Source organism: Lampetra planeri, chromosome 49, assembly GCF_965212315.1.
Source record: "Lampetra planeri chromosome 49, kcLamPlan1.2.h2, whole genome shotgun sequence".
Taxonomy (NCBI): Eukaryota; Metazoa; Chordata; class Hyperoartia; order Petromyzontiformes; family Petromyzontidae; genus Lampetra; species Lampetra planeri.
The window spans coordinates 132,144-198,174 of NC_136155.1; the positions used below are offsets into that span (position 1 = coordinate 132,144).

Here is a 66,031-nt window from a genome sequence, read left to right on the forward strand (position 1 = left end):
TCTATAACGTCCACAGTGAAGCACACAGCAAGTAGTATTTATGGATGATACACCCTCAGTATTGACCAGGGCGCCCACTGGGCTCGAACCACGGACCTCTGACACAAGTGGCAAATATGCTTCCACTGGGCCATGTCACCATCTCCCCATAGGATACAATGACCAGCTACCTCTGGAATAATGTTCTCGCAAATTTCCCCCACCTCTCCGCCTTGCTGCTTCCATTCTCTTATTCACGACTCCCCTCTTCCCCTGGTGTGTGATGTCTCCAAGCCTCGAAGACATTGTTGCATCAATCGATATCATAATTATCAGTTCATGCGTAGGTGCTAGGTAGACTGTTACATAACAGGATTGTGAGAGGTGGCCAGCAGTTTGGGGAGGACTTTATCCAGCAGTGGAATGAAAATGGCTGGTGATAATCATGTAAGCCATTTGACAATCAACTGCTGGATGATGATGTTAACTACCTCGCCTGGTATACAGGAGGTCGTGGGCTCGATCCCGACCCTGACACTTGTATATTTGCAGTTTGCATGCTCTTCTCGTGGTCACGTGGATTTTTCTCCAACCGGGCCCTCCGGGTTTTCCATTCACATTTAGAAACATGCGTTTAAATTTCCACATGATAATAAGTCACTTCGTTGACCTTTTTTTTTGCCAGGTCACTTCTGAAAAAGAGCTGTAAAGCTCAGTGGGCCTTACCTGGTAAAATAAAAATAGATTCATAGAATGCCTCCCCGGAAATTGTTTGAATAGCCACACATAAAAGGCATAAGATTCACAAAGGATCATGGTGTTGCAAAGCCAAGTATGTATGGTTTGAATAATAGGCCTTGGAATATGAAATAGCTATTATTATTTAGCACCATTAATACAGTTTGTCCAGCACCATGATTGCCAGGTCACTAATGCAAATCAGTCTTACCCTGGTTTCTCATTCTCACCTGGTTAAACAAAATAAACTCGACTATTGTGTTTTTATATGGATTAAACACAGCTGTTTACTGGTTTCATCCTGGAGCATAACAGGACTGTAATTAGGTTCAGAATGGCAATATTCTTAGTGAAACTTGTGCCTTTTGTGTGTGGTGAGAGGGGCTTCTTTTCACTCCAACTGCCTCCAAGAATCACACTTGTCATTATTTTGCAATATTATAAGTTATACTGTCATAGCAATGACTCACATGCATGTGAAGAATCGATGGTGCTTTCATTTTGCCATTTTAAATCGCATAATCGATCTAATATTTGCGAGAGTAAGAGTCTGGAGCCAGATTATTGTGGGGAAATGTACTGCCTAAACAATATGCGTGCATTGTTGTTGAATGTGACGCGAGTGAGTTTAACGTGAATCTGCAGCTTTGCTCTTCATAATGCATTTGTGAGCCAAGTTCTGGTGCAGATGTACATAAGTGTCGGCTTTTTTTCTGTCGACATCATTGTTTCTGTTGCGTCTCATTGTAACATGTGGTGCGTATCTGCACTTGCTAGTAACTTAAAGCTACAACATTTCAGGAAGTTTCAGCTGGGACACACATTGAGGGGCTTCCTCCCTCTCTCTGAAGTTGGTGCTGCTGACTGCTCGTAGACCTATCGACTCGTCTGCCAATCCCACACACAAGTCGGGTAAAAGTGATTTCCTGCGCAGATGTTTACTGTCCAGAACCAATGGTGGAAATTACACATTACTATGGTGGGGGTGAGCCTATCCATAGGACAACTGTTAAATTTCGATTTAAAGCTTTCGTGACTGCAGGGATTCATTTTCTTGGTTCTTTCGGTAAAGTCACGTAGAAGGGAAATAATAAAATAATACAAATAAAACATTATAAATACAATTCTCACGACGTTTCGGCCACAATGCAAGCAGCCGTCCTCATTCAGACGCTGTCTTTCCGACAGACCTGTTCTTCACCTGAGGACGGCTGCTTGCGTTGTGGCCGAAACGTCGTGAGAATGATTTTATTATGTTTTATTTTTATTATTTTATTATTCCCCTTCTACGTGACTTTACCGAAAGAACCAAGAAGATGAATCCCTGCAGTCACGAAAGCTTTAAATCGAAAAAAGTTGTTTGTTTTGTGTGTCTATATGTTTAGCCATAGCAGGGCTTGTATGAAGATGGTTACTTTTTTGAGGTGTGTTGTCAATATAGTATTTCGTAAGTGGTAATTTGCAATCCTTGATTGAATTAAAGTTCAAACAATAAATCATGTACATATACATTGTATTCACATTGTTTTTTTGCATTCATGACGTGTCCAATTGTACTATCGGCGTCGTGTCCTTATCGATTCATTTACAGCCCATTGTCAATCCACTGATGAAGGCCTCCCCATGCCGTGTCAGTCATGGTGGTTTTTTGACCACACTTCGTCACGCTGGTCAGTGCGGATTGGTAAAGGGAGGAGCGGCAGGACCTGTCCATGACCGATCCCTGAGATCTCCCAAGCTAAGCAGAAGTGAGCCTAGATTAGGAAAGTGCTTGGAGGGGCGACACTTGCACAACATATATTATAGGCTCTGGGAGATCCGTAACGCAGTGCAGCAAAGTCCATCCCCGACCTCCGATTGGCACGGTTGGCTATGTACGGTGCGAAAGAAGTTTAATGTCCACACAGACAGCGCTGTTCCGTACTTCTCTGCTTCCAGCATTCACCATTCCGCGCTGACCACTGGTGAATTAAGCGGTCCGTGTGAACTGGTGAAGTATGGTTAAATAGCCCCCCACACCACGCGGACAGGCACTGATCCAGCAGTGAATTGACAAGAGGGCTTGTACATGAGAAGGTTCGTGAGGAGGATGTTCTGCGTGGGTTGGGTTTAGCTGCACTGAGTGGCCAGTAGGCGGCGCGAGACCACCGCTGTGGCGGACAAAGAAGATCGTGACGTTGTTGGCTTCATCATCCATCATCGTCAGCCATCGTCATTCCACTGCTGGATGAGGGCCTGGCTGTGTAAATTCAGTTGTCACGAATTGCACGAGATGCGTTCTGCCGCAATCAAGTAGGGAACTTGAAAAAACCCCTGAAAGATAGCTTAATAATACGTCTCTACAGTACACGTTTAGTGTATACATGATATGGCGGAGTATGTCCTTCTGGTGTGCAGGAGGTCGTAGGTTCATCCTGACGCCTGCTGTATATTTGGAGTTTGCGGTGTCTCTCTCTCACATCATCTTGACTTAAAGCTTTCGTGGCTGTAGGAATTCATATTCGTTGGGTCTTTCGGTAAAGTCACGTAGATAGGTTGAAAGAAAATAACAAAAATATCAAAAATAACTACTCAGCGGGCCTTACCTGGTAACTACTCGTAGTTTTTTTGTTATTTTTTGTTATTTTCTTTCAACCTATCTACGTGACTTTACCGAAAGACCTAAAGAATATCTCACATCATCATCAAAGTCGCAAGATGTTAACTACCTCGCCTGGTATACAGGAGGTTGTGGGTTCCATCCCGACCCTGATGCCTGCTGTATATTTGGAGTTGGCGGTGTCTCTCTCTCTCTCTCCGTGGTGGCGTGGATTTTCTCCGGGTTTTCCCCTCCACATTTAGAATCAACGTCACACGTTTAGAGTATTTAGCCGCTATACATTTCCACATAAGCCACTTCGTTGAGCTATTATTTGTGGCCATGTCGCTTCTGAAAAAAGAGGTCCATAACTCAGCGGGCCTTACCTGGTAAAATAAAGCGTTTAGTTTGAATCACGAATGCAGTTTATATACAGTATATGTGCAGCCCTTTTGCAAATTCACTGCTGGATTGAGGGCCGACGTCCACCCCACCGCCCTCGCCGGGCAGGTGGGGCGTGACGTCCGCACCCTCCACTCCCTCCTCCACCGTGTCGATCGGCTCCCGCTGGGCTCCCGCCGGGCTCCCGCCAGGCCCCCGCCGACCGGGTGATCGGCGCCCCTGCGCTTGCGCCCCCTCTGAGGGACATAGCTACATTGCTGGCTCACCGCCGCACGGGGTTATTCCACACACGCCCGCGAACGCGCGCGCCCCTGCAGGCAATTATATTCTAATACGTGCCCGCACTACAGCTGACGCTAAAGCGGCTGCGCGCCCCTGCAGGCGATTATCTCAACGAGCGCTCGTGCTGCGGCTCTGCCCTCACTCTTGCTGCGCAACCGCCCACGGAGCCGCAACACAAATCACGGACACCGCACAGATGCTCTGTGCTAATGTTTATTCACGGCGGAAACCCTGCACTGCCCGGAGGGAATATTCTGCGAGCAGAGCCTAGCCTCCTGCAACCCAAGTCCCCAAACATTCACATGCCCTATCACTTACCTCGCAGCCGTACTCACGGCGTCGCACGGACGCTGTTAGAGTCGAAGGATGACGAAAAAACCTCGCCTACCACTGCCTCGTAGCAGCACTCGCTGGCGTCCTACGGATGCTGCGAGCGGCTCGAGGAGGCAGGACGGCCGGGGGGTCTTGGCGACCAAGATGTTGAAGATCAGATCTAACCTGAACCGTTTTTCGGCTTCCCTTTTTACCCCCTTGACTTTTGAAATCCAGAGTTATGTCATCCTGCGCAGCCAATCGCGCACCTACCTGTGATTTTCAACCGTTTCTCTGCCCTTACATGGAGCGTTCGTCACGTTATTTTACTTGGTCTGTGGCGCTGGGATTCCCTGACCTCATCGTTTGCTCTGCTCGCTTAATATTTCACCCCAGCCCTCTCCCCGATATCGTGCGTGACTCATTGCGGCTGGCCCGGTGAACCTTTGTGCGCCCAGACAATTTTGCCGCAATTTGATTTGCCCTGTGAGGGTCGGCCAATCTCCTGGCACCGCAATGTGACCTGTCCTGTGGGGTCGCCCAGTCTCCTGGGAGGGTCGGCCAGTCTCCTGGCACTGGGGAACCGCGGAACTTCCCACCTAGGGGCCCTTCGGATGAAAACCCGTGGTGCCAGGCGATCCCCCGCCGGGATACGATGTGTGTGTGTGCTGCGTGTGTGTGTGTGTGCTGCGTGTGTGTGCTGCGTGTGTGTGTGCTGCGTGTGTGTGTGTGTGCGCTGCGTGTGCGTGTGCTGCGTGTGCGCTCAGGGTGGGGGGCAGGGAGGGGGGAGTCGCGGCGCTTGCGGAGTTTCTCCGCGGCCGTGGCACACCACCGCCTCGCCGACAGCGTCGCAGGTTGTTGTCGTCGTTGTTGCTGCTGCTACTTGACCATACTTCACGCTGGTCTGTGCCTGTTGGCGAAGGTGGGGGGACAGTCCAACTATGGATGTTGCTGCACTGCTGCTCTCTGCTGTCCGTCACGTAAGCCCAAGCCTATATCACCTGTTACACATGCTGGGCGCACATCCGAAGCGCTATCCAGGCTCAAGCTCTACTCAAAACTGCTCTAGAGGAGTTGTACACCCCTAGATGCCAGTGCTATTCAGTGGCCTAAAATAAAATGTTTCGCTCTGGATGATCGCTGCAAAGTATGACCTGTGTTTTTATTTAGTGTGCTGATCTTAAAGGTGCATTGAAAAATGTTGATACTCCGACTGATGCTCCTGCTGTTGTGGAGTGACTCATGCAGCCAGCTATGGCTGCAGGGTTTGGTGGTACATGTTGTTTATGTCGTTTATTGTGAAAATTCGGTCAGTCCCTATGATCACTGTTACATTGCTATGGCCTTATTTTGGTGATTTAGAAAAGTTTTTTGGTTTGGCCATGTTTGTTGTAGTACGGAGTTAGACTGATGGCCTTAATCTAAGTTGTCTTGTGGTTGTTGTTGTTTGACTTGCATCCCACTGAGATTTTTACACACAGCGTTGGTGTACGGTGGTTTTTCTGCAATATTTTGCTGTCTTTTCTTGGATTTCTGTATGCACTTAGTCACATATTCACTTTAATATGTTTTCTTGTTCATATTTTAGTTTTTTGTTTGTTGCGGTTGCACCCTATTCAAGAGCCGAATGGCTCACAGGGCTATATACCTAATCAATTAACTTTAACTTGGCTTCTAGAACGAGAGCGTTCCGGGGTGGTCAGATACTAAAACGAAAAACAAACCCTAACCAATTTAAAACTTCTATTCAAATTATAGCGCCAGTATCAAGTTAATACTTGTAACGCTGAACCAATTAGGATTAAATAGTGTTCGTAACTGAGGCTTTAATGCTATTCAAAGCTGCAGTTGATCGATCCATCAATCGATTCTTGTTCGTAGATGCTAAACGTCCATAGCATAACATGAGGAATCGATTCTCTGTGAAAATAACGATTCCTCTTGATACGCTGCATGGAGCCCGTCCAATGGTTGGGATTGGAATCGTTTCATTGTTTGTGTTGAATCGAAGGCGGAAAATGTTGTTCATGGCAAGTGGGCGTTGTTGAGGGCATCGATTCCTATGCAGTGGCGAAATCGCGAGGCGAATCGATTAGTTGGTCGCTGCCCGGCAGACGGAGATGTCTGCGACTCACAGAGCCAGGTGAGGGGACCTCGGGGACCTCGTGGACCGGGGGACCACGGGGACCAGGGGACCAGGGGATAGGGGCCTCGGGGACCAGGGGTTGGGGACCACGGGGACCAGTACTGAGGGATAGACTGTGGGATAGAGACCACGCGGATCAGGACTTGGGGGATAGAAGATGAGGACCCACAGAGCTGGGAACCGGGACTTGGAGTAACATGGACCAGGCACTGGAGGAAGAGATCGGGAACGAGAGGAAGGGAGCAAGGCTCAGGGACCACTTGCTCGGGGATAGGGACCAGGGGATAGAGGATCGGGGCCAGGAGGTAGGGGATAGGGACCATAGACCAGAGAGTGGGACCAGGTGTTGTGGGCAGTGGCGGATGGCCCAGGGTCACGTGCTGAAGGGGCCAGGATCCCTGGGCGAGAGCGCCCTGGCGGGTTGGCTTTGGAGAGGATCACGGGGACGAGGAACCCCGCGGACGGGGTCGGGGCACGCCAGGGATCTGTGACCCAGGCGGTTTCGTGAACTCTTTCACGGGACCTCAGCGGTAGAGCTTGCGCCTCGCAATTACGAGGTTGCGAGTTGAGAACATAGTTGGGGGTGAGTCAGCCCATCGGCCCTCCGAGGTCAATAAAATAAGTACCGCTTGTCCAAGATGTCCCAGACCCACGCCCATCACGAGAATCTGAGTTACCCCCCTGATTGCGGGCTGACAAGAGATGGGACTGCGTCATTGCTCATTTGATGAGGAAATTACTTTGGCTCATCTGGACCTTGGCTAAGGCTCCACGTGTCATGTCCCGTGATTCGTTTTGCTTGTTAATATGTGATTGTGTCTGTTAATTGTTACATCTGATTGTGTGGGGAGTGCAAGGTGGTGTATTTACCAGTCGTGTCGGGTTTTATTTTATATTACACCGCTTCATCAATCTGACATTACATATCGTTAGGGGCCATCCGTATAGTACGTATGTAGTGGAGTAACGCGCAAGCGGTGTGAGTTGTGGAGAATGACGTCAGGGCACTCAGGTGCGGAGAGGGACAGCAACCAGAGGAAGTGACCAATTAAGATGCATTGCGGTGATTGGCTGGCTGCACATGCAGACACGGTGTAGGCGTCTCGGGGTCTGGAGATTGAGGCATAGTAAATAGAGGGGTAGAAAAAGCTTAATAATACTAGTGCACTGCTGATGGAAAGCCGACTCATGCTGTACAGTATTGGTTATGGGGATTATTTATCCATACTTCACCAGGTTGGTCAGTGTATGTTGGTAAAGCGGGCTGCCCAGGCCAAGTTCAGATATGAAAGTTTAAACAAATGTATTTGTTTCACCGGGCGAGAGCTCAAGAGACTCAAGAGATCAGGTCTCACATGCAATAGTGACCTGGGTCAGCAAACTTAAAGAAGCAAAACAAATAAAATACAGCAATGAAGTACAGCAATATTACCTGGCTGGGTTCACTCACAGCACAGTGTGCGGCCACTATGCTACTGCCCATTTAACCCATAACACCTGGGTCTGAGCTACCAGCGAGAAACAGACAACTATGGGGGCATGTAAACATGGGTCGTTTGATAGGTTGGTTTGAAGGTCAGGGTAAGCATTCAACCTTCGTTGAATGGAGATTAACCAATGATTTATGTGGTTTAATTGATGCAATACCAACTGTGCTCTGTGGCACATGCTACATATAAATCATGTCTTTATCCAGCAATAGATTGTGAATGATCGGGACTCATCTGGGTCATCATCCACATGAGATTGTTAAATTAAAACTGTCGCGTTCTTTGCTCAAGTTATTAAATTATATTTTATTTTTTTGCTTTTTCACTAAATATTTCGTTTTATTGCGTGCAGTATCTTGATATGTTTTAAGTATATAATTGTAGGATATTGTGTACTGATGTTGCATGAAACATTTCGTAATTATTTCAAATAATTTGCCATCGCAAAGCAATCTGGAATGCTTTATGGGCCAATTGCCAAAGAGCCAATCTTTGTCTTACTGGATCTCACTCTGTGTTATATATAGTTATGTCTTATAAGTAATACTGCAAGCAATTAACGGGAACATGTGAGTCACCGCTCGCTCGGTGCCTCTTGAAGTACGTAACCACTCATTGTAGATTTCCTTCGTGCATTTGTACTCGGATAGTGTAATTTGTGGATGTTCTTCACTGATGCATCAAAGGTCCCTCCACATTGAGCTTTGCAGACCTCACTATTTGGATCCTTGACCCTTTACTTCTCCCAAGCATTGATATTCAGTGCAATATAGCATATTTGACCGTTAAATACCTCGTTTGTTAATTGTGCAATATTCATTAAGAATCATATACACCTCTGCAGTATTGATGTTTTTGTATTTTAATGTTATTGCTACTTTAATCAAGCACAACAGATCCCCCATGTAAAATATCCTGGCAGCTGGCTAAAAGGCACCATCTGTGTGACAAATTAAATAAATTCAACCTTAAACATATCCACTCTGACCAATTAACCGCCAATACTTAGTGCAGTATTTTTTCATGGTGTCGCTGTCATTTTATATATAATTCCTCACATATCTGATCTATTTAAATATCCACCTACACCTCAGTCCCCTGTGAGGTATACGACCTATTTATTATATTTGGATTGGTGCTGGTCTGTGAACTACGTGGTGGCACACACCTGGAATCCAGAGTTTTGGAAGCAAGGGTTAGCAGCTCACGTACATTTGTGAACTCAAATCTGGTGGCATGTGCCTTTACCAATAAGTGTCAGTACAGCAAGTGGAGGCCCTTCTGTCAGGAAGCAGTTGCAAGGCTGAGTTTATCATTGGCAAAGCTGGCAAATAGTAATGTGGGTCTGCTTGGTGTTCATTGAGCCTCACCCTGGTTTGTCACCATCAGGATTGCTGAGTTCGAGGATCTCCTGGCTGAGGACCACATCAGCCTGGAGGAGCTACGGAAACTCTGCTTCAATGGTAATTGTGGGTGTGTGCCATAGACTTACGTGCATGTGTGCGTGCCTATCTGCCTTCGCATGTGTACATATGTGTGTGTGCTTAACAAGGTCAAGATTATTTGTACCAGTCCTGGGACTCCCCTAGGTCGACTCAGCTACAAATGAGTGCCTGGTGTGGTGTGTAAATATCGCCACGTGGGTGACAGGTGTGGTGCTGGCGATCCACCTCCTCGTGTGCCATGCCGGCTTTCATAGGTGCTCGCTAACAGCACTTGCCCCAAAAATATAATAATGAACACATTTATTAATAATCATTTATTTATTTATCCAGGAAAGCCACATTGGACATGGGACTTTTTCAGGAGGGTCCTGCATTGGGTTTTTGATTTTCAGATATTTTCAAGCAATTAATGAGTGTTCATATAAGTTGCAGGAAACCGGAGCACCTGGAAAAAAAATCCATGCATGAGAGGGGGCAACACTCCATTCCTGTATAGATGGAAACAGGTGGCAATTAGACCACTTGCTGAACTGCCTTCTGGAAAGCCAGGGTATGGCACCTCGATACCCATGGAAAAGGAGTTTCTCAAAGGAGTTTCTCAACATTTGTGCGATACACCAAACCTCGCCTCCACCAGTGCAGGATTACAGGCATGTGTCACCACCAGGAGGCTATAACAAAGACGCTGTATTTGACAGATGGAGCGTGCAGTAGTTTCATAGTAGGAGGTGATGTTGCAGGTATTTTTTCAAATTTGGACCATGACGGCAGCACTTAATGGCATACGCTTTTTGAATGTACACTGTGAAGCCGATGGTGTATTCTCTAAGGGGACTACACCTGCAGTATTAACCAGGGCGCCCTGCCGGAATGGAACTGTAAACCTCTGCAACATGTGGTGAGTGCACTACCGCTGGGCCATGTCACTGCCGCATAATCATTAAAGCTATAAAGATGAAGGTAATCATTCGTGTAATACTGCTAAGTAGGTTTTCATGGATCTGATATACAGCTCTCTGATGTGCTTTAGGGTTGTACCACGTGTTGTTTGGCGTGATGTCCAAGTGTCAAGCACACTCAGGTCAAACAACTCTTCCATGCTGAGATAGTGATGATGCATTCAGACCAAATCACCCAGAATGTGTCCAGTCTCGTCACATCTCAGAAGCTAAGCAGTTGGAGCCCGTTTAGCAGTTGGATCGGTGACCAGCATGCACACCACGTTGTCATCGGCAAGCGGGGCTGTGGATCGCGGTGGTCCGCCAAGGCCTGCGTAGAAGAATCCATTGTTGTACTGTAATTTCTATGCTCTCCGCCTTCAATCCACACTGACCAGCATTTTGGAAGTACAGTCCACAACCCCAACTACCTTCATTCATTCAATATATGTTTTCGTGTAAAAACTTGGCCCCACTAAAGAGGGCATCGCAAATACTTTATTACAGTATAAATTTAACGAAGGTAGTCCTACCTATAAAATCAAGACACGTATACAAATATTAAATGAGGAGACATACTCAAAGAAAAGATAAAAGGAAAAACATAGTCTTGAAGAGTTTCCTGAACTGTTGGTGCTCGGAGCCAATCTGAGGGCCGGCGGCAGGGAGTTCCAGATTTTAGGCGCCACACTCGAGGAGGCCCCTACTACCGCCCAGCGCAGAATGGAAGATTCTAGGTTGAGCTAGCAGGGCCTGGCCTGAGGAGCGCAAGGTATATCTACCTGACATCTGGGTTGCCATACAGAACTGCAGGTACTGAGGACCAATGACGTTTTGAGCTTTGTAAGTCATTGCAACAAACTTGAATTGTATGTGACAGCTGACTGGTCGCCAGTGCAGATCACGGAGGATTGGTTGTATGTGCTCGAAACGGCTAGCACATCTAAGCATGCGGGCAGCCGCATTCTGCACCAGCTGCAGTTTCCGAACCAGTCCACGGGGCAGTTGATCCTACAAAGCATTTCCATAATCCAGACGCGTTGACACAAAGGCGTGAACCAGTGTTTCGGTGTTCCGAGGTCACGAGCGGATAAGAGGGGTCACAGCCCTCGGAGCACACTTAGATGATAAAACTCCGCTTTGGCCACAGCTGTAACCTGAGGGTGCATGGTAAACCTACGATTGAACAGCAGCACGCCGAAGTTGTGCCCCACTGTTACAGTGAGAGGGTGTACTCCATTAATTAATGGAGGCTCAAGCTCCCCCTGCCCCATCGTCAGCCAACTCTCATGGCACGGGGATACCTTTATCCAGCAGTGGATTGACATGTAAACTATATAGTGATGTTGAATCTGAGCAGCTCTTGTTTTTGCTTTGACAGGTGTTCCTTATGAGTCGGGCATACGGCCACTCTGCTGGAAGGTGAGTTTGCGTGAGGTAATTTAGTTATAAAAATTAATGAAATTCCGCAACTAAATTAAACTACTGTAATCTTGCATTTAGATAATAATAATAAAAACACATTTGTCGATAAGCCATGGCCTAAATAATTAATATTAAATACACAACGTTTTGAGCAATGTGTTGTCCTTCCCCCGCACCTCCGATTAGCACGGTTGGCTGCATACGGTGTGAAAGAAGTTCAACGTACATGCATACAATGGCCCTTCTTCATGGCACATACATAGAGAGGCCAGGGAGAGTGGATAATAAGAGTTGGAATTGTACTTCACATCATGGGGCCTGATGAGAATTACATTTTGAAAATATTTTATGACGACCAGTTTTTTAATTGACATATGAATAGTAACACTCAAATTAGCTATTGGGTAACAGACAAACCATTCAATATTGAAGTGTTACAAGTTCATTGTCTTCAGGTCCCATGATGTAAAGTCCAGGCTAAAATTAATCTGAACATTTTTTTAATAAGTTGCTCATTACATTACATTGTTCCACAACATCCCTAGATCAACGACAGCGAGAGCCTTAATACATGAAGAAAACAACTGGATTGAGTTCCTACTGATGTTAGTGGACTATGCTAGTTTTGCGCTCACCACTGCTATGGGTAAACTATCCTCACATTAGAAACGTGGATCTCTCACCGCTGGTTCGTGGCCACCATTGAACATGAGTGCTGTTTCATTGATCGCTTGAGCACGGTGAAGATCAACTTCAGATCAACATCACATTTTCTTTCTCTTGACAGATCCTGTTGAATTACCTGCCCTGCAAACGGTTAGAATGGCCTGTGTTCCTGCAGAAACAAAGGTAAGAATGTGCTCAATAATTGGGTAATTTGCACAAATTTTGTGATTTCCCCGTGACCAAATCACTTGGAATGTGTGTTGTCCTTTCAATTCTAAGCTAAGCAGTTTTTAGCCTGGTTAGTGCTTGGATGGGTGACCAGCTAGCACAAACAGACCTGGGCAGCTGCGGGGCTACGTGATCAGCAATAGATGGCAGTGCCGCAAACTCCATTGTTCTTCTGTACCTCTATGCTTCCACATCTGTGCTCACCTCCATCAGATACATTGAAAAGCGTGGTGAGGTATGTAAAATTTTCTCATAACGCCGCAAGGCATGGGAAGGCCCTCACCCAGCAGTGGATTGACAAAAGGGTTGTACATGGCATTGGAGAGCTATGTGGTGAGATTTATAGGTTGTTGCTTTGCCCTCACTGTTTTACAAGAGCTTGCATGTTTGTTAATGATAAATGAAACTTAAAAGTAGTCAGGCGTGTCTCTATGGCACTCTATCAATGTTTCATGTAAATTTAAACTGGCTTAGTGGAGAATGTTTCGGCGTCCAAGTCGGTCATAACATTCTTTAGTGTTAAGATTCTCCTTAAGTCCTGAAGCATTACCAATAGCCAAGATCAATCGACTGCTGGAAGAGAGATTTTCTAAACTTTCGCCATATCTCAAACTCTCGATGCAACAATCCATCTAGCGCCAAAACACGAGCGGATTTCATCCCTCCATCTCCGCAGTGTGTGTCCTTACGTGCACATTCCCTCCTTTGGCTTCCGTTCTGTCATTAGTCTTGACCAACAGCCAAATGTCCTGCACAAGCCCACTTACTTTTATTAAGAGTCAACATGGCTTGTGTATGTTCTCTCATTCATGTGTTCCTCTTCTTGTCGCTCAGTGTAAATCCAAGCATGCACATTTCCATTTTGTCAGTCATCCACTTTTCTGTTCTGTATGCCATAATTGATAATTATATACACTAATTAATAGTCCTGAATAAGTTAATATTTTATTAACCATTTGTATGTGCTTTTGTGTGTGTCCGTACATATTAGTATACAGCTCAATCACAAAACAGAATAGAGTTTCGCTTCATAAACTGGTTTGCCTGCTTGTTTTCTTTATGCGGCTCCTTACTGGCACACTGGGAGGAAACCAGGAGATTAAAACGAGAGGCTTTCACTCAACATCTTTCAAGGGTCTGTCATGCTGCAGCCAGTGTGCATTTACTAATAACGTTTGGCCTGCTGACGTGCGTGTATTTGCCAGAAATTTGTACCGGCAATTTTTGCGGGAAATGATTCTACAACCTGGAGCAGCCAAAGTGAAGCAGGGAATCATTCGGGAAGACGTCACGTTCGAGGATCACGTACGTTGTCTCCAAATATCTGCCAAGAATAATTCATTAACGCTGATGGTGGTGGCAACACATGCCTGTAATCCAGCACTCTGGAGGCGAGAGTTAGTGGATCGCACAAATGTTGTGAAACTCTCCTCCCATAAGCGTTGAGGTGCCATACCCTTGGCTTGCCAGGAGAATGCAGTGCAGCACAAATGTGGACTCCATCTGTTCCGTCTGTATTAGATAGTGTTTACCGCTCCACACGCATGGGTTTTCTCTGGGTGCTGTCGTTTCCTCCCACATGTAAACATAACACCTTAATATATAGAGGTCCGCAGAGCGTGGGAAATTGTTGGTGCTGACTCATCGTGCGACTGCCTTCCAGTTTGTCTGTGGGTCCTCCTCACGCCTCTAAATCGTTTTGTGTACGCTAATGAGTGAATACTGTGCGGCATGTTGGAATGTATGATATTAGTCATATGTATGTATGTTCAGTTCATGTTTTTGTCTACAGCTCTGACCTCTAAAATTGCTTTTATTCTTCACTGTCTCTGCTATTTGCTTAAGAGGCTTATATTGTCAAACAAACAAAGAATGGCACCATTGTTTTTATTTGTTTTGCAACTTGTTATTTGAGGTACATTTTTTGGTTGGTAAAATTTGGGGCTGCAAGACAACTTCTCCTTGCGAATGACATTCCCCGGGTGCCCAGCACAAACTGTATTCAGTTCCTGTTATGCTTTTTAAAATAGAGAGCTTGTGACTACGAAAACACGTTCCCAGCTGTTATCTACAAAGGAATACAGTTTTCTGATGGATGTGTGAAGCGCACAGTGACTGTACTGATGTTTATCAGTCATATGTTCATGTTGTAGTACCAGAGTAATATTTAAAAATTTCTACTTATTTTTAAAATAATGTTTCTTTACGGAATCAACTACAGCGTGTCTTCTCAAAGTTACATCTCACCACACATGCATCATAGGTCAGACATTCTTGATGACAGCAAAACATACCTTTACATGTGTGATACGTAACGCCTTGTTCAGAAACTTGAAGAGACCAGTAAACCTGCTGGCTACGCATGCATCTAATCCAGCACTGTGGAGGCGAGGGTTGATGGACCACATGAATGCTGTGAAACGTCCTTCCTGTGCATGGCAAGGTGCCGTACCCTAGTTTGCCAAAAGAAGACAAAACAGCAAGATGTGGAATCCACCTTTTCCATCTCTGTGGGATAGAGTGTTGCCCTCTCGCACAAGTCGATTTTCTCTGGGCACCCTTGTTTCCATCCACATGTAAACACAAATTAATTTGGCGATAACTTAATATGTAGAGGACCGCAGAGCTTGTGGAGGGGGAATTGGCGGCAGTTCACTGCTTGGCTGCCTTCCCGCTCATCTGGGGTTTCTCACGATTCCGAGTCGTTCTCCGTCTTTGAGAGCGAGCGAATACTGTGCGGCGCATTAAAATGTGTAGCCAACCGGTTCGTTATGTACGGTGCGAAAGAAAGTCATCACACATACGTTATTAAAAGGTGGATTGTGATGCGAGGCATGCGTACTGGAGTGTAACATCAAATTGTACCTGCTTCGATGTCCTCTCATCTCCATGATCTAACTGGTGTATCTCTGCCATTACAGCCGCTGAACCCGAACCCGGACAGCCAATGGGCAAGCTACTTCAGGGACAATGAGGTTCTGCTGCAGATTGACAAAGACGTCAGGTAACGCCGCCTTCCCACTGGTGAAACATGCGGGCGTGGAATTCACGGTTAGCGCACTGCAATGCAGAGGTGACCGGTTAAATTTGATCCTCTGGCACAGCATTTAAAACAATGGTGCAAATTACTTAAATCTCCCCCACCCCCCTCTTCAATCTCAGTACTCGACTATAAATGGGTTCATCACAGTTTATCGGCTTGGTAGGGTGAAGTTAGGGTATTCCTACCTCTTCCAAGGTGTCTAGTCAGCATGGAAGAGTAGGCCAAATACCTTCTACAGGGTTCTATAGAACTATCTCTAGTGAAGGCCTGACTGTCAGCAGTGGTGGCGTTAGCAGGCAATTGCAGGGCTGCACTTTTTTCTTTACCTTGGGCCCATAATTGTGCCTAATTCTATCTCCTTTCACCTGTACGTGTGCAGGCGGCTATACCCGGACATGGCGTTCTTCCAGCGCGCCACGGACTTCCCGTGCCAGTTGCTGCGTGATCCGCAGCACAAGTCGGAGACGCTGCGCAAGCGCGTGGAGCAGACAACGCTGCAGGCGCTCAGCGTGGGACGCACGCGCATTGGCGTCACCAACGTGAGCGGGCGCGGCGCCACAACCGCCACCACTTGGAGATGCTGCAAAGAAAGCGCGCACCCACAGGGCAATGGAAACCAGCAGCATTGTTGTATCGTGCTCCCGCAGAGATGCCAGTACTCGCACCATTAACGTAGCGTGCACCGATAGAGCTGCCAGCACTAGCGACGGTATCATCATAGCGTGCACCGACAGAGGAACGAGACACGCCAGCAACAACAACTGCCATTCGTCATTAAGTGGTGGTGACGTCACCATGGTGCCTCTGCCAGGCCAGGTGCACTTTGAGGCCACGTGAAGTGTCGTAGGCACACTGGCAGGAGTTCACAGGACAGACCCCGGTGAGGGGTTGATGGACTGAGATGACTGGAAGATGTACCAGCTGTGCCCACCTACCGTGTCAATTGTGACACGCCAGCACCACCACCATTACCAACACCAACGTTACAGATCCCATCAGCACCATCATCAGTACCATCATCAGCAGCAGTATCGTCGACAACATCATTACCTCCATTATTATCAGCGCTAACACCAGAAGCAGTACAACTATTACCGCTGCTAGCACCACCATCACAGGCAGCATCACCGGCAACAGCAGTGCAATTGCCACCACTGCTGTCACTAGAAGCAGTAGTCCCGCCAGCAGCAGCAGCAGCACCACCTCAGTTCACTGCCATGCTCAGGCACTCAGCATAGACTGTAAATACCAGCATTTGGTTTCACTGGTGTCAGTGTTGTTGGCACGACCAGGTGAATCGGCTGAAGAAAGCGGCACGCTCATCAGTGGAGTAGCACGCCAGGTGATTTTCGATTGCCGTCTGAGCATGCTAATTGTGTTTGCGAACAACTGAAGCAGTCTCATGGTATCTGGGCATGGTGGTGCACGCTTCCAATCCAGCTATTTTGAGGCCGGAGGTTAGTGGTTCACACGCAGATCTGTTAAATTGCCAAACCCACTGCTCGGCTGTAAGTGCGGCCAGGTTATTGGCATGCAGCCATGTTGTGGTGTGCCAAACACTGTCTAAGGCATAGCATGCACACACGACCGCCGATTTCCTTCCCCCACACCTCTGATTAGCACTGTTGGCTACATATGGTGCGAAATAAATTCAACATATGTACATAAGCGCTGCGGTGGCTAAATGTTAACTACCTCACCTGGTGTACAGGAGGTCGTGGGTTTGATCCCGACCCTGATGCCTGTATATTTGGCGTTTGCATGTTCTCCCCGTGGTCGCAGGGATTTTTCTCTGGGTCCTCCGGTTTTTCCCTCCACATTTAGGATCAAAATGCATTTAGAGTATTTGTCTGCTATAAATTGCCACGTGATAAGCCAGTTTGTTGAGCTATCACTTGTGATAGCTAGATCGCTTCTGAAAAGAGCTGTAGACCTCAGTGGTCCTTACCTGTTAAAATAAAATTTCAGTTATTATAGTAGTTTACATATGTACATCTGATGCCACGGGTGTCGCTTAGTGGTGTTTGTCGGCGGCACTGCCAGGTGATGCGGCCCAAGAAGGTGGTGCGCTCGTCGATGGAGGAGTATGCCGTACTGCCCGATGGGCAGGAGGCGCACTGGGAGGTGGTGGAGCGCATCCTGTTCATCTTTGCCAAGCTCAACCCGGGCATCGCCTACGTGCAGGGCATGAACGAGATCGTGGGGCCCATCTACTATTCATTCGCCACGGACAGCAGCCCCGAGTGGAGGGGTGAGGGAGGACACATTCTTTCGGCGAAACTCGGCGCGCACAGAGCAACGCCAGCACAAGCGGTTCTTTTTATCTGTACATTTGCAAAAGTATTTTGCTCCGACAGCTACCCTTTGGCTTTTGTACCGAATTTAAATACTTTTGGCGACATGTGCATGTTAGAACGCATTACAGAATCCATTTCATTCGTGCAATTTTTCGTAACTTTTTTATTTTGCCATTGGCTGCGCTGGCGTTGGCGGCGGTCGCGCGCGTGAATGAATGCAGAGCACGCAGAGGCCGACACGTTCTTCTGCTTCACGAACCTCATGTCGGAGATCCGCGACAACTTCATCAAGAGCCTAGACGATTCACAGTGTGGGATCGGGCACAACATGCAGCTCGTGTACAGCACGCTCAAAGAGCGAGACCTGGAGCTCTACATGCGTCTGGTCGGGACACCCACCCGCTCATGCACGCACGCGCACCGTGTCACTCGCGCACGTGCGTTCAATCGTGCACGCATTAATGCAATATAAGTAATCGAGCGCTTAAAATCGTTGGAAGCTGTTATAAAAACGCATCTACTGTGGGGGCGGCCTACCCCTTGAGTGAGCCCAGTATTTTGCGGACGCACTGCAAGTGACGCGCGTGCGGCACGTGACCCTGCAGCAGGAGCAGAACATCAAGCCGCAGTTCTTCGCGTTCCGCTGGCTCACGCTGCTGCTGTCGCAGGAGTTCCTGCTGCCCGACGTGCTGCGCATCTGGGACTCGCTCTTCTCCGACACACGCCGCTTCGACTTCCTCATACTCGTCTGCTCCGCCATGCTGATGTGAGAACATGAAAGAAGATCAAAAAACATACATACATACGTACATATAGAACGTACTCTTAGTTCTTTCGGTAAAGTCACGTAGGTAAAAAATAAAATAAAAATCACGACGTTTCGGAGGAAACACAAGTCTCCGTCATCAGGTGGGACCATCACAGCCAGATTTGCTGCATCAAGTGAGGCAGGGATTCAAGATACAAGCTCTTAAATACGAGTTAAGGGGGAGGAGAGGGGGGGGGGCGCTTATCAGAATGTGGTAGCCAATGAATGGAACGTATTGGGAGTGGGGGGGGCGGGGCTAAAAGAGGGCACGAGGTGCTCGTAGGCGTCGACGTGTAAGTGTTTGTGCGCAAGTCACTGTTGTTGCACATGATAACGTATTGGAAGGGGAGGGGCGGGGGCGGGCGGGCCCCCCCCCCCTCCAGATACGTTTCATTCATTGGCTACTACGTTCTGATAAGCTCCCCCCCCCCTCTCCTCCCCCTTAACTTGTATTTAAGAGCTTGCATCTTGAATCCTTGCCTCACTTGATGCAGCAAATCTGGCTGTGACGGTCCCACCGGATAACGGAGACTTGTGTTGCCTCCAAAACGTCGTGATTTTTATTTTATTTGTATTAATTTTAATTAAATTTTTTACCTAAGTGACTTTACCGAAAGAACTAAGAGTATGAATCCTTGCAGTCACGAAAGCTTCAAATCTAGAACATATAGAACGCTTCGCCGCAGCAGCGTCTCCTGCACCGTTCACATCGGCAGGACAGCGCCAAGGCTGTCTGCAATGCCGAAGACTAATTATTAAGTTTAACATGTAGGCTTTCGTGACCAATATCCATAATACAGGTTTCTTTGGGTTAGATTGCGTAAATTTAAATATGTCGGTAAACCCGCCACCACCAGATGCAGCCAATTAGTAAGGTTTGCCACGTAAACAAAACATGCCAATTCGTTACTAGTACAGCACACCGGTGTGTTGGAGAGTAAATCCACAACATTTACAATCTTAAGTACGACGTTTTGCCAGTAATTACAACCGGCATCATTAGGCGGACAACCAGATTTGTGAAAAATCCTCTTGTTTCATTCCTTAAATAGAGAGATAGATGTGATGACGTCGCTTGGGAGCCTTTCACGTGCGAAGGGGAGGGATGAATGAATGCATATAAAAGGCTCATTTTTTCATTTGAGCTTTTCCTTGAGTATGTCCCCTCATTTTTATATTTTTTTATATGTGTTTTGATTTTATAGGTTGGACTACCTTCGTTTAATGTATACTGTAAAGTATTGTGATACCCTCTTTAGTGGGGAAGAGTTACTACTAAAACTAAATTTAATGAATAAATGAGCACTACATCGCGCGAATTCAGATGCGCTTCTGCGGCCGTCTGGAACACTCTTCCTTTCTGATATTAGGAAGCCACTGGAGCTATGCACTTATAAATCTGGATTAACAACTCATTTCTTCACAACTGCTTTTTGTGTTTAGTTTGTTATCCATCTCCCGCACCTCTGAGTCGCTTGGTTGACCATATACAATGCGAAAGAAATTCAATATACATTCATGCAGATGTAAGAAGTTGTTGTGAGATACAGAAGGCGAGGCCGGTGATCTCCATGCATCCTACCCCCTCACCAGTGAGGAAGCCTCCAGCGGACAGGAGTGAGCTGCTCACTTGTGGAGCGGAAACATGGAGACTGACAAATACAATTGAAAGAAAACTAAAGAGTATGCAAAGAAGATTGTTTGGAATTAATCTGAGAGAGAAAGAGGAACACGTTGATTAGAGAGCAAACACAAGACACGTCACTCAAAGGAATAGTGGCCGGAGGTTTAGACTAATGATGGAGTGGCAGCCAAATGACCTGGATGGATTGCTGCTTTGAAAAATCGTGAGAAGTGGTTCCTGTTTGGGAAAGCCTCCATCCAGCAGTGATGTGATCACGACTGCTGTCGCTGCTGCTGATGAATGGATCGGTGAGTGATTATTCGTGCTGTACCGTGAGCAGGCTCATTCGAGACCGGATGCTGCAGGGCGACTTTGCTGTGAACATGAGGCTTCTGCAGGTAAAGTATACAATTGTTTAGACAAACTCACACGGTTGCTTGTTCGGCAAGTATCCATTCATGAGTCGTAGAAATACAGGATCGCAGTTTTTTTGTTGTTTTTGTCTCATTTATTACCTTACTCTCATTTTTGTGCGTTTCATCTTGATTAGCATATCAGTGGCCTACAATTTACATACATTCTAAATAGACGATTCTCGCATACGTGATTTGCTGCGTGTATCTTGAGCGTAATAATGTTGATTGATAAGTCGAAGCATCGCATGCCTATACGATAATATCTTGAGAGGCAGCACCATTTACATTCTATATGTGTAGTAAAGGCTACAGAAGCCGGACTCAACTAAGCTGGAATTCGGGGTAAGCCTGAAGGCAAACTCCAATGACTTCATCAATATTAAAACAATAAAACTCGACCATGCCAATAATGACTTGTTAGCAGGTGACGTATATATATGAAGATTCCAGAGGTGGGACAAAGTCATTGTTATGCAAGTCCAAGTCGAGTCGCAAGTCATCAAATTCATGACTCGAGTCTGACTCGAGTCCAAGTCACATGACTCGAGTCCACATCTCATAGGTGGGACAAAGTCATTGTTATGCAAGTCCAAGTCGAGTCGCAAGTCATCAAATTCATGACTCGAGTCTGACTCGAGTCCAAGTCACATGACTCGAGTCCACACCTCTGGAAGATTCTGAGGCCTCGCCAGGCGGTGCTTGTCTTAATCAACGTTAGTGGAATGATGACGATGATGAGTAAAAGTTGACCCTGCCCAGCGTTTTGACTTGCAAACTTCATATTTGGAGAGCCCTTAAAATCTATGAGAGGAGCAACTGGAAATGTTTGTGCTGAAAACCATGGTGCAAGTGAGAGTGCTGTTGGTTTGTTGGTGGTCAGCTGTTTTGTGGTGTGATATTAACGTGGGCGGGCAGGTGCATGAATGAGGACGTGTGAACCGTGATTGGTTTGCCAACGTCGCCATCGTTGAGCAACCCTTCAGCAGTGACCTGTGCTCTGCACCAAACTCGAACATCATGTTGCTATGCTCCACTTGCAGGACTACCCCATTCCAGATGTCCAGCCCATCCTGAAGAAGGCAACAGAGCTAAGGGAGTCCTCTTGACAGCCGCTCTTTTTGCCACGCGCTCCTAACGTTCGACGCCCAAAGGACTGCCGCTCCTACCCTGACGCAACAGCGCTGGGGGCGCTTCTGAGAAAGCGGCCGGTGATTTCTCCCCATCACAAGCTGAGCGGAGCGTGCCATCGGACGGCCCATCCTAGTTTAAATTATGGCGTTATTTCTGGAGTCCATGTGCATTACTTTGTTTTCTTTTTCCATCTCTTTCCAAAAATCCGAATTGAATTTGATATCAGCATCGTGGCGTGATATGAAAAATACTTTCAGATATCTCATAACAGTGCAAACCTTTGTGTTAGAGAACAGATCATGAAAGCAGATATCATAGAGCTACATCTAAGATCCCTTTAAGTGACCTCCGTTCGACAAAGTAGGGGGCAGCATTTTTCCACCTGCTCTTACATACTGAGAAAGATATTCATTGTGTGACAGTCAAACCGATTGACAGTCAAACCGATATTTTAAATTTCTCAGCACAAATTTAATGTGATGTTCTATTTGTGCAGTCATTTGTGACGGTGCAAAGACTTATCAACTCACCGCACTGGAAAACTTGGTTTGTTTAATCACAGGCAGTTGTCTGAATTGGAACCCGGGGTCTTGGCAGGTAAGCTCTGATCCACTCAGTCATTTCTTCCTTGTGCATTACTTTCCCTATCGTTAATTAATTGTATTTGTTCGAAGAGAAACATGTTAAGTCATTTAATATTCCCGTCTCCGGAAATAATTCATATTGATAGATGGCGTCACTGATGTAGCTTTAATTCAAATTGCAGATGGGAATTTAAGCAATGGTTTTACGGTGCTTTTAATGTGACGACGTTGCATTGAGCGGCCACTAATTAAGCCTCATCGATCTATTGCTGGAAACTGGAAGAGAGTGTCGTGCAATTGAAGTGTATAACCACTGTTGGATAATAATCCAGCTCTAATTATTTTGATACAAAACAAAAAGCATAGAATTAATTTTCTCCTTTGGAGAGCTGATGTTAAGTCATGGATGTGAGTACCATCGGGACATGATTATGAAAATGAAACTCTCAATGAAGTGCTTATCCACTCGTCATAAATGCACTCCATCTCATCATATCTACAGAGCTGAGCAGGCTTGAGTGGTTAGCACTCGTCCGGGTGACCACCAGGGCTTTCCAGGTGTTGTAGGTGTGTGGCTGCCACGTGGCCAGGGGATAGGAGCGCTAAGTGTTACCCCCTCGTGTGCGTGGGTATTCCACGCGTTCTCCTTGTTCCTCCCACATGAAGCCAAACACTTAGTAATGGGATTGGCCCAACATACCAATGCACGGCCCTCCTGAAAAATAGTCTTGAGGCTCACATTGAAAACGTATTTCTGAAGAACTAATTTTCGTGTTTAGTTTGTTGTCCTTCCCTGCACCTCTGATTAGCACAATTGGCTACGTACGGTGCAAACAAAGTTCAACATACATACATTGAAGCTTCACTGAGTTAATTCATTTAAATCTCAGCAAATCAGTACCAGAGTTCTGCATAAGCTCTAATGCATTACAATTGTACAGTGATTGTTTATTACAGAGGTAGCACTCCTGGTTCTTGGCAACTTAATATAGTTTGTAATCACCAAATTTCTCCTACGTCATGGAAATCAATTCGGATGTCTCGCAGAGCAGTAAGTCCCTTAATGTTAGAGAATAGCCACAGAAGTGGATACAACACAACTACCTCTGAGACCCCCTAAGGTGACCTCTGGTTTATACAGTTGGGGTAGTACTTTTCCACCCACTGCCACTGAGAGTAATGTTCATCATAACAGTCAAAAGAAAAGTTAAAGTGCTGCCAAGTGGAGCCAGGAGTTGGCCAATAACAGCATCGTTGATCATGTGGGCCTTTTCCACCAATCAGAAGTATGGCTGGCTGCCCTGCTTTTCGGTTTTAGTTGTAATTCGCTAAGGACGTCCCCCGGATGATGAACACTTGCACGTGATTGGTGGCTGATGCGCCGTTGCACTTTGACAATTCCTCTTGACAGTCTTAGAGTCTCTGCCTTTATGGAGAGCTTATTTTGCTGCGTAGTATTTCACAATTAGGGCAAAGGCATAAAAGGCCAAAGTATCTGGGATTGAGGGTACATTGAACCACGCCCTCAGAATCTAAGACTTAAGCTGCTTTTAGAAATGTGAACCTACATTGAAGCCACTTATTTGAGACTGATTATTTGGTAGATTAATTAAATGTTATTCTTTTATTACTGATATCTGGAGTAGTTAACTGAACATCTATTGCACCTCTCTGTAAGTGAGAATTGATTACATAGTTAATTACAAATGTGAAAACTACAAAACATATTAACGTGTTGGCAAATCTGCTCCTTTTGCATCGGATTTTGTGTAAAAATGTGATCCTCTGTCAGTTACCAACGAAAGGGCAGATAAACAAGATTCGTTTTGTAAAATTGTGAATTAGTCTCAAGATGCAGTGTCTGGAGTCGGAACATAAGATGTCTCCTGTGTTCCCTATGTATACTGAAACCCGTCTCTTGAAAATTGTGTTCAAAGACAACACAATCAACTGTATATCTGCACACGTGGTGTATAGTTTGTATCCAATGTTACATTTACGGATTTCCAGTCTCATGTGCTACATCTTTATTTGTTGATAATTCCTGAGTCTGCGATAAACAAATGTTAATTAAGGAGCTGGTGTTAACATGTTACCCATTCTAAATGCACTCCGAAATATTAATAAGGGAAATAATTTCCTTGCCAATTTGCTGCATAGCACAGTAGCCATAGATTATCTTTCATAGGCAGTGATAGAATAAGTTCGTATCCCACCCAGGGTGTAGCGATTAGCGCGTTTACTGCTGAGCCGATTGTTCTGTGTCAACACTTTGGTTCCCCTGCGGATGCCCAGTCGTTTATGCGTGGAACTGATTGCCTAGGTTATGCTTTGAGGTCGACATTGACGACCGTTTGTCATAATTCACCGTAACCTCTTTTCCACTGGCACATCCGGGCCTAGCCAACGCCCTCAAGGTTCAGGTGGTTTTTCACTGGCTGCCATGCCGAGCTGAGACCAAACCTTGTACATACGTATGTATGTTGAACTTCTGCACCGTACCTAGCCAACCGCGCTAATCGGACGTGCGGGGGAAGAACGAGGAAACCTTGATTTGCGAGCCTCAAAAGAAAGTCGAACGAGGCTCGGGCCAAGCAGGGCCAGTGTCGGAGTGCGTTCGTTGCATGCGACGCATCGGGTTAGGACGTACACCAGGAGGATACAGCGCAACCGTATGTGTGCATCTTGCGCTAGCAGCACGGCTCGGTTTCTGCAGTGGAAAAATAAACTGACGGGAGCTGAGCCATGCCGGGCTGGCTCAACACGACTTGTTTGTGCAGTGGAAATGAGGTATATAGTCGGTCACCGTGTGCTATTGGTGATGGTCGTGATTCTGAATAGCCTCGAATAGAATTTCACAAAATGTCTACATTTTGCGTGGTGTTTGTGTACGCACTGCTTGGCGACGGTTCGCACCGAGGTGAACTGAACGATCGCACACAGGTGTCAATGCTCTCATCTTGACTTGGTGGCGAGATGTTACATCCCTCGCCTGGTGTGCAGGAGGTCGTCGTGGGTTCGATCCCGGCCCTGACGCCTGCTGGATAGTTGGAGTTTGCATGTTCTCCCCGTAGTTGCGTGAATTTTTCTCTAGGTCCTCCAGTTTTTCCCTCCACATTTAGAAGCATGTGTTTAGAGTATTTGACTGCTATAGGTTTCCACATGATAAGCCACTTCGTTGAGCTATCATTTGTGGCCAGGTCGCTTCTGAAAAGAGCTATCTAGCCCAGTGGGCCTTACCTGGTAAAATAATAAATAGTTTACGTTTTATAGTTTGTTCACTCAGCAGCAATTTGTATGAAAAATGGAAAGTACTTTTGTTCTGAGTTAATGATTTACAGGAGAATATAAACCTGGGATTATCTGCTGCTTCTGAGAGATTGTGTTATTTTATAGCACATTTTGTTACTTTTGTAAACGTTTTTCTACGTTTGTGAAGTACCAAGTGATCTGTCAGTATATATCGATGGACGCACACAGACGGTTACTGCTCCCGACTTGAAATCGATTTTATCTTCACGTTTTTTTTATTTGAAATGCAATCTCGACTTTTTTTCAATCTGTTACTGATTTAAAAATAACTGACGTGAAATATTACACTCGTTATTAATGTTAGCATGCCAAATGATGTGCAAGTCTTGCCTTTTGCTATTGCGACGCAAGTTGTCGATTCGCCGACTTCAGCATCATGCCCAATGTGACTGCCTAGGCGTCCGTGGATCTCATCCACTGCAACCTCGTACGGAAACCGCTTTGAAACGGATGAGATTAGGGAAAAGGTCGCATATACATTACAAACTAGGCATGTACCAATTTTTATTTAACATGCTAAAATATTCTTAAGCTCATGATCATCATGATCATCATCAGCCCTACTCTTGCATTGCTGAATGGAGACCTCCCCCCAAGCTGTTTTAAATTCTCACGATCCTGCAATGCAACAATTCATGAAGCACTTGTCCACGAGCTGGTTTCATCGCTCCATCTCCACGGTGAACGCCCTCTCAGGCGTGTTCCCTCACTTTTGAAGCCATATTGTTGTATTCTGGATTATCGACCATTGTCCGTTCTAGAAGTTTGTTCTTTCCAAGTTTACATGTGTTAACAGTCGATATGATGTCTCACATGTGATGTCTAACATGTGCAGATTGTGTGTGCCATCTGTTCTCGCTTGGTGCAATTCATAGCATGAACCTTTTCATGCTTTTTCATGCACTTTTTATTTCCATTCTCTTTGTCAACGTCGGTGTTTCTGATCCATGTCATAGTCGCTAATATCTACTGATGTATCAAAGCTGACCATGATGAAGAGACGAGGTATGTGTCTGAAAGACATCATTTTTGGGGGGTTGTAGCCTCCTATAAGTCTGTCAATTTATCAAGAGTGTCTGTATGGGGAGCGTGCAAAGCATGCATGTGGGTGACGTATCAGCGACCGAGAACCAATTTGAACGCTATTAGTAAATGATGATAAACTCATCGGACAGAAGCGTGCACGCTGTAAACAATAACACTAACGCAAGTCAAAGGAGATCACTCGACGGCAAAAGATGCAATTTTGACCATATAATCAGTCCTTCCATCATACCTTGCATGTACGTTACGTTATGATCATGCCATGTGGACAAGGATAAGGGTTCGCATTGGGCACTTAAATGCCCCACTAATTTGCGAGTGTTTTTCAAGTTTGAACCATCACACCAGCACACATGACGGGCTTTTTTTCGAATAATGTGGGTGGTTCGTATTTTGTGGATCTTCTTTCGTACGGCTGATGTAGAAGAAGAGTGACAATTACATTTTGTGATAATCTACGCGGCAGTATTAGCCAAGGTGGCTGAGGCCTTGCAATGCAAACCTATGCTGCAAATGGTAAACGTTCTACAGACCGCTCAGCAATGTACACCGCAAGGCATCGTGTGGTCACAATTTACACTTTTCCATCTACAGATCGATCACCCTTTGATTATTGGAGAGGCAGAGGTATGAGTGGCTACACAAATGCCATTCCCCTCTAGACATCGCCACGGGTGTCGCTGTATCAGTAAACATACATAGCTGTCATGATGTCCATCCTGACAAGAGGTTGTTGTTTCCAGAATTGGTGAAATGGGGTCAACACGCTGACATTGCTGAATTGCCACTCGTGGACGTCGTTGACTGACAGGGCGAGTGTTGATCCCTCGTGTATTCGATTCCAGGATTGCAGGTGCCCTAACCGAGGTGTTTAGGCCCGTCCACATCTGACTGATCAGTTGCGAAACATGTTGATTTCAGTAGAGAGACTCTAATTTCAGCGATTTCTAGTGACGTATGCAATTATGTCCACATTTGGGAATTATGTTTCTATCCTGACGTGGTGGGGAGTTGAGTTAGCCAGGAAAGGAGTGAAGCTGTGCTGTAATGCGCGTGGCCGAATGCTTTAGTCAACATCCTCGTTGCGCAACCACTCGCCGAGGCGTGGACAAAGCAGTTGTGGGCAATTAAGTGACGCGATGTGGTTGCGTAACAGATCGCTGACGTGTGGACTCGGCGTTAGGTGGACTATTCCACAAGGTCGAGTCTAAGGCTGACAGCGTCTAGCACTGTCTGTGTAGCGGGCAGCCTGGATCCTGACACAATCATGCGAGGCGCACATTGGTATTTTGCCTATCGCGGTTGAGCCCTACATTGGCTGCGTTGGCATTGAACCCTAGGATGCAACTCTGGGTCCCAGAGACCTGGCATGGTGTCTTTGGTATGCACTCAACTCTCGTTTATCCGAGGTAATGGAGGGAAAGGATACACTCGCAGACTCGACAATTAGAACTGGATAGTATTCCAGAACTCCATTCTATTGATACAATAACATCTCTCTCTGCTGCTGGTGTAAAGGGAATGTAATACATTATCAGAAATAACACTCGGCTAAATTTCGATTTAAAGCTTTCGTGACTGCAGGGATTCATACTCTTGGTTCTTTCGGTAAAGTCACGTAGAAGGGGGAAAACAAGTGCCAGTTCCAGTATACTCACAGACATGTTTATAATCTCTATCCTGCACCGTGCAGCGATCTTTTATTGTTTTATTTTTATTATTTTATTATTTCCCTTCTACGTGACTTTACCGAAAGTACCAAGAATATGAACACCCGGCTAGGTTAAAATTGTTGCATCAAATTGCGTTACGTCATAGCATTCCAAGCCTGCAGTGGTTCTAAGTATAGTTGGCATGCACTCTGGTGGAAGGATACAATGCCCCCACCACCATCCAATGTCGCCCCTCTGTGTAGCTCAGCGCCTGGACTCAACAGTGCCACTGCGACTCCATTAGTTTGCTCACCTTGACGTTAAATTAGTACTAGATTTGAAGCTTTCGTGACTGCAAGGAATCATATTCTTAGGTTTTTTCGGTAAAGTCACGTAGGTAAAACATCAAAATTAATGAAAATAAAATAAAAACAAAAATCACGACGTTTCGGAGGCAACACAAGTCTCCGTCATCAGGTGGGACCGTCACAGCCAGATTAGCTGCATCAAGTGAGGCAATGATTCAAGATGTAATCCCTTAAAAGCGAGTTGAGGGGGGAGGAGAGGGAGGGGGAGCTCATCAGAATATGGTAGCCAATGAATGGAACGTTCCATTCCTCTCCTCCCCCCTCAACTCGCTTTTAAGGGATTACATCTTGAATCATTGCCTCACTTGATGCAGCTAATCTGGCTGTGACGGTCCCACCTGATGACGGAGACTTGTGTTGCCTCCGAAACGTCGTGATTTTTGTTTTTATTTTATTTTCATTAATTTTGATGTTTTACCTACGTGACTTTACCGAAAAAACCTAAGAATATGTTAAATTAGTACACGGGATAAAGGCAATGCTTGGGACTTTGTGTGGCTAAACATTTCAACTGGTTGAAGCCATTCACCTTGTGCAATGGAGATCCAGTGGCTGACAAAAGAATACCCGTTGCAAGGCATCAAGTCTGCATTAAGCATACGTACTTGTGGCAAAACACACATGTTGTGATCAAACAGTCTTTAAAGTTGATTGTCTTATAACAGATGCAGGCTGCTCTGTGGCATTCTCACCAGTGTTAGACCAGAGAACGCCAACAGGCGAACAGTGGTACAACAGCAATGCAAGTGTGGACTTACTGAGAGCTGGGGTTGAGCAGTTATTTTAACAGCTATTTTTTTGCCAGAAAGGACCAAAGCCTCTTATTTTTCCATCATTTTGAAACTGGCAAAAAGGTCCCAGAGACAACAAAAACAAGACCCGCTTCACTTGTATCGCGATGGACTCGTGAAACTGCGTGCAGCTCATTGTCCCTCCGCGTGTCGCCGCCCACAGCGGGACGTTCGGATGTCACGCAATGAGCTTGGCAGTGTGCGACGTTCGGATGCAAATGAATGGTTACTGCTGCGTCGTTTCTTTTTGTCGGCTGCCTTGTTGCTGTTCGTTAAACAAAGGCACACATAGAGGAGGTCAAAATAAAGTGGAGTCTGAGTAAGTTCGTCTGCCGCGTGCATTGTTTACTTCAGCCGCAGAGAGGCGGTGGCATTTTCGGTGATGTCGGTTTTGCACCTGTCCGGGTTTGACTGAAGCCAAGATGGTAAATATCTAGATTTGTGTTATCAGCATGACGCCTTCAGTACTGATGTTCGCATAGCACTCCCGGTACGGTACTCATTTAAGGCCGAGTTGACCTAGGCGAGCCCATGACCATTCAGATTCCTCATGCCCCACCACGCTGTGCCCACGAGATGGCACCAGCTGCTCGCATAGCGCGCGCGCGTGCGTGTTCTTGGGATGTTCTCGCGAACAGCGCTGACCTCATATAGCAGGGGGCGGGGGGCGATCTTTGTTCTGGTGATCATCTTAACCGGTCCTGGGGCTCCCTTAGGTCGACTCCGCATTAAATGAGTACCGTGTGCGATGTGTAAACAGCACACTGGGACCACCCACCGCCGCGTATGCTGTGCCTGCCTTCTTCATAGGGTGCCCGCGAACAGCACTTGCCCCAGCAGCCTATGTGGACCACACAGGGGGAACCTTTGTCTTTGTGAGCAGTGGGGAGCGGTGGTGCACTGGTGTGGCGCACTCCACTTCGACCTGGCGACTTGTGTTGTTTGTCTGCCAGGGCTGACACCAGTGGCAAGTGGAATCTGAATCTGTTCTGGGGCTCGCCAAGGTGAACTCAGCCTTAAATGAGTACCATAGCTGGTGTGCTGTGCGAACCTCTGTACTGAAGACAAAGGGGGCCGGGCGTCTTGCTGATAACAGCAACCCACTTACAGTGTTTACCGTGGTGGCTTCAACTGGTGCTCACTGACAGTGAATGGTCGTATGGGGGATCTTTGTTTTGGTGTTGTGTGTGTGCACATCTGCTGAATGTGGGTTTCAACCCCGGTTAATGTCTGCAGGACCATTCCTGAAAGTCTCCAGACTTGGTGTGGCTCTTCTGGTAAAATAATACATTATTTAAAAAAAATTTCATGACTGTGTCAAAGGTTGTGCTTTGTGCACAGAAAACACGAATTACTCCTCCCGCATGGAGTAAAGAGAGGAAAGGACCTGGCTACATCTGACAAACCAACAGAGTCTATCAAAACAAATTTCGTTTGATGCTGCTGCTGCTGCGTTGGCATTGATCCAGAAGTACAACTAAAAAAAACTCGACACACTCGTCAACAACACTGGTGCCTTAAAATAAATATATATATGTTATTGATGACGTTTCAAGCACCAGCCCTTATATGCTATGACGAAGGGACATTGCCCAAAACGTCGCAGGTTATCTATGTTTTGTTTTAAGGCAGTGTTATGGATGAGTATGATGAGTCTGGACAGTCAATTGTCAATTACAATGGGGAAATCGATTTACAATAATGAATTGCCTGTAGATGTTTGCTGATACAGACAAAACATTGGTTGAAGAATTAGCATCCCATTTGATTGTTAAAATAATTTGTATTCCCCAAATGGGAAAGAGCCTGTGCCAGAATTTGGAGAAAGAACGAACAAATGCATACAGATGCAGTATTGAATTGATGGCAGTAAAAAAATGCATGGTCCTCTTGGGTAATTTCTGGGCCGTGTGTAACTGTGGCCTGCTCAATAATCATTCCATGTTCATAGCCATAGGCTAATATCTATAAACCTGTGCATTCAACAAATATAAGTAAATTACCTCACTGATTACCAGAGCCCATATTTCAGCGGTGGCTGTGTTTCACGTCGAGCAGTGGTCCGCACACCGCATTGTGAACTTTGTGACTCGAGTTCGATTCCCGCCCATGGGTAACATCAGTGGCAATTGATATCTAAAAAGGTCTGGGGGGCCCCTTCACCAACTTGCAGTGACCAGTGTGGTGAAGTGTCGTTAATAACCGTCACGAACGACTTGACTGTGGGAGGACTTCATCCAGCAGAGGATTGACCATGGAAGTAATTGTTTATTATTTATCATTATTAGAGTTGATTATAATCGGCAATGGGCTCTTGAAGAATTCAGGCCTACAGCAATCTTAGATCCAGCTGAATGGCTAATACATAAAAAGTTTATCTTTTTAAAATGTTTTGGCAACATACATTTACATTTCCCCTTTTTGATGAATATTGCGAAACACCAATGCAACAATGGAAACAAGATGATTTTACTGTGCCCGTGGGCTGTTTAATTTCACGAATATTAAAAACGTTCACAATTCTTCCTTTAAATCATCCGTTTTGTTTGAAGGTTCTTCCATCTTCCCATCCTGAAAAAAAAACAAGAGCTCCAACCGATGATTATACGCAACGCAATCTCCCTTGTAGATGATAATGAGCTGACAAGTGTCGTTTCACAAAGGCACGTGGTTATTGATTCTCAGTAGGCTGGCTTTGCATTATTCAATGTAACTGACATTGATCCAGCCGTTGTCCCTAAAACAGATACTTTATCGTGTAATTAAAAGTTGTATTGATATATCACAAGAGGCGAGATTAAATTGCTTTGATTAACAAAAAACTCGCACTAACTGTAAAAGTGGCTCAAATTTAAGCCTCATGGTTTAGGACAGTTTATGAACGAAGTGCACTAATGAAAGAGTGATTGTATAGACCACAATAATAATGGTTCTTTTATAGCCCATGTTATATACACTGTTCATTATGTGATATATGTAACCGAGTTTAAGGGTTGAGGTTCGAATCAGGTTTAGAACAAAATGTAGAATTCGGGAATACCCGGATCAGGGCTGGGGATGGGTTTAATATCAGGGGTTAGAGTTAAGGTCATAGTTAAGGTTAGGGCTAAAGTTTGGTCACATATTTACGGTTAGGGTCAGGGATAAGGGTTGAAGTGAAAGTTAGGGTGACTGTGTAAAGTTTATAATTAGGGTTAGTGTACAGGTTAGAGTGACAGGGTGATTTTAAGTCTTAAGTTTCATGTGAAGGTTAATATCCAGGTGAAAATCAGGGTTATTGTCAAGGTTAGTGCTAAGCTTATTCAGCTTGGCGTAGTAAGGGCTTTGGCTAGGGTCAGCATTAGCATTAAGCTAAGAGGGCTCGGTCCAGGGTTAGGGTGGGGTCAGGTCATGGCTGTCGCAGTGCGTTAGTGCTCACCGTGTCGCCGCTGCTCTGGACTTGGCCTCCACTCTCCAGGAAGCTCGTGAAAGCCTCCAGAGTCCTCTCCCCCGTGTAGTTGATTATCTACACCCAAGCGCAGCGGCAGCAGAAGAGGAGGAGGAGGCACACACGAGTGGCTGGGCACGAGGCTGAGACGCATGAACTGGGATCTGCTGTAGGTGTTGGTGCCGCTGTTTTTATTTTTGACTGCATTGTGTGTATGTTTAACTTCTTTCGCACCATACGTAGCCAACCGTGCTAATCGGAGGTGCGGGAAGGGCAACAAACTAAACACATTTCATTTATCCTAAGATAAAATCACCTGGAATGCACCCAATCTCATCAGATCGCGGAAGCTAAGCAGAGCTGCGCTTGGACTGTGCTTGGGGCCACCGTGACAGGTTGCCACAGAGTTTGCAGGGCTTCATGGTTGGCAGCAGAGGGCAGTGCAGCAGCTTGCATCGTCCTGTACTTCTATGCTACCTACCATCAGCGACCCTCACTGACCAGCATGGTGAAGTATGGTAAAATAACCCCCACAACCCTCAGGGTAAATATGATCTTCAGATAAAATTGTAACTGCCATTGGCCAAAAAATTCCAATACAGAAAAATTACCTGCAAATTACGCTGTTAGGATGACACAGCAAGCATTGCCCCCGACTGAGAAAACGTGGCAAGACCCTCCCAAAAATGAGTCGTGAGACTTGTGAGGCTTTCCTGGGTAAACAAGCAAAGCCATAATAATAATAATAGCGTATACACGTCTCAAATAAAGTGGGCAAAAAGGAGAGTAGTCCCGAGCACAGTTCAGCTTTTCAATTTTGTTACTCTCATTTGTTGTAGATATAGAACAAAGTAAAGGTGCAGCCCTGCAATTGCTTGCTCATGCCACTGCTGACAGGAGACTCTCAACTCGTTGGAGCTCTATAGAGCCCCTCCAGAAGGTGTGGTTGTCCTACTTTTTCAGGTTCGCCATATGTCTTGGAAGAGGTGGGAGACCCACACTTTACCCCACCGCACTCGACTTGCCAATTAACTGCGGCGCATCGATTTCGAATGTTGGGTGGCCAGAGATGGGGGGATTTCAGAAACTTGTCCCAGGTGATCGAACCGGTGACCTCTGGATTGCAACTTAAGTATGCTTACCAACAGACCACGACCACATCCCTCCTTACTAAGTAATTCATCTTGGCGACAGTGGTGCACACCTGTAATCTTGCAATGTGGAGGCAACGGTTAATGTATCACATACGTTGTTGCAAAGGGCCCTTCCAATGGGTGTCGAGGTACCCTACCCTCTGGCTTTCCAGGAGGTGCAGCAAAATGTAGACTAATCTCCAACTATGCCATCTATGTGGGGTAGAGTTGCCCCCTCGCACATGTCGGTTGCCTCTGGGTGGTCCGGTGCCCTCCCACAAGTATAAACGCTCATTGCTTGGAAGAACTTGAGCATAGATTAAGAACCGCAGACTTTGGGTAATTGTTGGGCACCTGTCTGCTTGCTGCCTTCCCGCTCGTCTGCAATCCTTAATGTATCACATCTCTTCAAGAGTGTGCGCGGTTAAAGCTGACTTTGTCACATTTCAAATACCGCTTTGCGTTGGCACCTAGGGATGTAATGACTGATCACTGTTACATTGTTTTTATAGTTTTATTTTGGTGATTTTGAAAAGTTTTGGTTTAGCCATGTTTGTTTGTTGTAGTACAGAGTTAGCCTGATAACTTTTATCTAAATTGTCTTATGGTTGTTATTGTTTGACTTGCATCCCACTGGGATTTTTGCACACAGCGTTGATATACGGTGTTTTTTCCTGAAGACTTTGCTGTTTTTTCCTGGATTTTTCTGTTGCGTGTAGTCACGTTTTTGTTTGTTGCAGTTGCACCCGAGTCAAGAGCCGCATGGCTCACAGGGCTATACCTAATAAATGAAATGAATAAAAATAATAGAGACGAGGATGATCTCACCTTCTTGCCGGGCCCAGCAGGGAAGTATTTGATTTTCGGGTAGCCCGGGATGTGCACGGCCGCCACTTCGTTTTTCTCGGCGTCCATCTTGGCGATGACGATGTTGTCGTGCTCCTTGTACTGGACTCCGAGCTGCTCCCACACGGGCGCCAGCTTCTTGCAGTGGTCGCACCACGAGGCGTCTACGGCACGGGCAGCACCAGCGCCGTGGCGGCGCGACGTGAACTCCCTCGCCTCGAATGCAGGGCATGGGTTCGAACCCGACCCCAACACCTGCTTTATATTTGGAGTTTGCGTGTCTCTCTCCCCGTGCGTTTTAAGTATTTGGCTGCTATAACTTTCTACGTGATAAGCCACTTCCTTGAGCTATCACTTATAGCCAGGTCACCGCTGAAAAAGCGCTATATAACTCCGTGAGCCTTACCTGATAAAAATAAAAAAGAGTTCAGTTTTGGTGAGAGCCAGCCCCACAACTCCGAGGTCAACATCTCTCTCGAGTAAACATTGTTGCCAATTTATTTTAGACAGCAGCAGTACAATGAGACGACTGTGTTATACTGGTTGCATCGTTGTTAGGTATCATCAGCACGGTATAGCCATGTTCTATAGCTGCTGCTTTGTCCATGTGGACAAGCCCTCCATGGTTACTGTGGGGACAGTTTGGCACTGCCAAACTATATGGACACCCTTGCAAACAAAAATGTATATCTCAAGGAATTTTCCAGGTGAAATTTTTAAGAAGATAAATTAAACAAAAACAACTTTTGCTATAAAAAGGCTTTTTGTGCAAATAAATAATTCCAAATTTTTTTTCCAGCCTCCATGCACTTTTTTCTGCCCGATGAGTATCTTATCATTTACAGAAAGGATTGGAATTGATTGAAACAGTAGGGCGTTAGGAGCTGAGATGCCCATGTAGCTTAAGTGCTGATGCTGGTGTTTCCACCTATAATGTTATAAATACATAAATATATTGATTAATTTAATATAGTGACGTTCATGCAAATTTTATCTAACAGTTCCTGCGGAACCACAGACAAGCTGGAAGGCTTGTCCGATCATCTATGCAGCAGCCGCTTTAGCTAACCATTGAACACAGACGTTCACTGCATCGCGTGCTTACAGATACACTTTTGCGGCCGTCTGGAAAGCTCTTTCTTACAATATTAGAAAGCTACTGGAGATAGGCACTTTTAAATCATATAAATTGGAAACTCAATTCTGCTGCTCAGCATGGCTTTGGGAGGTCTTCATTAATCAGTGGATAGTCATACGGCTGTACATTGTACAACTTTTTGCATGTTAAAAAGAGTAACTTTTATTGTCCATGAAGCTGCTGGTAATGTGCACTATTTTCCTTATTTATTGGCATACACAATCTATTTTGTTCAAGCAGCCGTAATAAATGATATCATTAAGTTATTACTTAATCCAAAAGTTCCATTTCTTGTGACTCAGAATATGTGTATATAGACATCACGTGTAAAAGCAGTTGATGAGGTGAATGCGCTTTGGACTCACAGAATTCAACAAACACGTTTTTCGTTTCGTCAAACACCAATTCGTCGAAGTTTTTCCCAACCAGCACCTTGACCGGCCGCTTGTCCCAGTCCTTGGGGATTTCCTGCGATTTCGAGAAGGGCTGCACGACGGCAGCAACACAACAGACGCACGCCGAGCACGTTCCGAGGTTCGTTTGGGCGATCGCTACACCGCCACACCGCCACACCGTTCCCACGGCCCGTAAGCCTGCCTTAGAGGCTCTTCCCGCACCTGCCATCAGTGATTGACAATATCCCAGTGGCAGGCCTGGAACACCTCGGCCCAATTACTTAGGGCGGACGAGTGAGCGAGCCAGCGCGCGACCGGAACGCGCTTCTGTGTAGGTCACCTATGACGCGTTCGGTGTGTCAGCTGTCAGGGGATAAAAATACGGGGATGAGCGGGAGCCCCTGGTGAGATGTAAACGTCGGGAAAAGGTCGACAGTCTCCACAGCACCAGAGCTAGACGGCTTAAATCGATCAACTTCAGACCTTTCAACTCTTTGTGCTCGGTTTGGTCAAATATTTCTGAAAGTCCTCAGCTGGCAATCATGATGAATGGCATCTGAAATGTTGAGAAGAAACGGTGCAGCCCTGCAAGTGCTTGCTCACGCCACTCTCTCAAGCATCTTAAATCCCTCCCTCCGATTCTCTCCACCCAGCGGTCTAAACGGGTGCACCGCCGTTAGTCGATCGGCAGGTCGCGTACATTACGATAAGCCACTTCGTTGAGCTATCATTTGTGGCCAGGTCGCTTCTGAACGAGACACTAATAGCTCAGTGGGTTTTGCCTGTTGTTGTAACTTTGTGACCCGCCCCTCCCCGACATCTGTGAAAAAGAGCTTTATAGCTCATCGGATTCCTCCAGTATAAATAAAGATTATGATTCTGAAAGTGTGGGTACTGCCACCTCTTCACGACGTCTGACCTCTGGAAGGAGCCGCTCTATAACCGACTCTAATGGAGGCCCGTCTGCCAGCACTACCGTGAACGAGCAATTGCAGGGCTTCGCCTTTACCCTTGTGAATACATTCCAAGTCAGTGGTCCCCAACCTTTTTTGTTGACTGTACCCCCTTGTTGAATTTTGTTTCAACCGAGTACCCCCCTGCCTGACCCAACATGGTTCTGAGAAATAAAAGTATGATTAATGTACATAAATATTTTACCCAATTGTTCATTTTGTGAGGCATCCTAACTAGCTCGTAACTACTAGTAACTGCTAGTAACTGCTAGTAACTGCAAGTGAATACAACAAAATTCAATGGATGCTCTGCACACATGACGTCATTTGTTCGCGCTCGCTGGTTACTCTTGGAAACCACATTGTGTACGTTCAATGAGTTTATAAAGGTATTTGATATCGTCCTAGGTCACTATATGGATTTAAATGCTCTCGCAATTATTTTACATTGGTAGATGCATACAAGATTATTCGCCAATGACTCTCACGTGTGATATAATTTCACACATTGATAAATCGCCTCACGTACCCCATGAGACATTGCCACGTATCCCCAGGGGTCCACGTACTTCCAGCGGTACGCAGACACCCCAGGGCTGTCCGCCTACTCCCAGCGGTCCGCCTCGTAACGCCCGAGAGGCTGGCGGCACCGGCGCGGACTCACCTTGCTGTGCTCGTCCAAGTAGTCCTGGCAGAACGAGGTGATGTTGGCGGTGGTGAAGTCGCTGAAGGACGGCACGCGCTTCACCATGTCCTTGTTCACCTTGAGCAGGCGGATCGCAGGCAGCTGCGCCCCATCCGTCAGCTCGAACAGATCCAGCACGTTGTCGTTCTCCGGCACCGCGCTGTTCAGCAGCACAAACAGGATCTGTCCACAACACAAACCGGGAGGGGACTCTTAGAGCCGGCTGGGGACATCCACATAGGTAAAGCAGGGGGGGGCGGGGATATCTAATTATTCACAAAATCAATTAGTCCTACCAATTATCGGTTCCATTACAAGACTAATGATGGAAATCAAAAAACAATTAGCATTTATTTGGCATCTAAATGCATTACAAGATGATGTATAGAACGATGGGATGTGGATATCCTGGGGAGAGGAGGCATATTTAATGAATAGAGGGAACGCGACAGACAGGTGGAATGGAGGAAGGCCTTGAGGCTGGACTTGGACAGGAGCAGGGAGTCGAAAGCACGAGTCGCTGTGGGGTGCAGTGTCTTAGAAGAGGTGGCTGTCCAGGCACGGGCGTGCTTGCTGCTTCTCAACCAAATTAAAACTAAACTTTTTTTTTATTTTACCAGGTAAGGCCCCATTGAGCTCTAAAGTTATTTTTCAGAAGTGACTTGGCCACAAATGATAGCCCAACGAAGTGGTTCATCACGTGAAAATTTGTTGCAGCCAAAGACTCTAAACGCATGTTTCTAAATGTGGAGGGAAAAACTGGAGGACCCGGAGAAAAATCCACGCGACCACGGGGAGACATGCAAACTCTAAATATACAGACGTCAGGGTCGGAATCAAACCAGGCATGGTAGTTAACATCTCACCACCGTGGCACCAAGGTGGAGAGATGGGTTTCACGTTTCTTCACTTTGAATACCCTCACGTGTATCTGGTGCGTGTGACACAGCAATGCACTTGTCTTTTGCTGACTTTTGAGTCCGTGCCTGGCAGTATTTCAATCAATCTGTCGATCTTCATTTTACGTGCCAACATCGCCCTCAATAAAGTAGGCATCAGTGCACATTACAATGGTTACAGGGGCATACAGCAACAAGAATAAAACCACGTTTAATTGTATTCGGCGGCTCTGTTGAGAAAGAGCGAACTGACGAGGAGCGGAGGCTGACGTGCCACGCTTCCACGCGACTATGGACTTGCCTTTCCTCTGAAGGGAGGAGCAGCCGCCTTGAACTCCTCAAAGAGCTCAGGGAATCCGTCTGAGGAAGCGTTGGCGAACAGCAGGATGTGCACATCCACCAGCCCGCTGAAGAGCAGCGGGAACGCCTGCACCGTGCACCCACACAAGCCGACTGGTGAGCATTCACACCCATGGACTATTCTAGATTTGGAGTTTTCGTGACTGCAAGAATCCATACTATTTGGTTCTTTCGGTAAAGTCACGTAGGTGAGAAAATAAAAAAAATAAGAATACAATTTAAATAAAAAAAATAGAAATAACTAAATGAAATTAAATCACGACGTTTCGATTGCAACACAAGCAATCATCATCAGGTGTGGAGTTTATATAAACTCCTTAGCCCCGGCATTTCTCCCACTTTAGTAAAAATGTTCTAGCTGTGATTTCCACACCTGATGATGATTGCTTGTGTTGCAATCGAAACGTCGTGATTTAATTTAGTCATTTCTATTATTTTTTACATTTTATTCTTATTTTTTTTATTTTTTGTTTTCTCACCTAAGTGACTTTACCGAAAGAACCAAAGGAGTACCCATGGACTACTGGCAGTATGGGACTTAAACATAGATTAGGGTGCAGCTCTGAAATGTCTTGCTCGTGCCACTGCTGGCAGAAGGACCTCCGCTAGCGAGTGTCTACCACGCACGGTGGCCAGATGTCTTGGAAGAGGTACCCACACTTTACCTCACCACACGCGACCTATTGGTAGACTAACTGGTGTACCCATCTCTACTGTACTGCTGGGTGGACACTGGGCAGAGATTTCTGGGGGGGGGCTAGGCAAGACAGCGGATTTAAGAATCCTGCTTTTTGTTTCAACTGCCACGACGGTTACCTCTGGATTGCAAGTCCAGTGTGCGAACCGTTGTACCACAGCAGCATCCATCCCATGTAAAACTGTTTTTGTTTATTTCTCAGGATTGGAATTTATCCTAATGAAGCACAGAGCCAAATTTGATAGGATGAGTTTTCGTGTAGTTATTGGTGCCTGGACTGAGTCCATTAACTTCCTATACCTGAGCACCCAGTTTCTTCATAGGTAGCTGCCCGAATTCCAACTTATGATATCAGCAGTACTGGCTCAGTGCTATGACCCCTGAGTCACCAGGCCTTCTTGGATAATATCACAAATTTGTGGTAAAGTAAAGAAAAAACATCTTCAGTAAAGTGAAATTAACAAAATAATTATTCCCCCCCCCTTAGCAAAGTAACACAGTGGGCCCACGCCTGTGAGGGACATGTTTGTATTATTTTTTCTTGGCGCCAACCGACGAAACTCAAGTGCTTGTGACGCGACGGACGCGGATGCCGGGCAGTCACGGCACCTCGTCCGAGTAGGTGACGACGGACGGGAGCTCCTGCAGCTGAACAAAGCGCAACAGCTTCTCCCGCTCCACCTGATCCGTGAAGACCACCTGGCCCTCGTCAAACTGTCGGAAAACCGACCACGGGGGGCGGGGGGTGAGGGAGTCGTTCAACAACAACAACAGCAACAACAGGAAACAACAGTCGTGGGGAGCTATAGGGGGGCACCACGGCTACCCACAACGCATTGTGCCGTCACCAGAGCAGCCGGAAAGCGAGACGCGAACGGGCGGTGAGGGATTAAACCTCGGAGGAGAAGATGCGGTTCACACCTCACCGAGGGCCGAACATCATCATCATCATGACCTCACCGAGGGCCGAACAGCGCTTTCAAATACCCAGTGCTGAATTTCGGAGCGGGAAGGTCCGGAACGCTGACCTGGGCATTTTTTTGGCACGCCGCATCCATCTCGCCTAAGTCCGTGCATCTAGTTTGTATCATTCTGGTCATAGGATGATAGGTAACTATGGATATGCGCACATTGTACTGGAGTGGTATTACCTTATCGCTGCTCACAGCAGTGTTCCAGAAAGTATCGAGTGAGACATTAAGCCCTGCAAATACCTTTTGGCGTGCAACCACAAATTCATACTCACCTCATGCTGAGCATCCCTTCCTTCCAAGCCTTCGCCATGCACTTCTAGAGGCATCGTGAGGAGAGGATGCCTACTGCTCGACTGTTACTGGCTTCTGCCTTGCCCTATGTATGTATGTATCACTTATTCTTTGGGTCTCTCGGTAAAGTCTCGTAGATAGTAAAATAATAAAAATAAAACATAATAAAATAATTCTCACGACGTTTCGGCCACAACGCAAGCAGCCGTCCTCAGGTGGAGAACAGGTCTGTCGAGGAGACAGTCCGAATGACACGCCCCAGGCTTGGAGCGACTATTTAAGCTGGGATGGAGGGGCGAAGAGCGCCTTGACAAAATAATTTGCATATCAAGAGGAATTTAGCATATTTATGGGAAATGCAGATATGCGATTAGTACTACTTGTGAAATGCGTAGGAGGTTTGGCGAGGGGTTTAAAGTCATTATGCCCATGCATTATGCAGGATTAGCAGCATCAAAGGGAGGGGATAGGGGTAACATTAATAAAGGGAAGGAATGTTAATAGTATGTAGCTGCAGTAACTAAACCACCACGTAAAAACTAAAGTATAAACTACACCTAATAAATGAAACTTGAAACTACATCGAAACTAGCGAGCAAATCACCTGGAGATAGTGAGATGACCTTAATTGACGATACCAAGTGAGCTGAGTAAAGTACAGCTGAGGTGGTCTTACCAATGAATGGTTGTAAGGTCTCAGACAGAAATCGGGCCAGTTTGTAAGTGGGTGAGTCAATGGGTGGTCTAGCAGCAGAGGGTTTTAAGGAAAACCGCTTGGTTGGTTCGATTAAAGATGTCGAATCGGTGATGATATTGTTGGTTTTCGTAGCGAGGCTGTTGGTGGAATCTCTTTTAATTTTTTTTATAGCTACCATCATTAAGCAGGTCCTGAATTTTGTTATTGTATGTGGTTTTGTCCATGGTGACTGTGGCATTGCTCTTGTCGGCTGAGAGGATGACGATGTCATGTTGCTAATAGGTGTCTTAGCGTTTTTGAGGATTGCAGTGAATTCCGATCTTGCCACGTCTGCAGTAATGTGTCCTAACTCCTTAAGGGCTACGTCAACCTGGGCAATGATATCATCCACTGGGATGTGTTTAGGGGTGACTGCGAAATTCAACCCTTAAGCTAGAACCCATTTTAGGCTGTCGGAAATTAGACTGTTACTCTGATTGATAACAATCTTGTCAACGTCTAACTTTTTAACGTGGGGATCTGGCTTCTTCTTGGAAAATAGGTTGAACTTGGAAATCAGGTTATCTTTGCATTTAACTGACATTGAGGCGGCTGAACTTCCTTTGTAGAACTTCTTTCGCACCGTACGTAGCCAACTGTGCTAATCGGAGGTGCTTCTGTCGTTTCCTAAAAGTATCCCATTGCTCACCTTCTTGAAGAGCACAATGGAGTCACTTGAGACGCCGTATTTCGCGAAAACCTCTTCGCTTGACGTGACGCCAAATGGCGCCTCATCATATGTGTCGGCGACCTCTATGAAGGTCTTCAGGTCGCGGCTCTCCGTGTCCTGCACAGGGAGGGGACGTGAGTTAATAGCCCGCACCTCCGATTAAGATGGTTGGCTACGTATGGTGCAAAAGAAGTTCAACATACACACATGCAAGTGGCAACCTCGGTGGCATCACCACCACTCATGGTTCAGGCTTTGATGAGAGCCGGGATCTCCGATTATTTGCGAAATCGATTACTCAACAGATTGTCGGTTCTATTACCCAGCTAATAAGACACCAAAAGAAGTCATCCATTCTAATTTTTTATCGCTAAATCGACTTAATTGTCAAAATGCAAATTTCGAGTAATTTGATTGGTCACTTGTCCTTTAGTTAACAAACAGAGAAACCATTGGGATGCATTACGTCTTTTCCAATCGCGTTTTTGTAAATTGTATTGACAAAGGAAGAGAGCTCTTAATTTGTCAATAGATTTTTGGGGCAACCTTTAGAGCCAGGGATGTGCAGTGGCTGCAGGCCAGGCAAGGCAATGGAGATCCACCTCAGGTTTTCCAGCCAAGAAATCCATGCAGCTTCGTGGGAGCACAGACTTTATGTGTGGGTTGCTGTGTCATGCACTGTGTATTCTGAGCGGTATACTCTGTGTTGTGTACTATGCGCTGTGTACTGTGTGTTGCGTGCTGTGCACTGTGACAGGTGCCGTGTGCTGCTCGCTGTGCATGATCCGTCCTCCTCGTCCTGCTCGCCTTGAAGAACCCCAGAAGCACGAGGCTGTCGGCGTCGATGAAGGCCTGGGCCTCCGCCGCGGTGGCCACGGTCACGGCTGGGGGCCCCGCTCGCCTCGCCGCCCACTTGGCCAGGGCCTCCGCTTCCCACAGGCCTGGCCCAGCGCATCCACCACACGCGGCGCGCACACCGCAAGTTGCTCATCCCAAACCACGCTCGCAAGACAGGATTTTAGTCTCGGTGCTCCCAACCTGCTTTTAAAAAAATAGACATTCAAAGCTTGCAATCGAGTGGTGAAGAATGCTGTGTTGAACATTCTATATCCCCTGACATGATTCGTAGTAGTAGGCCCTTATTGTCAGGCATTAAGGTCCAATTATTGCCAAATTAAAAAACTGCACCGCAAATTACTCGATTAGCTGATACATAGCAATCATTTCCCGCACTGTCATTCTTGCAAATGAGAGGATCCTAGCCTCTTGAGGTCTCAGCTGGTTAAGCAAATGAACGTGGAGTCCACCAGGCTGAGACTACCATCATCTCGCTACACTCGAGACGCCGGTTTAAACGATTACCGGCAAAATAACAATAGCGGCCGCTCAGTGCCCTCACACTGGAGCCACCCAGCCATCCCTAAAGGTTTTATTTTTTATACCCAAAAAGATTACAAAAAATAGTTTTGTTTTCTCTGGCAGGTTGCCAAGAGTCGAGCGAAGTCTGACATCACTATTATCATTGTCATTATGGGGCCCATTTGTAATCCAGCAATTTGAAGGCAAAGGTTGGTGGCTCACGCAGAATCCGTTGGGCTGTGAGGTGGGCAGAAAATTGCAGTGCAGCCTGAGGGTTCATGACCCCATGCGTGCGAACCTCTTGAGTGTTATTCTCTCGTACGTCTGGGTTTCCTTGATCAACTCGACTTTTGTTCCACATAGAAACCACTGCTTAAAAATGAATTGGCCGCAGATCCCAATGCAGGGCATACATCTTGAAATCAAGTAGAGGCTTTTCTGGATAAGCAAAGAACAGTGATATTATTCATCTTAATTTGAAGCTTTCTTGACTCTTTGGTTCTTTCGGTGAAGTCACGTAAGTATAAAAAACAATAGATCATGACGTTTCGATCGCAACGCAATCAACCGTCATCAGGCGGAAGAAAGAGGAGGGAAGCTGCTGAGGCTGGCTGCTGCTTGTAAAGGTCAGAGATGGGCGTAGCCCCAGAGTCATAAACGAAGTGGGGGGGGGCAGGGCTAGTCATGTTAAAGTGAGAAATTTGCAGGTAATATATACCGTGTACATGTACTGTGTAAGTGTACTGTGTAAATGTACCGTGTAAATGTGATTAGCAAGTACATGAAGGCGCGCTGCGAGCCTACATTGACTTGCTAATCACATTTACACAGTACACTTACACAGTACACGTACACAGTACATTTCCACAGTACATTTACCTGCAAATTTCTCACTTTACCATCACTAGCCCCCCCCCCCCCCACTTCGTTTATGACTCTGGGGCGACGCCCATCTCTAACCTTTAAGCATTTTTTATTTCGTTTGTGAAGACATGTCCACTTTTCTAATAACAGCATCCAGAATGCAATCAGTTGGTACACGCTGATATAGTAATGTGATTACAAAACTGAGAACGAAGGGATGTAGTACAACCATAGTGCGTCGTTACTGCATTCAGCAATATGGTTACATATTGCTGAATGCAGTAACTCACTCCCCAACGCTGCCTGTGGGTGGCTGCATGAAATGTGAGTGCAGTGAGAAGTGACGATGACATTTATGAAGTGTTTATTCAAGTAGTAGTTTCACAGAAAATAGGTTAAATATATTGTTTTTATATAAGGAAAGTAATTCAGTATTAAGACTTATTTATTTTCAATTATGATTAAATAATCCATTTATTTAATTATTGATATATCCAAATTTAATTTGGGAAACCCTCCACCACCCGACATAGCCAACACTAATAAAATAGTCACATTTACTAGCAATTAATGCTCCATCTATTATTGCTTCAGCGTGAAGTCTTTTTCCACGTGGGAAGAAGCAGGATTTCTTGGAGAAACTCCACACCAGTGAGGGGAGAACCCTGACACTTTATATCGGCAGGCCACAAGTAACAAAGTCTGAACATGTTCAGCCATAACAAGGTTCTACATAGGAAACCAAATAAATATTTTAATAGTAGAAACATGCATTTAGAGTATTTTGGCCGCTATACATTTCCATGTGATACTCCACTTGTTGAGCTATCATTTGTGGCCAGGTCGCTTCTGAAAAAGAGCCTCCGAGTTCAGTGGGCCTTACCTGCTAAGATACAAAAATAGTATAACAAAAAAGTTCTAATAGGCAACGTTTAAGACAATCGTTTTTCTTCACAGTCCTCAGAGGCTGAGTGGCGACTGGGCTTACACACCATGGGCTCCTGAGCCCCCTCCTAAAGGCATCGCCTCTGTTTTCCAGTCCCTTCATGCACCATCGCTGCATGGTCCACCAATCCCACTGTGCGCATCATCGTGGTCACCACACCCGACATTTGGAAATGGGATATGAACACCTCGTGGGCGGCGGGGTCTATTTGATTGCATCAAGAAAAACACGGTAAAAAGGTCGTTGCGGCGTATCAATGAACCCCACCTGCCCGTAAGCATGACACACGCTGTGAAGGTCTGTGGAGACGAGGTAGCAGACGGAACGAAGAAAATGATACATCGCAAATTTTGTCATCTTCTTTGGGCTTTTGTTGTGAGATGTGAGATAGTCGATCTGAGAGCGGAGTTTGTGCGGAGATGAGAAGCGCGCGCTCCCAGATCGAGTTACGCGTGACGCCAGCTCTGCTCGGCATCACGTGACGTTTGCGTCCTAATCTGCTGTTGTGCTGGTAGCGTGCTTACGGTCGCGGTGGCGTGGCTACTGGAGCTGCTGTGCCTGCAATCTGGAGTGTTCATGCCGCCACACACGCATGTCGTGACGCACGAACTGTGAACGTCGGACGTGACTCGGACGAAAACGCCCAGAAATTGTTCTCGTGTCATTATTTTTTATATAAAATGTTCCCCCTTGTACGACACAACGTCGCTCGTACAAATAGAGGCGGATCAATAAATGCATTGTCAATGGGCAGTCAAATGAAAAGGATATTGTCCAGAATTATAAAACCCACAGTGGTAATCTTTACATTTATACATCGCTTGCTTAAATGCCTAAGCATCTCAAAACGCCTCACATCAAATGTCATCTCCATCAATTGACGGAAACCCCCAGTGGCAGCTGTCCCTGCGTGGCAGACGGTGACTCAGCACAAGCCTGCAAGTGGCCATTAGTCTGCAAGTAGGGGGTCCACGATTGCTATAAATGAGACCATTTAATTTGTGTTATCATCACGATCATCAACCATGATCTATCCATTGCAGGATGAAGGCCTGCCGCCAGTGTCTTTCACAGGCCCTGCAATACAACAATCCACCTAACCCTTAATACAGAGCTCTATTGCAAGAAATGTGAACCAAATTCATCACTCTGAGGGTTCACCAGCATGCCACAGTCATTTGCGTGATTGCCAAAGTGTCCAAATATGCCCTGAATATTCCGTTCACACGGTACAACGTCCTTGTATGTATGGACGTTGAACTTCTTTCGCACTGTAAATAGCCAACCGTGCAAATTGCAAGTGCGGGGGAAGAACAACAAACTAAACATGAAAATCAGTTCTAAAGAAATTAGTTTTTAATCTAGGTGGTTTAAAAGTGCTCCAGTGGCTTCCTAATATCAGAAGAAAGAGCGTTCCAGACGGCCGCAGAAGCGCATCTGAAAGCGCCGCAATGCAGTGACCACCGCCTTTGTTCAACGGCTACCCAAAGCCGCCACTGCGAGGATAACCAGAGTGGTGATGGTTTAAGCTCTTTGACGAGTTACTATTTTACTATTTATTATTTTACCTGTTGAGGCCCACTGAGCTATATAGCTCTTTTTCAGATGCGACCTGGCCACAAATGATAGCCTAATCAAGTGGTTTTCGTGTGGAAATGTATAGTAGCAGCCAAACACTCTAAATGCTTGTTTCTAAATGTGGAGGGAAAAACCGGAGGACCTCGACAAAAATCTACGTGACCACGGCGATAACATGCCAACTCCAATATACAGCAGGTCCTAGGGTTGGGATCAAACCCACGACCTCCTGCATACTTGGCGAGGTAGTTAACTGCCACCGAGGTGCCCGGCTCACGACGACCCATCCTGCCATGGAAAAGACGAGGACAATCGTTGCATCGCTCCCTCTCGATCGTCGCTCCCTCCCTCGCGATAGTCGCCCATTGTGTGCCTGCTCGAGATCTGACGGCGAATTCAAAGTGCCCGCAGTGCGCCTCCAGCTTGCGCCGCCTCTATCGCCGATGGACAAGTCTCGGCTGTCAGTCATCGCCGGCGAGTGCAGGCTCCGACGAGAAATAACAATAAGAGAAAATCAAGGAGGTGCCATGTTTCACATTTATCACTGTCAGCCTTGTACGAAAGTTTAAAAATGTTATCGTGCTGGTCTTGTTTTCACGATCGTTTTCGCGATTGAATAGTTGGTTATCTTTAGCTCGGAACTTCAATTCGCACTGAATATTTTCCTGGCCGCTGGGAGACTGGAGTAGAAATGTAATTCGTGATCCACACTCATGGTAAATGGTACACTGGATGCGGTGTTGCCAGTTTGCCAAATATTATCCAGGCCACAAACCCAGATGAAGCATATCCCTGGCCATTAGTGAAGCCTCATTGTGGGGGTGACGGTGGCTGACTCTTGACTTAAACATTGGAGATCCAATGGGGGGCATGGAGCATGAGAGTTTTTTTTCCCAAAAGGAGTTTGTGAGGAACTTTATTATTTAGCGACGTTTGGCTAAGTACGGTGCGAACAAAGTTCAACATACATAAATGCATACACCACCAGATTTAGAAATCTTGCGTACGTGAGTCTTATATTGCAGATGTTATGTTTTAGCCATTACTAAGGTTCAAAGTTATCCTTTTCAATTAGTGCGCGATGAATCTAGCAATCTGAGTCATGGCTAGCATCAGTCGCAAGTGATATATTAACCGGTTCTGGGCCCCCTCGCTGCACCAACTGTCACTGACCAGTGCGGTGAAGTATGGTCAAGCAACCCACAAGACAGAGTCGTGTGGAGGAGGCCTTGAGAGGCAGGTCGACGGGTTCAGAGCACAGCGCGCTACCCACCGCGCTACAATTCCACCCAAGAAACCTAAGATAACGCCACATCGGTGTGGCCCTTGTGTGTGTCCGTGTGCGCCTTGCGCGCAGCGCACAAGAACGAGGCACGGCGTGACCAGGCGCCCTCGCGTCGTGCGCATGGGAAGCCGTGGCGGTGGCGGAGTGGCGGTGCTCACCGTGGTAGTGCCGGGGCTTGGCGCGCGAGCCTGGATCGAAGAGCAGGAAGTCGGGGTAGTGGGAGACGTCGAACTCGGTGGCGAGGGTTGCGTGCGTCTCCCCGTCCAGCGAGCCGAGCCGCACCGGAGCGCCGCGCTCCCGGAGGAGCTCGACGGTCCGGGCAAGCTTGGGCGGCAACTCGGAGCACTTTTCGCAAGAGCCGGACACTGCTCGTGCCGAGACAGGGGTGCGACAGCAGGGGTTCAGATGCAACTGTTGTGTTACTCAAGTCCGGCAGGGTACACATGGGTAAAGACGGGTGTGTGTGCATGTATGGACGTTGAACTACTTTCGCACCGTACGTAGCCAACCGCGCTAATCGGAGGTGTGAGGGAAAGGACAATTAACTAAACACAAAGCAGTTCTGAATAAAGGAGTTTTCAATCTAGATGCTAGTGCAGAGCTCCAGTGGCTTCCTAATATTGGAAGGGAGAGCGTAACGCAACTGAAAGCGCGCGATGCGGTCACCCTATTTGTTCGATGGCCAGCCAAAAGCAGCTGCGAGGATGACCGTGGTTCACGTGGTGATGGTGTATGCTCCTTGACGACATCCCAGTGTGTCATCCTGTCCTGGTTTTACCAGAATTGGCCTTGTTTTGAGGCAGCTGTCCAGGCGAAATCTAAAAGTTCTCCTTGATCATTAAATATTAGCAGTTCAGGCTTTTGCCAGTTACATGTAGTTCTCCCATCTTGTGTTAACGTGAGATATTCTGCCCATGACATGTCCCAGTTTTTTTTTTATGTATCTCAGAGGTGGTAGCCATACATGCATATCAATGGGCACTGATGCTGTTTTCCTGCCGATAGATGAGGCGGGGTGAGACGCATCAGTTGTGTTACTCGTGTCCAGAATTGACACATGGACACGACATTTACACAGAGGCACGTCCGTGGAGGGGGTGGGGCAATGTCACTTTTAAGGTCTTCTTCGGACGGCTGTGGAAGCAGTTGTAGTTTGATGTCGAGGTTTAGCGATCCATTCAACGGCTTCAGGTGAGGCCGAGTGAGAGTGGTCGCGATCCCACAAGGGAAGGATCTCTCAGGGCATGAGTTCAGCACGTGGGGCAATCATCGTCTGGCTTGGGTGGCCAGTCTCTATTTGGGCTGCTCCTCACGCTCCACTTGTGGGGCAAGGGGTCGTACCTTCCCTCGCCTGTCCTCAAGTGTTCGAGGGTTGTCCAAGTTTCCCGTGGAAGGTTGAACCCTGGGACTTTACCGCTCGGGTCAGTTACCAGGTTGCGATTGGTGGTGGTTGCAGCGAGTACAACTTAGCTACTTAGATATATTGATAAGTGAATCTTAATAGTCATGTCAGAGCCAATTGACACTAGAATTTAAACTCAAACAGCACGGCTGAAATACAGCAAACCAGCACAGTGTATAACAAAATATTGTATAAAACACCATTTGAAACAACAGCAAAGTTACGTGTACATATTTTACGTAATGCGAATAATTAAACGTTAAATATTTAAGTGGGTAAAAGCCCATTGTGGGAACAGTGGCACGGTTGTTATCGCACTGTGTTACAATCCTAGCAAGTGATAGCGAAAAGCTCCCACTTCACCACTGCGCACTGACCAGCGTGGTGAAGTAAACACCCCCCACGATGGAAACCGTGCAGTGGATTGAAGAATGTCTGTATCTATATCTCTACATCAACCCAAGCCTCCCCTAAATCACGTGACTTCTGTGTAGCCACCCCCACTGGATCCCTCCCCTCTCGACACCCGCTGTGAAAACAGACGCGAATCCACGCAGCTCACTGCTGCTCGCTCCTCCTCTCCCCTCTCTTTCCTCCCCCGTCTCCCGTCGCCACCGACACCGTGGCCCGGTGGTTCCTTCTCCCCTTCCTGCACCCGGCGCTCCTTCCTGCTGCTCATCTCGAGCCGTGCCCTCCGTGTCCGTCTTGGGAAATTTCATTCCGGCATCATTTCCCGTGTTTTTCTCATTTTCCATCCGTTATATCCTTATTTATAATCCTCTCATCGTGGTATTTCACACGTAGTGTTTATATACATTTAATTAAAAGCCCAATAAGATCAGAAGCGTATTTTTTAAAGCAGATAGTGATTTATCCCAGTGTCTGAACGGAAATCAATCAACCCAACATATTCATGATTCCAGATTGTGCTGTCGGATCCACCACTCAGACGATACGAATATAAACGCCGTCAACATCACGTTACTGTCGCTCGCATCACATGTTTATGTTCTGCACGAAGGAATATGTTTGGCTTTTCCAGGTCTCCCTTGGGTGAAAGGTATTCAATCAAGAAATATCAAATACGTTCAGAGTAAACATTGAACAGAAAATGTATTGCTAATAATTACCTAAAATACTAATGAAACACAATACAACTGTACCTGTAAATTTGTATCACTTGTGAAAACGTTTAAGCCACGTTGCACAGAATCAGTGGTTAGATTCCTACCACAGTTGGACGGCGATTTTACGAAGAATTTCCTAAGCGTGTAGTTTGTCGTAAAATAAATGTTTAAGATCTTGTGGCGTAATTGACAAGAGTGAGTCCTTGTGTGCCAGGGGAGCACCATTCCCAGCTCAGACATGTCTCGAGCGAATTACTAAAAGGGGTGGGGGGGTGGGTGGAGCGGTAGCACAGTATGTAGCACACCACGCTCGAACCTGGGTGACCCGAGTTTGATTCCTGTAAATGACTAATGTCGGTGGCGAGCGTTATGTGAACCGGGTCTGAGCCCCCCACTTCTCCCAACCAGCACTAACCAGTGGAGTGAAGTATGGTCAATCAACCGCCCTCCCCACAACCCACACGGTGCAGGGAGGCTGTCATCTGGCAGGGGATTCACCAAGGGCTGGGCGAAGATTAACACTTTCATAAATGTTGCCGTGGGACGATACCTTCGGGGGCTTCATCTCTCACTAGATATTTTCCATAACGCTGCAAGGCTGGATTGGAGTAGGGATTACTGGCATAAGGCACTACCACTAGAATACAAAGTATGCCAATCCATGATAACGACAGTAACATTGTACATGAGTGTCGTGGTGGAGAACGTAAATATTCGGTTCTATATTAATCTATATAATATATATTCTACGTGATTGTATCCTGTGTTGCTATGTGTAATCTCCTAAACAAGTATTAAAATATATATTATTAAAAATAAATATTATATATATAATTTAGAAATAACACGCGAAATAATTGCAAAGCACAGCGTTCCAGACTGTTCCAGTTGAAATTAAGCACTTGCGATCTCTGAGCGTGTGTTCACCTTGGTAATAGCTGCAGGTAAACGGAGTTTAACACGGGCGTGTCTACTGAAGGTGTGTAAAGTTCACTCGTGTTTTTCAGCGCAAAAAAAATTACATCGTACTTTTGTACATTTCTGTACGAAGGCCGCAGGAACGCTCTGAACTTTAAAAAAATGATAGTGCGTAACAAAATCACGAGTGACATATTTTACATTCTGGAAAAAAGATTTCCACAACAATGCATCGCCTTGAATAATCTGCAGGCCTCCATTTGACATTCTCACGTGTCATTGTTTTGGCAACACCTTGGAACAAAATTGCATAATAACACTGCTTAACAATTTGACTTATTCTATTAAACACACCGTGTTGTTATCAAAGTGTCCAAATGTGTGAAAACACGTGTTTGTGTGTGAACACATAGAAACGTGCCACCTCAGCGTAGAATAAACCGACGGATGTTCATCGAGCACATATAAACGCAACGCACAATGTCAGACACGCGTGGAGCCCTTTGTCAATCCACTGCTGGATGAGCGCAAGTCTGTGCCATAACCTCGTTTAATGGGTTGCGAGGGGGGTGCAATAACCCATGGGGGGCAGGGGGGGGGCACAATGCAGTCAACATGAAGAAAACTAGATTTGAAGCGTTCGTGACTGCAAGGATTCACACTCTTAGGTTCTTTCGGTAAAATCACGTAGGTAAAATAATAGTAAAATAATAATACATGAAAATAACTAAATTAAATCACGACGTTTCGGAAGCAACACAAGCCTCCGTCATCAGGTGTATTTATTATTATTTTATTATTTTACCTACGTGACTTTACCAAAAGAACCTAAGAGTATGAATGAAACTTTAAGCAAACGTTGCAACACTGACCAGAATGAGTCACGATACGATCTGCTTGTGTCTATCCTGCATTTTAGTTGTCCTTGCATGGTCGGCTACGTACGGTGCGAAAGAAATTCAGCTTACATAACATTCGGTTTCGGCTCCCCTCCCACTGTGTGTATGACGAACGCATGTCGACTATGAGAACGAACGGATTAAAATACGAGATCATTGGGGCAAAAGAGAGAGGGGGAAACTTCAGAGCGGAACAAGGGCACCCATAGGGGAAGAGACAAGCGAGGAGCAGAGCTCATTCACACAACCGCCAACCAAAACACAAGTCTCAGAAAAAGTCAAAATTCATCTGAAACAGATATACCGTGATGTGGCCACAACATCACGTTTCACCATTCGACTTGATGATCATCGTGATATTGGTTTTCCATAACCTTTTATTTGTACCCGCATTTTAAATGTATAGTTTTATTATTTTTGCTGCATTTCCACTTTGAATAAAGAGTTCATTTACAACTACAGTCCACTCAACACGAGCCTGCCTTAAGTCTTTATGAACATTGCAACCGGTCATGCTTATAACGCACGTTCTGTCAGTTATAAAGCCCTTTTATCATCTGCGCACACCTTGTGCCGCACAGGGACAGCTGCCAACTAGGGGGTTCTCTGGGCTAAACTGCAGTGGGGCATTGTAATATTTGAGATGAGATGTAAGGTGTTGGAGTTGCGACAAAGATGCCGACACAGCTCAGCGATGAGGGTCACTGACGCGGCATTTCTTTTGGAGCCGGCTCGGAGGTGCCACGTCTGGCTGTGAGAAGTCAGCCAGGTGTTGTCCCGGTTGTGACGAGCTGAGGTGTGTGTGCTGTGTGTGTGTGCCTGTAACCGGTTGCGCAATGCTGTGTGGAAGCTACCTGGTCTGTCGCACAGCACGAAGCTTCGGGTCTTCTCGGCCAGTTATGCCCTCCTTTATCTATGCTTGTGAAACGTGAACCCCTCTAATGGAATATCTGCGCCGGTTAGAAACATTCAGGCTGGCATGCCTACGGTCGATCCTAGGTTTAACCAGGTTGGATTGTGTGAGGAGCTCACAAATCCTTGAAAGATCTGGACACATTCCCATCAGTGAGCTCCTCCGGCAGGCAAGCAAGGCTGCGTTGGCTGGGTGATGTAGCCCGCATGCCCAGTCGGCTTCTGCTTGGCCGCATAGAGGGGGCTAAACGGGCACGAAATGGGCTGGAGAAGAGATGGACTGATGCGGTACGGGAGGATGTGGAAATGAGTGGACCTTCCGACGACTGGTACCAGCAGTGTCAGGACCGGCCTCTGTGGAGGAGGCTCGTGAAGGACGCTACTGGGCAGGCAATTGGAGGCAGACGCTCACAACAACGAGCGGAGAACCGGGCGACTAAAATACAGCAAGTTGGCACAGTAGGGGGTACAGCTGGTGTATTTACCAGTCATCTCAGTCAGCCTAACCATGGTACCTGAGTCTGTCCCCAGGCCTCCTGTCAGCGAGCTTTTGGCACTTCATGTGGCCTCAAAGTGCACCTGGCCTGGCACAGGCGCCGTGGTGACGTCACCGTCACTTTGTGGCGAATGGCGCGGGTGTTGGTGTTGGCAGTAGGGAGTGGTAGTGTAGCGCTTAGGGCACTGCCCACCGAACTGGCCACCTGAGTTCGAATCCTGCTCACGGCCAACACCGGTGAGGATTATCTGAATCAGTCATGGGCCTCCCGTAGGTCGACTCAGCCTCAAATGAGTACCTGGTGCGGTATATATATCCACTAGGGAGACAAAGGCGGCCGAGCGTGGTGCTGGCCAGCCACCCCCTCGTATGCCATGCGGGCTTCATAGGTCGTCGCTAACTGCTTGCCCCAACGGTCTATCAAGGTGACACGGGGCATCTTTGTCTGGTGTACCCACGCCCCTGCCCGCTTCATGGCCATGGCGTCACCGATAAGCCATCGCTGCCGCTGTCGTTTCAGTCACCGTCGATCGTGGGGAGGAAGGTGTCACTCGTGAGCCCGAAAGGGGCTAAACCGGTGGCTTAAACCACCTTCCTGCTATGGCGTGGTCCCGTGCCCTCCTTCCTCCAGCCCCCCACAGCACAGCGAAGGTCACAAAGGCCACAGCATCCTCTATACTCCGCTCGTTGTTCACTCAAAAAAGCCTCATCGAGTCTCAAGACTCTTGTTCAGGAGGAGGGTCCTGCCAAGATTTCGCAGGAGGAGATGTTGCAATTGTGCGATCCCAATTGAGTAATCTGGAGGTAATCGTTCCGCATTGAGAAGTGGCATCGTGTGCTTGAGGTTTCTTTGTTTGGCTTTCATCGAGTCAATGCGGCGTTAGGGTTGGGCAGGCGAGGGTTGATGCATCCAAAGTAAAAAAAAAGTTATTAATTCGCCGCACTTTGTCAATGCAGCCGCATAAAAGCCTATCCACACCTTGTCGGTCACGGTGTCAGTCGCGTCCATTGTGAACCCGTAATATTTTGGCAAAGCATGCGTGTCCTAAGATGTTTTGAAAGGTTGAAGGCTTTGTTTTATTGGTGCTGACATTAGCCGCCTCGAATGTTCGTGCACTGGCGGAATGGGTGACTGCACAACCCCTCAAAACCCCACACGCCCAGGCCAGCACTCATCAGCAACCCCGAATGCAACCTGTGGATCCATTTCACGAGATATCTCCTTACCGTCAGCACTCAGCCCTCCGATCAGCACGCTTGGCTACGTGCGGTGCGAAAGAAGTTCAACATACAGCTGCAGATGTTGCAAGAGCGGGTCGGGTGACAGACATCCTCATCGCGAAACCGTGCAGTGTTTTTTAACATCTATAGCAACATCAGCAACTGGGGGTGGGTGAGAGGGAGGGAAGCGGATATTGGCGATCGTGTCGTGGGGAAAGCGACATCTTTCTCAGTTTGACTTTAATGAAGTCTGTGCAAGTTTCACATTTCACTTGAAATCTGTCACGATGCCAGCCCCATCCTCCCCCCTGGAACAATACCACCGGGATTGTCCCAGAAGCCAAGCAGGGATTGAGCCTGCACAGAGCTGCTTAGATGGTGACCATGGGGGAGGGGGGGGGGCACACAGCAGGGGATGATGTGCAGCTGTGAGCGTGCATGGTGCGTGAGCAGTGGAAATGGAGCAACATCCATCGACTTGTATATATGTTGAATTTCGTTGAACTATCATTTGTGGTCAGGTCGCTTCTAAAAAAAAAAGTTAATAGCTTAGTGGTTTTTACCTGGTAAGAAAAAAAATAGTTTTATTTGTATATGTGTGTTAAGCGATTTGTTTACATTTCCTATACTTTGCACTCCTATTATGTTGTTGTATTGTTTGTTGTAACGTCATGACTTGCCCCTACTGGACATCTGTGGAAAAGAGCTTTATAGCTCATCGGATTCCTCCTCCAGCATAAATCAAGATTTGTATTCTTAAGTTAAGTGACACGGAATACGTCTGTGGGCATGGTGCTATGCTAAGTGCGGCGAGATACACGGATACGACTTCCCAGCGACGTAACATTCATGAGATGATGTCTGATTGAAGAGCCACTCTGCGATCAAGGAGCGTGGAGGCAGCACAATGGGAACCTGGAGTCAATCCAAGTGTGAACATCTCCAGCTGCTGCCTGCATTCACCCTTCAACTGCCAACAGTACAACTCTCGTCGCACGCGGTCTATTGATTTTAGCAGGTGGAGTGGTGGGGTAGTGGTTAGCGAACTGCATTTTATTCGGCCACGTCTAACATCGTCAGTGGTGAATTATATCTCAACCAGCCCTGCCCACCCCCGTCTCATCGCCAACCTGCACTGACCAACGCGGTGAGGTATCGTCAAACAGTACCTCGACACGGACTTGGGGAGGCCTCCATCCAGCAATGGATTGACAAGGGGTAGCAGCACACATTGCCGGCTGATTTGACCAGGTCCCCCTTGTGAAACGCGCGTTGTCTCAATGGGATGCAACCTTTTACTCTGACAGATTGATCGATGGAGAACACATCAATATATAAATATGGACTGCCCCAGGGTCCTTCTTGAGGTGTTTGGCCAGCTTCATATCGTATTTTTATCTCACTTTATCTCCTGGGTATATTTCAATTGCGCTATCGGTGTCATACCTTGAGACGGTAGAAATTTCAGTTCGGGAATTGTCTGCGACAGAATCGCAGCCGAAGGAGCAACGTGGCATGGAGACGGAGCGATGAGATCAGTTTATGCGGAACATTGAGATGGATTGTGACATTGCATTGGTGAATGGGATGACGTACAGAAGTGGGTATATCATACCCAATGATAACGATCATTATGACGGTACCGGTATTGGTGGTGGTTGTGATAATGATGATAATGATGGTGGTCGTGGTGATGATGATTCCAATGGTTGTGGTGGCGGTAGTAATCTATGGCACAAAGCACTCACCAAACGTGACGAGGAGGTAATTGCCATCCCTCTCCAGTGCTTCGGAGAAGTTGTCTTGCGAGAGGATGAGGACGCCCTCCACCTCGGGGACGTGGGCCTTCACGTTCGCTCCGGCCGCCAGCAGCAGCAGCAGGAGCAGCGACGCGAGTGACGAGGCGGTCATCTCTTAGTCTCTCAGTCTCTCTCTCTCTCGCTGCAAGGGAAGGCTGCTGTCGCGAGTCTCGTGGTCGATCGATCCTCCCGGTGCCTCCTGGTGCCGCAGGTGAAGGGTGACGTGGGCGAAGCGCGCGGAATAAATACTCATGGCCGGGCCGTTGTTTGCTCACCTTGGGGCTTCGTGGTGAGACGCCACTGGCTGAGAGGGGGCAATTCACGAAACCTGGGTATGGTGACACGTGTCAGCAACGGCAGCAGCAGCCCAGTGTTTGTTTTAATATGTTCTCCAATTGTTTAGTGACAAGGGCCTGGGAACTTGGGCTGCATGGGCATTCCGTTGAGGTGTGTGAGCGTGCGCATCAAAATGTATGTGGGCATACAACTAATGTCTCTTATTTATAATGAAAAAGCCTCGAGGCTCAAGACTTTTTGTCCAATTTCCCCTTCTTTTTTTGCCTTTTCTCCCCAATTCAACTATTTCTATCGGTATGGTGTCATCAGATGAAGAAAATTGTTTTGCACATTTTGCAGCTTTTTTAAACGTGCATTAGAGTATTTGGCTGCTATAAATGTCCACAAGATAAGCCACTTGGTTGAGCTATGTAGCTCAGTGGGATTTACCTGTTGAAATAAAAAATGGTTTATAGTTAAAATGTATAGCCAGCGGCACACCATCCTGTGTCAGTTAACAGCCCAAGAATGATGTCACAGAACTACTTCTGAGGTCCCTTCAATCGGCATCTGTATCCATACTAGAGGCAGTTAATGTCACACAAATGTCTGAGAACTGGAATCTGGCCAAGTCAAGTGTAAAAAATAATTTCAATTATGGGGTTTTTGTTGAGTGCTGTCATTGATGGCCAGGCTATAATCATGAACTCACCACACTTGAGAACCCCGTATAATCACGGGCGGCTGAAGCCCGGGTTTTAACACAAGATCTCAGTGGTGCACGATCAATGTTGGACCAACGTTGGTCTAACGGTTCCAACCACATTAGCAACATTGGCTGGATGTTGGCATGTTCACTGGGCTGCCCGATGTTGGGTGAGAGAGGCTCATTGTGTTGATTGTGGATATAGATCTGCAGTGTCATCTTCAGCGGTTTCCCCTGACACCGTTTCACGTTACGCGAACTCAATTATAACGCAATAGGGTAGTCTCACAAAATCACAATTTACTGCCCTCGGTCGATCCACCATTGGATGAAGGCCTCCATACGGTCGTGTGCTGTTGTTGGCCAGACTTCTCCACGCCGGTCAGTGCAGGTTGGTGAAGTCATCGCTAGCCACTGGCTTTATGATGGCCTGGAGTGGAAATCAGACTACCGGGTTGATAGAGCAGTGCGCTAACCACTCTGCCACTCTTCCTACCCACCCTCCACTCCCATCACCTAATTCCGATATAATTGGTGACAAAGTTAAATTTGTTATCAATATCTTTAAAAAACTAGTAAATTTCTCAGGTAAATAACAGAATATTGTGAAATTATGTTTTTGTTTACTATCAGGTAAAGCATTTAATAATGTTTTAAAATATTTTCAATATTAACGGGATGTTAAAAACTTACCGGTGTATTGACAGTAAAGAAGGGAGCTGCCTCTTGCATTAAGCATTGCGGGGGAGCGGTGGCACAGTGGTTAGCGTTCTGCGCGACGAACCTGGCGACCAGAGATCGACTCCCAGCCACAGGCATCATCAGTGGCGAGGAGCGACATTCAAACCGATCGTGGCCCCCTGCACGCACCCGCCACTGTGACTAAGTTATGAAGTATGGTCAAACAAACACGGAGACCACTTCATCCAGCAGTGGTTTCAAAAAGGGCTGTGAAATGTTCTTTAACTTAATTGCCTTGCCGTGGTGAAGTGCCGTGGCAATGCACCTGCAGTGCTGGCATTGTGCTGAAGCCTTAGTCTGAGGCTGTTATTTGACTTAAATCCATTTCCCCCAAAACTGACAGCTCGGTGGCTCTGCCTGCAGGCGTAGTCGTGGCACAGGAATGTGGAAGGTGAACGTTCAAACACAGCGTCTAAAGTTCTCCCAGTCAAGGATGTTTTTGTCTTCTTTTTTCCACACTTTTTATTTTTACCTTTCTGTTCACTTTGTTTGATGTAAGGGGGACTTGTCAGGGAGACACGTGCGTGTCGGTGTGTGTGTCGGTAGGTGTATGCAGTAAAACATAACAAAAATACCCAGCTTCAGTCCGAGATCGAGCGCTTGGTGGAAAGACTAGAAGTTTCAACAATGAACTTCTGAACTGTATATTGCCAAATGGGCAGAAGGTTTCTAGACAGTGGCTACTGTACTCACCCTCAACAGGTTGTGTGCACTGTTTTGCATGCAAACTGTTCTCCAGCAAGCTCGGTGGCTTTAGTCAGGGGTTTAGCGACTGGAAGCACTCTGAAAGAATAGGGGAACACGAAAAGACAAATCACGCGTGCTTGCCTTGCACCAGCGGACAAAGGGCAGTGCTATAGATGCAGATCTCATGCAGCAACTTGATGGGGAACGTAAATACCGGAGGGACATTTTGACAAGAGTTGTAGCAGTGATCAAGTTATTGGGTGAAAGAGGACATGCGTTTAGGGTAATTGATGAACGGTTTGGGTCAACCCATAACGGTTATTTCCTTAGTATCCTAGAATTCCTATCACAATTTGACCCATTCTTAGCTGAACATATTAAAAAGTTTGGCGGAAAAGGAAGAGGCACAGTGTCCTATTTGTCATCGACAATGTGTGGAGATCTTGATTTGAAGCTTTCGTGACTGCAGGAATACATACGCTTTGCTTCTTTCGGTGAAGTCACGTAGGTAGAAAAATAATAGATCACGACGTTTCGATCGCAACACAAGCACTCATCATCAGGTGGCAGAGTCAACCAAGGCACTGTGGAGAAATTACACCCACATTAGAGAAGCCTTCGGTGGTATGTGCAATGATGGTAATGAGAAAAGAGATACTCGAATTGAGGCCGCTGGACTACGTGCTAAATTGGACACCTTAGAGATGGTGTTCATGGCACATTTCTGGGACGTCATACTTGACCGGTTCCACGCTACAAGCATGCACCTACACAAAAGTGACATTGACATCTCTGTAGCAGCACAGCTTTTGTCTACGTTGAGGGATTTTGTGGCGGGACAGCGAGACCAGTTTTAGGCTTTTGAAAGGGCAGCGTTTCTCTCAGTCATATAAGCACGATCTTCAGCGATGTGACGTCACATTTCTCACCCCCCCCACCCCCCATCGTCACGCATCGTCACAAATGTCTGACCCCCCCTTGGTGCGTGACGTCATTTATGGACGGCCCCTTATCTCTTGTATGCATATATCTGGTGTGGTCAAGGTCAGCATTGGGGAGACAAAGGTGGCCCCGTGTGCATACTGCTGGTCATATCACAATGTTTTATGTCATTCCAATCCTCAACTGGTGCTCCCTCAACATATTTGCCCCAACTGTGGGGAAGGCTAAATAGGGGATCGTTGTCCGTGTGTCTGTGTCCTGTGCGGGTGTGCGGGCACACGTGTGTGTGTGTGTGTGGATATACGAGGTTCTCGCTACCACCACTTGCCCCAACAGTCTGTTAAGCCTATATGGGGGATCTTTGTCTTTTACGTATGTGGGGAGCGGTAGTGTAGCGGTTAGCGCGCTGCGCTACGAACCCGGCGGTGTATATATTTTCACTAGGGAGACAAAGGCGGTCGGGCGTGGTGCTGGCCACCCACCCCCTCGTGCGCAGTGCCGGCCTTCAAAGGTGCTACTCGCTGTTAAGGCTTTGATGGGGACCTTTGTCTTGTTGAGGCAAGTGCTGTCAGCGTGCGCGCGGGAGTTAGCGCGGCAAACTGCGCTAGGAACCCGGACACCCGAGTTCGATTTCCGCTCACGGTCAACACCAGTGGTGAATATCTGAACCGATCTCGAACCTCCCTTAGGTCAACTCAGCCTTAAATTAGTATCTGGTGCGGTGTGTAACTATGAGCAATGGCGAGGCAAAGGTGCGGTGTTTAACCACACCACCCCATATTGTGCCTTGTTGGCCTTCAAAGATGCTCACTTAATGCACCTGCCCCAAATAGCCTGTTAAGAGGCTGTAAGTGAATCCTTGTCCTTTGTGTTGGTGCACTCGTGTGCACGTGCGTGCCGCAGGTATGGGGGTCACACTGAACCCCCAACAAGGTCGAATGGTTTAAAACCCCAAGGAGTGGCATTTAAAGCATTCCCAGCTCCGACAGAGGCTGCAGCTGGCTGAGACCCTGGAAGGTGTGAGTCGCGCCATACGCATGGATACGGCGACACGTACTTTCTTGTTGTATGGACACCTCTCAGAATTTCTAACCCGTCTCAGTTCGACGAAATAGCCGAAGATGTGAAGTCCACGTGGAATATTTTCTCTTTTTTAAAAAAATGGCTCGAGCTTTGATTACATCTTCCTCCTCTTCTCTTTTCCTGTAAGGTTGGTCGAATATTCAGTAAAATATCTGGATATTAAGTTAAATATCTACGATATCAAGTTAAATATCTAGGATATTAAGTTAAATGTCTACGATATCAAGTTAAATATCTCGGATATTAAGTTAAATCTCTACGATATCAAGTTAAATATCTCGGATATCAAGTTAAATCTCTACGATATCAAGTTAAATATCTCGGATATCAAGTTAAATATCTCGGATATTAAGTTAAATCTCTACGATATCAAGTTAAATATCTCGGATATCAAGTTAAATATCTCGGATATTAAGTTAAATCTCTAGGATATCAAGTGAAATATCGAGGTTGCACGCATAGATTCAGTCATCGAAAATCAAGAAATAAAAAACCGCCACACACTTGTCAACAACAACTGCCTTAAAATAAGAATATACAGCTACAGTATCATCGGCAACGTTTAAGGCAATGGACCTTTTTGTGCTTAGAAAACATGTTTTTTGTTCACTGTGCCTGTGCACCACTGCCTGCACAGCTCAATCCTAAATTGAATCATCTTAATAATGTCCACACATCAAGATGAATATGAGAGGCTCCTTTATGAGTTTTGTTTATTTGTGTTTACCAGACTGGGTGGTGTTGTGCTAAACCCCTTCGTGAAGGGTGACGACCCCAGGGTGTGAGAGGCAGGCAGTGGGCGGGGTAGGGGGTCAAAGCGGCATCGAGAATAGTGGGACACTGGGAAGTAAAAATGCAGCGGTGATCAATTTGAAGATGGAAATGGACATCAACAGCAGCAGCAGCAGCAGCATCGTAACACTTGGACAGAGACATTCAGACGACTGAGGTGCGAATCCACAAACACCATGAAGGGCAGCAGGAAAGCAGCGGTCGCCTGGCTGCTCAGCCTGCACGTCGTTGTGAAAGTTATATTTTGACCTACAGAGTTGTCCCCACTCTAGGGCCTGTTGGCAAAAGCTTTTATTTTAGGTGTTTTAAGGCAAAACTGTACCGTGCAACATAAATATACATGCGAAAAATCATTACAACTTGGTGTTAATACAGTGAAATGTAAAACTCAAACATTATTTTCATGTTTGTTGACGGTAGAGTTGGAGACCTCCATTTCCCGAACCACGCTATATCCCTGGCCTTACAACGCTGTTGGGTTTGCAGGGTGCCTGGCACCTTTGTACACCATGGGTGCACCACGGCAAGGGGAGGGTCGTCCAGGATGTCATGAATGGGGAAAGGAAAAGGAACGGGGAAGGTAAAAGAGCAGAGAATAGAATCCGGAATTTAGAGGAAATGGAGGGAAAAGTAACGGAGAAACGGGAGCAGAGAGTCGGGAGACGTGAGGATCGGGAGGAGGAGGAGGCTGCATCAATCACTCCAAGATGTGTGACGCGCGCCATATGCAGCAACAAGCTGAGATGGATGTGTGGACGACACAGAGGCAGATGAGAGTAGAGTAGCCATTGGCAGAGCGCCGTGTGCCTCAACGGGCTTTGCTCGGCCCATCCACTGCTCACTGACTTCTTCTACCTCTTTGTATTTTTCCGCGCACGCATCTCGCCGTGATTGCTTTGTGCACTTTTTAACTTTTGTTTCATTTTCTGTGCCAGAGTTCACGTTTGGGATCCGTACGTGACGCAGGCTTCAGCGCGCGCTGACCAAATGAAGCATTCCTCTTCAGACGCAGCCCACCTCTGCCTTTGTATTCCCAAACCCATTCCTCGGCGCATTGTGAAAGCAACTGGGAAGAACGAGTTATGCCGAGAGCTCTCTGCAAATATTTCCTTTCTCCGTGTATTCATCAACTTGCAAATCTTCGCTGCCATTGTCAGGAGGGCTAAACAGCGCGATGCGACGAGTGAGCTTTGGGCTTTTATACGCAAACAAAAGGTCGTGCGGGAAGCGATGGTGAAGGAGAGAAGAGGTCACCTTGTCGCTGCACCTGTGTCGGCCGGTGGCAGCAGCAGCCGCAAGGCCGCTGCGGTGGCCGTCTCGCGCCCTGTTTGGAGAACGCTGAGCCAGGAGCGAGCGAGCGTCACGCAACAACGCGGCTCGGCCGTGGCCTCTTGCCGCGGCCACGGTGACCTCCTCCACGCACCGACGCCGCAGAGTAAATATGAGCGGGCGCGATGGGTTACGTTGGCAGCAGTCGACAGGTACAGATTGCGCTCAAGTTTCGCCATTGTTGTTCACTCTTGTTATTGTCGTGACGGGCACTGACCGTGTCCATCCAGTACTCGCCGAGCTGCATTGGATTCCCTTTTGTGAACGAGTACATTCTAAGGTCGTACTCATCACACACAAAGTGCTTGCCGCAAAAGAACCGCAATACCTCGCTGATCTCGTCAAGGAGCATAAACCATCATCACGCGAACTCCCCCGGTGGTCATCCTCGCAGCGGCTTTTGGCTGGCCATCGAACAAATTCGCTTTCAGATGCGCTTCTGCGGCTGTCTGTAACGCTCTTCCTTCTGATATTAGGAAGCCACTGGAGCTATGCACTGTTAAGTTTAGATTCACAACTTTATAAAACTACTTTTTGTATTCACTTTATGTGTTTAGTTTGTTGTCCTTCCCTCGCATCTCCGATTATCATGGTAAGCTACATACGGTGTGAAATAAATTCAACATACGTACATACAAGGTTAGACCCAGGTCGCTTTTGCACACAAGACTATTCTGGTCTCACGATTCCCCACCTGGTTAAACAAAATACACTTAAGTGTTCAAAAAAGTACGTGCGCTTCGGCAGGACGCGTCGTTAGAATGGCTGTCACGCTGTGATCAATGCAGCCAAATGAGGGAATGCACGCCTACTGTGTAGTTGAAACAGCAAATAAGCAGCTGATGAATGTATCGTTGCATCGCAGTTCCATGAGAGGTTGTTGATGACTCAGCGAGGCTTTCATCCAGCAGTGGATTGATCATGGCTGATGATGAATGATTCAGGTGATGGTCCTTCTTCGCTGTGGAACATGTTGACTGTTGGCTTGTACTGTGGTTGCACAAGACATTGTGTTTTGAATTAGAGGTACACATTCATATATGAATCCTTCTGATTCGCTGCATCCAAAATGCACGTGAACAGTCTGGATGTGTAAATATGCCTGCCTGCCTTCAGTGGGATACATTTCATGAAGGAAGTATTTTTTGTAATCCATCTTGCTGGTATTTTTTTACTGTACTCGCTTGCAAAAAACAAATTTGCCGGTAAAGCCAGTGTTTGTAGTTTGGGGGCTTTGGAACCACTCTGAAATGTGAGATTGTTTAACGTTTGCAGGACAGCCAGTGCTGCCTGATTTGTTCTGGGAATTATTTTGGCTCCCGGCCTCATCCATCTCACCTCGCCCGGCCCTCATGCCGCTGCGGTGGTGTGCGTGGCGTTCCACAGAATGAAGAGCTTTATAGCTCATCGGATTTCTCCAGTATAAAAACATTTTCTGATTCTGATACCGAGTGAGAAATGTCGCCCTCGCGGTAGTCAGCAAGCAGAGTGATGTGGGACATAGTTGATGTAGAGAACAATAACAATAATAACTATGATTACTCTTTGGTTTTTAATAACTATAATGTGTATTATTTTACCTGTAAAAGTCCCTTCTTTAGGAGGGTCCGAATTCACAAATGTTTATAGCAAACAAAACATTTAGTGGGATAGAATCACAAATAGACTTGAATTATGGTTATTAATTTCACATCCAGGGATCCACTCTACGTCCGTCCTTGTGTAAAAGATATGTAGATGACACGTTCGTCATCTGGCTACATGGC

General features: G+C 46.6%; 3 protein-coding genes across 4 annotated transcripts in view; 2 read left to right on the forward strand and 1 right to left on the reverse strand.

The window, feature by feature from the left end:
• The window catches only part of TRAF3IP2 (TRAF3 interacting protein 2), a 22,875-nt gene extending 20,649 nt beyond the window's left edge, over positions 1-2,226 (forward strand). The window contains exon 8 of the mRNA XM_078615986.1: positions 1-2,226. This exon is cut by the window's left edge and continues 794 nt beyond it. The gene's annotated coding sequence lies outside the window, so the exon portion shown is untranslated.
• A 4,130-nt stretch (positions 2,227-6,356) lies between these two features.
• Positions 6,357-30,022, forward strand: LOC144734030 (TBC1 domain family member 13-like). 2 transcript variants are annotated; one of them, XM_078616066.1, is made up of 12 exons: positions 6,357-6,434; positions 9,317-9,390; positions 11,692-11,732; positions 12,523-12,584; positions 13,835-13,934; positions 15,551-15,633; positions 16,052-16,211; positions 17,716-17,923; positions 18,191-18,354; positions 18,575-18,735; positions 20,742-20,799; positions 21,858-30,022. In XM_078616066.1, exons 1-12 carry the CDS (start codon positions 6,412-6,414, stop codon positions 21,921-21,923), a joined length of 1,200 nt encoding a protein of 399 aa, XP_078472192.1. In that variant the 5' UTR covers positions 6,357-6,411; the 3' UTR covers positions 21,924-30,022. The 2 variants fall into 2 exon arrangements, with proteins under 2 accessions (XP_078472192.1, XP_078472193.1); XM_078616067.1 differs by having other exon boundaries at positions 18,638-18,735.
• A 2,141-nt stretch (positions 30,023-32,163) lies between these two features.
• LOC144734028 (protein disulfide-isomerase-like) lies at positions 32,164-57,934 on the reverse strand. The gene is made up of 11 exons (XM_078616065.1): positions 57,659-57,934; positions 49,094-49,300; positions 43,711-43,844; positions 42,883-43,020; positions 40,842-40,946; positions 39,477-39,602; positions 38,256-38,459; positions 36,609-36,729; positions 35,088-35,269; positions 33,118-33,204; positions 32,164-32,270 (listed from the first exon to the last, which is right to left on the reverse strand). The coding sequence occupies exons 1-11, from the start codon at positions 57,819-57,821 to the stop codon at positions 32,214-32,216; spliced, it is 1,524 nt and encodes a 507-aa protein (XP_078472191.1). The 5' UTR covers positions 57,822-57,934; the 3' UTR covers positions 32,164-32,213.
• Between the last annotated feature and the right edge of the window lie 8,097 nt (positions 57,935-66,031).

What these genes read in the sequence shown, in the direction of transcription:
- LOC144734030 (XM_078616066.1), top strand. Translation starts at nt 6,412, where the DNA reads ATGTCTGCGACTCACAGAGCCAG. An exon ending in ACGGAAACTCTGCTTCAATG is followed by an intron (nt 9,391 to 11,691) that starts GTAATTGTGGGT and finishes TTGCTTTGACAG; the next exon opens with GTGTTCCTTATGAGTCGGGC. An exon ending in CAGCAGCCCCGAGTGGAGGG is followed by an intron (nt 17,924 to 18,190) that starts GTGAGGGAGGAC and finishes GAATGAATGCAG; the next exon opens with AGCACGCAGAGGCCGACACG.
- LOC144734028 (XM_078616065.1), bottom strand. Translation starts at nt 57,821, where the DNA reads ATGACCGCCTCGTCACTCGCGTCGCTGCTCCTGCTGCTGCTGCTGGCG. An exon ending in TTACCTCCTCGTCACGTTTG is followed by an intron (nt 49,301 to 57,658) that starts GTGAGTGCTTTG and finishes CGGCACGAGCAG; the next exon opens with TGTCCGGCTCTTGCGAAAAG. An exon ending in TCCAGAGCAGCGGCGACACG is followed by an intron (nt 32,271 to 33,117) that starts GTGAGCACTAAC and finishes TTTTTTTTTCAG; the next exon opens with GATGGGAAGATGGAAGAACC.